At 37.4% G+C, this 72,089-nt stretch overlaps 3 protein-coding genes across 5 annotated transcripts in view; 1 reads left to right on the top strand and 2 right to left on the bottom strand.

Annotated features, from left to right (window-relative positions):
• Window positions 1–5,437, bottom strand: part of LOC107813698 (protein DETOXIFICATION 46, chloroplastic) — a 10,208-nt gene extending 4,771 nt beyond the window's left edge. The window contains exons 1-2 of one of the 3 annotated variants that reach the window (XM_016638988.2): window positions 4,904–5,437; window positions 64–158 (exon numbers count right to left, since the gene is read on the bottom strand). In XM_016638988.2, the coding sequence (XP_016494474.1) occupies window positions 64–158; window positions 4,904–5,339 (531 nt within the window). In that variant the 5' untranslated portion in view covers window positions 5,340–5,437. Of the gene's footprint in view, window positions 1–63; window positions 159–2,187; window positions 2,265–4,903 lie in introns of those variants that run through there. The other 2 variants (XM_075254229.1, XM_075254230.1) reach the window with 2 other exon arrangements.
• A 24,268-nt stretch (window positions 5,438–29,705) lies between these two features.
• Window positions 29,706–36,720, top strand: LOC107813695 (squalene synthase-like). The gene is made up of 14 exons (XM_016638986.2): window positions 29,706–30,091; window positions 31,274–31,316; window positions 31,704–31,793; window positions 31,888–31,963; window positions 32,247–32,316; window positions 32,836–32,979; window positions 33,066–33,170; window positions 33,340–33,486; window positions 34,041–34,116; window positions 34,383–34,471; window positions 34,867–34,958; window positions 35,028–35,073; window positions 35,164–35,233; window positions 36,169–36,720. The coding sequence occupies exons 1-13, from the start codon at window positions 29,897–29,899 to the stop codon at window positions 35,224–35,226; spliced, it is 1,236 nt and encodes a 411-aa protein (XP_016494472.1). The 5' UTR covers window positions 29,706–29,896; the 3' UTR covers window positions 35,227–35,233; window positions 36,169–36,720.
• Window positions 36,721–48,656: 11,936 nt separating this feature from the next.
• Window positions 48,657–55,878, bottom strand: LOC107813696 (protein FMP32, mitochondrial-like). Its single transcript, XM_016638987.2, has 7 exons — window positions 55,350–55,878; window positions 53,398–53,529; window positions 53,248–53,307; window positions 49,465–49,541; window positions 49,333–49,389; window positions 49,171–49,237; window positions 48,657–49,016 (listed from the first exon to the last, which is right to left on the bottom strand). The coding sequence occupies exons 1-7, from the start codon at window positions 55,608–55,610 to the stop codon at window positions 48,897–48,899; spliced, it is 774 nt and encodes a 257-aa protein (XP_016494473.1). The 5' UTR covers window positions 55,611–55,878; the 3' UTR covers window positions 48,657–48,896.
• Window positions 55,879–72,089: the final 16,211 nt, after the last annotated feature.

Below are 72,089 nucleotides of genomic sequence, written 5' to 3'. Positions count from 1 at the left end.
TATCGAGTTTGAGCCAAAATTACTAGGTTCGTAGCAGTAAAACAGCAATTCCCAAAAACTTACCTGCTGTGCAAGTGAAGTAGCAACTAAGTTTGAAGTGGCAATTGTAAGGAACATAAAGATGTAGCTTATGTTGTCACAGAAAACGGTTCCAGGACCTGCCAAATAAAAAAAGCAACAATGTTTCCTTTATGAGCTTAAAGAAGAAAGAATTCGGAAATGAATATAAAACAACAACAACAACAACAACAACAATTTTTCGTTATGAGCTTAAAGAAAAAATGCAGTAGGTCGAGATCCACATAAAAAATTTAAAGTAGCTGACTGGAAAACATTTTATCCTAAGAAGTATTGGGGAGAGGTGATTAGACAGGACATGGCGCTGCTTCAGCTCACTGAGAACATGACCCTTAATAGGAGGGTGTGGAGGTTGAGGATTAAGGTAGAAGGTTAGTGGGTAGGTTTTAGTTGTTCACCGATAGTCTTAGTAGCATGCATGTCCCTTCATATGCTTAGATTTTTATTACGTTATGTGGTTTTGTTCGCCTCGGGTATTGTATTCCCTGTTGCTATTATTTGGTACTACTTATCCTTTATCTCTCCCTTTTTCTTTTCTCTTCCTTCTTTCCTTCCTTGCTTTCCTCTTCTTCTTCTTGCCCTTCCTGAGCCGAGGGTCTATTGGAAACAACCTCTCTACCTGCATTAGGTAGGGGTAAGATCTGCATACAGACTACCCTCCCCAGACCCCACCTGTTAGGATCATACCGGGTTTGTTGTTGTTGTTGTTGCAAACTAACCTTATGCGGTAGTTTGAGACTTGAGATCCACATAAAAATAGCCATACGGTCAGCTTCAAAACTTAAAATACTTTTCAGCTGGGGCGGAGCCAGGATATGAGCTTTATGGGTTCTGTATTTTGGAACGACGACGTCAAATACTAACAACTGGGTTCTAAATTTAATATTTGTTCATATTTAATGAATTTCTTAATAAAAATATACTGTTTGATCAAAAACTACTGGCATACTTATCAGCTACTTTCAGTTAGCTAACCACGGACTCTAATATGATAAATACTCTAAATATTAATTGATCTTAACAAGCAAAATATAGTAAAAATCAACTAGTTTAAGATTGAGATGTATATAAAAGTGGTGGCGAAGCTAGCCCTTCGGATAAGGGTTCGGCTGAACCCAGTAACTTGTGTTAAAAAATCATTGAATTATGTACAAATTGTTAGTTTAGAACAAAGGTGTTAATCGGGCCGGGCTGACCCGCTAACAACCCGGTTCAACCCGGGCCAGCCCGTTACTGTGCATATGTGTGCGGGTTGGGACGGGTTGGACGGGGGGCGAGCTAGTAACGTTAAGTTTTCGCCAAACAGGGACCCGAACCCGCCACAACCCATTAAGGGCTTAACGGGTTCTTAACGGGCCTCAGCCCGCGACAGCCCGCAAACCCGCCTAAATTTTTTTTTTTTTTTTTTTTAAAATTAAATCTGACCGTTGGCCAACGGCCAAATCTGTCAAAAACAGCCAAAATTTGGTATTTTATTTATATTTTAGCCCCCCCCCCCCTTTATAATTTATAAATTGCAATTGATTCCTTTTAAAAAATTATAAATACCCCTTTCTTTTTCATTATTCCTCACAATTATCTCTCAACTCTCTCTAATTATCTCTCAATTCTCTCTTGATAATATTCTCAATTGCTCATTACTTCAAGCTTTCAAGTTTCAACTTACAAGTTTCATACTTTCATTACAAAAGTATTATTATCATAAATTTCTAATTCAATTATTCAAGTGAAGTGTGACATCAATTATCAAGTTATCAAATATCAATTGAAGATTTGAAGTTTGAGTTTCTACTTTCTCGTTTCTATATCAAATTTAGTGTGGCATTCGGAATCCCGGTACACTCGTTCCATCCCTTTCTCTTTATTATTTAGAACTATTATTTGAATTTTTTGTTTTAAATTAGATAATGGATTTACTTAGAGCGGCCAAAAAAGCTTGCACTAGTAAAGGTGGTAGTAAGAAAAATTCAGTAAGAGGTGGTTCTTCTAGTAGTGCAACACATGTTTCTGAAAGTTCACCCGAAAACGTAAATGTAGATTATGAGCTACTTCAAGAAAATTTTGGTATTGATGATGATTTAGATGATATTTTAGATGATATTCAATCACCCGATAATCTTGAAACATCACCACCTACACCCGGTAATGCTAGTCAAAATATTAGCGGTGGAAGTGTAAGTAAGCCTCCTTTGCCTATTAAGAAGAATAGAAGATTAAGAAGTAAGTGTTGGAATTTTTTTGATAGACTAGAAAATGAGAAAAATTATGTAAAATGTAAAATATGTAATGAAGTTTATAAACACGAGCCCGGTAAGAATGGGGGAACGGGTCAACTTCGTAGGCACATGGAAGAAATTCATCCTATTGATTGGGGAGTAGGCGATGAAGCTGGGCAACAAAAACTTAACCCGGTCACCGGGGGTTAATGGGTAAATACGATATTAAAAAAGATCGAGAAGAATTAGCTAAAATGATTGTTTTAGGTTGTTTACCTTTTAGTTTTGCTTCTTCACCATATCTTGTTACTTATATTCAAAGAATTTATAACCCTATGTTTAAAGGTATTCCTAGAAGTACTTGTAGATCTGATATCTTTAGGCTTTATGGACAATATCAGACATATATAAGTTATTTGTTCGCTAGTCTTTCTTGTAAAGTTTCTCTTACTTCTGATATTGGTCATGCTGTAAATGGAAATGATTATTTAAGTGTTACATGCCATTGGATAGATGATAATTTTTGTATGCAAAAACGTATTATTGCTTTTAAATATGATGAAGATCAAAGTCATACCGGTGCATTTATAAGTGCTACTATCCATGAAGTTGCTTTATTTTATAATCTTTCTGAAAAAGTTTTGTGTATGTCATTTGATAATGCTTCTAACAACACTTCTGCTATTACATTACTAAAATTGCATCTACGCCCACCACTTCCTGAAATATTTCATATTAGATGTGCATGTCATATTTATAACTTGATTGTGAAGAGTGGCCTTGACTTATTTCACAATGACATCACTTTAGTTAGAAGAGTTGTTGGTGTAATTTAAGGAAATAATAGAAGTGCTAGATTAAATGCATTTAAGGAAAAATGTGTACACTATGGACTAAAACCAAGACTCATGCCTGAAGAAATAGTTACTAGGTGGAATTATACTTATTTGTTCCTAAGATGTTGTAATAAATATAGAATGCCTATAACTGAAGTTGCTAATTCTCATTGTACCGATCCTAACCGTCTGTTAACATCTAAAAATTGGGATGTCATTCATGATGTTGTACAATTTTTACAAAAATTTTATGTGGCTACACTTGAGTTTTCTGGAGCTTATTATCCTACTATTGTAAATGGTTTAGTTCACATTGCTGAAATTTCTCTTTTACTACATAAGTTGAAGGCGAAAGAGGGATATACTAATGTTGTTGAAACCATGCTAGATAAGGTTAAAAAATATTTCTTCCCAATTCCCCTATTTACCTAATTGGTGCTATTTTAAACCCTACTATCAAAATGATAAAGTGTCGCCAATTAATCAGTGCTTTATATACTTATATGGATATTGGACCAACTGAAACTCCTGATACTGAGACTTGTATTTCTGATCTGCACAAACATTTACAAATTTTGTATAATTATTATGCTAACATTGTTGATGCTTCTTCGGTTGTAGATGCAAATATTCCTTCAAGTAATACTTCAACATCTGGAACAAATTTGGAAGATGATGATAATGTTCAAGATTATTTGATTTGGTCTACACTAGGAGAGCATCAACAAACCAGTAGCCGGAATATTGATGAACTCCAATTCTACTTGCAAAAGTCACCGGAGCCCCTCACAAAGGATTTTTTACCTCTGAGTTGGTGGAGGAGCAAAGCAAATCAGTTTCCTGTTCTTTCGGCCATGGCTCAAGACGTTCTAAATGTGCCTATTTCAACAGTCGCATCAGAGAGCGCATTTAGCCAAGCAAGACAGCAGCTAGGAGATACCCGTTATTCATTGGGCAGCAACGCTTTGGAAGTTCTAGTGTGCTTCAGAGATTGGATTAGATTAGAACGGCGAAATCAAGGGCGCGACGAGGTAGATAAAGAGGAAGACCAAGAAATTGGAGATATAATGGTTTATGGTACCGATTATAATACCGGAAATCAAGCACCTCACATTGACATGGAAGAGCTTACAAAGATGATGCAAAACATTTGATTTACTATTACTTCTTTTTTTTAACAATTGTTGTAAACTTTTAATTTGCAAGTTCAAATATTTAAAAAATCAAAAAAGAACTTGCAAATTAATTAGAAGTACTATATATTATTCAATAAAAATATCAAAGTTACTTAAATATTGTGAATTTTTTATATTGCATAATGTCTTATACTCTTATTCAATATTTTTTATATAGACTTATGCATTTATGTTAATATGTTTTATGTTTTAGACTTTTAGTTTGCAAATTTTAGACTTTTAATTCTAACCCTTAAAAGTTCAATTCTAATCTTTAATTTTAACCCTTAAAAATTTGAAAACACTTAAGTACTTGACTATCAATAACATTGAAAAAGAAAAATATAAGATAGTTATAAAAAAAAAAAAAAAAGCCCGACCCGCGAACCCGCTAGGCCCGAACATGTAAATCCCAGCCCGCCACCAGCCCGTTAACTCTAGCCCGCTAACAACCCGCCCGTAACCCTAACGGGCTGACCATTTTTGTGTCCAGACCGTCCCAGCCCGCCCGATAAACAACTTTAGTTTAGAACCGAGTAACTTAAAATAATTTGAATAGTAAACCCATAAGTTTAGGAGTAAGCTTTGTGAGTTGTACCTAGAGCAGCGAGTTCAATGGAACTTCCTTGACCAACAACAGCAGTATCAATAAGACTCATTAATGGCCCACATAACCAGAGCCCAACTGCTGGCCCTGAAAACTTTGCAATTTCCACCATTTGAGTCCAAATACTTTCATTTGCAGAAAATTCTCGTCCGCTAGACTCTAACACTTGAATTTTTTCAACTTGTTCATTTCCTACTTTGATAGCTGAAACTGAATCTGAGGTTTCTACATCAGTAAATTCTTGGCTAGGAGTTGAACAACAAGTGATTATTAGCTTGCGAGGATTGCAGATTTGAGTTGTTTGTGTAGTCCGAGAAGTTCGGAATCGAGTTGAAAAGGAGCAAACATTGAGAGTTGGAATTTGTATTGGGATTCGAGATTGATGAGTGAAAGTGTTAAGATTGATTGCTTGAGTGTACATTGACATTGAGACAAATGAAGAAAATGGGGGGATTTTGGAGAGGTAAGAAAACGTTGCGTTTATAAGGCAGCTGCTTTGAATATATTTGAGCAACTGTTTAGGCAACTGTACCAACAACGGTTTGGAATTTAGCGTCAAATTGGACTAGAAATTCTGGATATTCATATTATCCGTCGGATAAATCTATTTTTATTCGTTTTAGATACGGGTCGGGTCGGATAATTTATATATTTTTTTTAAAATTAATGATTTTGACCCGCTCATATCCGACCCGCCCCGCCCACTTGCCACCCCTAGGCCTATATGTTTATTTATAGCATTAATTTAGTTTTAAAACTTCAAATTTCGTAGGTTAGTAGGCCTTTCGCTGTAAGTTTTAGAAGTGTTTTTTTTTCAATTTTTTTAAATATGTGTTTATTTATAGAATTAATTTAGTTTTTGAGAGATTTTCAAAACTAAAACTTTAAATTTCGTGGGTTAGTAGGCGTTTGGCCGTAAGTTTTGGAAGTTTTTTTTTAAAAAAAATATATGTTTATTTATAGAATTAATTTAGTTTTTGGGAGATTTTCAAAACTAAAACTTCAAATTCCGTAGGTTAGGCGTTTCGCTGTAATTTTTGAAAGTTTTTTTTTTCAATTTTATAAATATATATTTGTTTATAGAATTAATTTAGTTTTTGGAAAATTTTCAAAACTAAAACTTCAAATTCCGTAGGTTAGTAGGCATTTCGCCATGAGTTTTGCAAGTTTTTTTTTTAAAAAATATGTGTTTGTTTATAGAATTAATTTAGTTTTTGGAAGATTTTCAAAACTAAAACTTCAAATTATGTAGGTTAGTAGGCATTTTGCCGTAAGTTTTAGAAGTTTTTTTAAAAATATATGTTTATTTATAGAATTAATTTAGTTTTTGGAAGATTTTCAAAACTAAAACTTCAAATTCCGTAAGTTAGTAGGCGTTTCGTGCCGTAAGTTTTGGAAATTTTTCCCCAATTTTTTTAAGTATATGTTTATTATAAAATTAATTTAGTTTTTGGGAAATTTTCAAAACTAAAACTTCAATTCTCTAATATAGTTTAAGACCTTTTTTGGGGCAAAATCATGACCATTTGGGACCTCTTAGCGGGAAAAAGGGACTTTTTAACATGTCAAAACTTGTCCCAAAATTCATGTCCAAACACATTTTTAATTTCACGTCAAACTTCATCTAAATTAGTTTTTTTTAAATATCTAGGATGTATGTTCAAACGGGTCCTTAGAGTTCAACCCCCAAATTGTATCTTTTTCAACTTCAAATATTCTAATTGTTCTTATTTATGTGAAGGTATTCGAATTTCGAGAGTCAAACGAATTATTCTTTGATTGCAATTTTCTTATATTCCTTTTAAATATTTTAAATTATTAATTATTGTGACTTATAATAATTTTTACATAATTTTTAAATATAAAATTTTATTTTGAAAAACTAAAAAAAATTATATCTAGATGTATGGTCAAAATTTAAAAGTTTGAACCAAAACGAAAAATATCACATAAATCGGGACATAATCATGTCCAAATACTTATCAAACTAACTCAAGTTAAATTTTTACTCAAATAGTAAGAATCGTCCAAAAATCATAATCTGTAATTCATAACAAGGGAGAGATCAAATTTCGATTATTGTGAAAGTTACTGAATGAATCTATTTTATTCTAATTCGATCTAAGAAGAAACAAATCACGCTATGTAGAATTTGAGACAACAAATTTGATGTTTTCACTGCTATCTTGAGTATTAAAAGTATTTGCTTACACTTCATATTTATATTAAATTAAACAATTTAACTAAAAGAGTTATAAATTAAGGCCAAAATGATAAAATTCATGTTTATGGTGCAAATATCACGTGGACTTGGTTGTCAAATAGATTTTTAGCTTTCAAAATATCTAATTAACGATTTAAGGAATGTAAAGTGATCCAAAAATATGAGTCTCCTATAAATAATTGGGCATAAGAAATGTTACATTTACATCCCCAAGTTGTACTACTCCAATAATATTGGTACCGTAAAGTGGAGTATTTGGACCACCGAAGGATGTCGTGCACCGATGGAGCTGCTTTTCCCTTGATTAGAAGTTTCGAGTTTGAGCTTTAGATATGAAAAAATTCTTAGTAGGAAGTACTTCTTTTGAAATGGAATCCTATCCGATAGGAATTCGGATGTAATTGGGCCCTAATATAAATATCAAACACCGGATGGGAAACCAAAAAAACTTATCTGAAATAGGAAATGGAGAAGGCGACAAAAAAGGGCCATCAGAAAAAGATAGTCCAAACTCCAAAGCGTGAACGGCAATCTTAGATCCAAATGGTTCAATCACTTATGCACAAATGCTGACAAGTGGTGTAGAGGTTACCGCGTGCTTGTCGAGTTTGTAGTAAATCATTGCGTCAAACAATAACTTCTCCACGTGATCAAAAGATTCTTCAATAATTAAACAATTATGATACATGTCACACCTCCTTTTTACATACCCGAAAGTAGTACAAGAGAGTTTTTCCAATTAAAGTGACATTATTCGAAATAGGATTAATTTATTCAATTTTGTTCAGAGTCGCCACTTGGGATAGTTTATTTGGTATTCCAAGTCACCGATTTATTTTAAATCCCAAATCGAGGAAAATTTCGACTTTCCTTTTTGAAGTCTCCGAACCAGAAATTCTGAATAAGGAACTCTGTTAACCCGAAAGAAGGTGTTAGGTATTCCCGGGTTCCGTGGTTCTAGCACGGTCGCTTAAACATATTATAATTGGCCTATTATCTGATTTATTACATGTGTTAAACCTATTGTGCATTTTTCCCTTATAACTGCTTTTAATTATTGTAACCCCTTTTAGGTTTTATGAAATTATTTCTTGAACAAGTTACGATTGTCGTACACTTGCCGTTTTGGAACACATCGAAAACCACGCTACATGAAATGCACCCGCGATTCGCAATATTTTTTATTTTTATTAATATTCGAAGTTGTTATGATCGGGTTACATGAAATGCACCCCCGAATTTGGGAATTAGGTATCATGACTATGCTACGGGAACCGTACCCATAGTCATGATAGTTAATTAATCGCGCCTAAAGCAAGTTACGATGTATTTATAAATTAATATTCTAGGCTAATTTTGAGATTATTTGTGAAGCAGAATTATGGAAATGGAATTGATGTAGAATTCAAGAAATATTTTAGCTAAACAATTCTAACATAAAACTTATGAATTACTACCAAATTCAAGGCATAATGAGTAAATAAAGCTAGGTTCTTTCAGTGGCGGAAGACAACGCTTCTTATTCCCTATTCACATGAATATTATGTTAGCTCATTCATTCTAAAAGAACACATGTCTCTGCTAGAATTCAACTGAAAAAATAGTCCTTCAAATGCATATAACTTGGAAATGATAGAGAAATTAAAAAAAAAAAAGCTAACAAAATCTTCTTTGATCAATCACAATGGAAAGAACATTCAATAACTAACGCGAAGTAAAACACATGTTGGGAATTAAACTCAAAGAATCAACATACTAAAGAGTGGAAGAAATACTACATGAATTTATCTCTAAAAATTAAATAGACCAAAGCAAAATTAATCATCTTAGAAAACAAACAAAGCAGGATTTGAAACTAGAGTAAGAATAAAAATGGACCTTTATTAATGAATTTGAGGTTGAGAATTTGAAACTCAACAGAACAGAGACAACGACCAAAAATGAGCAGCAAATGAACTCAAACAACTGGAACCATCGACCAGAGAACTTCCACGCCGACCTCGACGGACTCGACCCTTTCACGGACCCATAGCACGAACATTGTGAGGACGATTTGCTGGTTTTTATGGATTTTTGGACTGGTTTTCGAAGCTGTTGTGCTGAAGTTTTGGAGCTGGATTTTGGTGTGAACTCCAGCTCGTTTCATGGTTGTTTGGTGGCAGAATTTCAGCTGGGTTTGGGCCGGTTTTTCAGGTTGTTTTGAAACTATTTTGAGGAGTATTTTTAGCTTGTTTTGAAGTTATTTTGAGCAAATTTAGTGGTTGTTTTGGGTCAGTTTGGAGCTGGATTTTGGGGCATTTTTGGGGCTGATTTGGTTGTAGTTTAATGCTGGTTTTTGGACAGTTTTTCAACTCGTTTTTGGAGCTGTTTTGAGGTCATTTCTAGGGTGGATTCGAGCTTGTTTTTGGTGCAAAATAGGGGTCCGTTGGGGCGGCTTTCAACTGTGTTTTTAATGGAGAGAATGAAGCTGGTATTTCTGCTTCTTTTTTCAAGGAGAGAGAGCTGATGGGTGTCTTAAGGTTGTGAATGGTGTGAGTGGAGGAAATATTTTGGGGAGAGTGGGGAACATGAGTGGGGAAAGTGGGGAGAGTGGGGAACATGAGTGGGGAAAATGGGGAAAGTGGGTAGTGAGTGGAGAAAGTGGGGAAAGTGGGTAGTGAATAGAGAAAAGTAGGAATAAATTCAAACATGGTCAAAAATAAGCTGCTCACAATACACAGCATTTTTTTTTGGTAAAAGGGATATTATAGTTATACTAGTTAAACAAAGGAATTACATTTGGGACATTACTGGGGTATCTCAAAGACCCCATAGTTGTAATATTTTGCATAATTGTATTTAAGTTACAACCCATAAAAGACCTGACTAGATCAGTTCCTAGGATGTCTGCCCAAAATACATTATTGGCAAACATCAGAGGAACTGATAATGTCCAAGATTTGTTCAAAAACATCTCTTTTTGTTGCTTTCTTGGCCAACGCATCAGCTACTCTGTTCTGCTCCCGGTAGATATGCCTCACTAACACGCTGCCCATCCTTTGGATAATTGATCTGCATTCACAAATTAGAGGGTAAAAAATCAGATTTCCATTTAAGAGCATATTAATTGTTTCCGCGGAATCAGTGTTTATTTCCGGTGGAACTAGATTGTTTTGCTCCGCTAGTTGTAGACCCCTAATGAGGGCCTGAACTTCTGGCCTTGTATTTGTTGCTTGGGGTATATTGGCCATGTAATCCAATATCCAGTCTCCATTGTGGTTTCTGAATATTCCCCCTGAACCTCCTATTCCTGGGTTTCCTTTTGCTGCTCCATCTGTATTCAGTTTGTAGGAGCCTTTGGGTGGGGGTTCCCACTTTAGCATGATCTGGTGGGTTACCTTTGTTGAGTCATTCTTTGTAACCATAATGTACTCTGTTGCTTTTGAGATTGTGTTATTGGAATTAATGTGTTCTTTCTTGTTGTTGAAAACATTGTTGTTTCTAGTTAGCCAGATGTGCCAAAGACAAAAGGGAATGAGGTTGTCCCAACAGATGCAGTTGTTGTAAGGGGCAGTTTTGAGAGAGTTTCATGTTGATTGCCACAGGTGGCTATTGAAGACTGGGTGATTTGAACTATTCCCTATAAAATTGGATAGGATATCATTCCAGAAATGGACAACATTGGGACATTCAAAGAAAATGTGGATAATGTCTTCCCGGTCATTATTATAGTAGTGACATTGAGGGACACAATTGATTCTAATAGAGTGGAGGAAGCTCCTAGTTGGGAGTCTTTTATGGATTAGGAGCCAGATGAAGTATTTAATTTTGTTGGGTGCTTGAAGCTTCCATATCCATTTGAAGGGTGCTTCTTCCTCAGAAGGGAGGCTGGTTGTAGTCCTGCTTAGGAAGGAGTAAGCAGAGCTATTTGAGAACTGGCCATTAGGAGTCAAATCCCATATAAGATTATCATCCTTGGTTGTAGCATTTGGGATGAATACAGAGTTCAGAATACTTGAGGGGATGTTAATGGACAAGGCTGAGGTATCCCAATTGCCCATGTTGTGAATTGAGTTAACCTTGGCTTGAAGGCCATTTTGTGTTAAATGCCCTTCTATGATATGCCTGATTGCAGGCTGATTAGGGATCCAAGTGTCATTCAAGAAACTGATCTTATTTCCTTTATTGACTACCCATCTACTTGCTTTGTTGCATATCTCCCAGCCCTTTAGAATGCTCTTCCAGGTTGGGGATTTTGGGTGCTAGTGTGTCTAAATACATTAACTGGTCTAGACATGTTGTAATGTTTGTGAATGAGCACTCTAGCCCATAGACTATTGGTATTCTTATAAGCTCTCCATGCTAGGTTTGTGAGAGAAGCTTTGTTCTTGATACTAGCCTTTTGGAGCCCTAGCCCTCCCTCAGCCTTGGTCTTAGTGACTATCTCCCACTTAATCAGATACAACTTTTTCCTTTCAGGGGTGGTGCCCTAAAGGAAATTTCTCTGAATTATATCAATCTGATTGGTGACTCTGATGGGTAGACTTATGTATTGCATAACATGACTTAGGATGTTGTTCAAAGAGGTCTTGGCCAGTACTGTTCTTCCAGCCATGTTAAGGTATTTGGTTTTCCAACCAGCCAACTTAGATTGCATGTTGTCAATGATGAATTGGAAGTCTGCCGCTGATTGTTTTTTATGGAGAATGGGGAATCCCAGTTATTTTTCAAAGGATATTGTGTGCCTGATGGACAAATGATTGGTGAGGTGTTGAAGGGTATCTTGAGTGGTGTTGGAAGAAAACGGGACTCTTGATTTGGTGAGATTTATTTTTTGTCCTGATTGTTCATTGAAGTTCTGCAATATTGAAAGAATGGTATTGCAGTTCCTATCATTGGCTTTGACAAAGAGGGTGAGGTCATCCGTAAAGAATAGGTGTGATATTTTTGATACATACCTATTTATACTTATGGGATGCCATTGGTTATGTAGTACTGCCTTATCAATGGATCTAGAAAGTCTTTCCATGCACATGATGAATAGGTAGGGAGACATAGGGTCACCCTGCCTGATGCCTCTTGAGGGTTTGAAAGACTCTATTTTTCCCCCATTGACAAGAATGGAAATGGAGGATGTACTGATGCATGACATGATGAGTTTGGATAAGCCTTGGGGGAAGTTGAAGGCATCCATAGTGTCTCTAATAAAAGACCATTCCAGCCTATCAAAGGCCTTCTCTAGGTCTATTTTAGGATCATGTTACCACTCTTCCCCTTTATTTTCCCGAAGTGAGTGATATACTCTTGGACAATGATAGCATTGTCACATGCCCTCCTATTGGATAGGAAGCTTGCTTGGCTTGGCCCAATGATGTGGGGGAGGATAGGCTTTATCCTATTCACAATGATTTTTGTGATTGACTTGTAGATGGTGTTACAGAGGCCAATGGGTCTGAAATTTTTTAGCATTGAAGCTTGGGGGCATTTAGGGATTAGACACAGAAGGGTTTGGTTCATGGTGCTATCCATGGATCTTGTGGAGAAGCATTTTTGGCAGAAGTTTGTGACAGAGTCCCCTATTATATCCCAATACTTTTAGTAGAAGAAGGGGTGAAGGCCATTTAGGCCAGGAGATTTGAAAGGTTTATTGGAAAAAACTGTCTTTTTAATCTCACTCACTTGAATGGGTCTGTCCATAAAAGCTTTTTGACTTTGGGACATGATGGGTTCCATGGTGGAGTGATTAGTGGTTTCCCAAGGGGCTTCAGTGTGAGAAGTTGTGTATAGATCAGTAAAGAAGCCCACAATAGCTGTATGGATGTCGTTTTGGTTATGAATCCAATTTTCATTCTCTTCTTTAAGAGAGAGGATTATGTTCCTCCTTCTTCTATTGAGGGTGGATGTGTGAAAGAATCTAGTGCTAGCATCACCCTCATTTAGCCAGTTGATCCTAGACTTAAGTTTCCAAAAGTCTTCTTCACTTTTGAGGATTAGGTTGAGTTCAACATTTAGCTCAGTTTCAAGGTTTAACAGGTAACTATTGAATTGGTAGCTAGGAGATTTTTGGATTCCAGATATTCTAGCCAAGAGTCTCTTCTTTTGATGGAAGATGTTTCTAAAGACCTCCTGGTTCCACTTGGTTACCAGAGTCTTGAAACTTTCAGTAGATTGAAGAAGGGTGGAGTGGTTAGAGAAGGCCCTATTGATGTTGTTGGGGAAGGAAGGGTGGCTAGCCCACATTGATTCAAACCTGAAAGGCCTTGATGATTTATTGTTTGGAGGCCCTACCAGGTTAATTTGCAAAGGGCAGTGGTATGAGTGGGTCCTAAGGAGGTGATGTACAGTAGCTTCAGAGTGCTGTTCAATCCAACCTTTATTAGCGAAGCACCTATCTATTCTTTCCAGAATTATAGAGGTTTTGTTACTGTACCTTTTATTTGTCCAAGTGTATTTGCTTCCTTTATAGCCTAGGTTTATTAGGTTACACTTATTTATACAATTCCAAAACAGGTTGTTGCGGCTTAGGTTTATAAGGTTACCCCCAAATTTGTCCCTGGCCTTTAAGACTTCATTGAAGTCTCCTCCTATAAACCAATTTGTTTTTATGCTATTTGATATTGTAATTAGTTGCTCCCATAGGAGTTTCCTATTTACTAAGAGATTGCTAGCATAAATAGCAGAAAAGAGCCATGGAGGGTGGTCTGGACTTACCTTCACCATTGCATGGATACCTTGGGGGGTAGATGCTACCTCTTCAACAGTCACGAACTCTTCTTTCCACATAAACACGATACCCCTAGATAGGCCTACTGCTGGAGATTGGATGATCATATTGAACTAGAGTTGCTGGGCTAAGGACTGATGGTCTGCCATCTTCGTTTCAAACAATACAAGCATGGCAGGCTTGTACATTTTCACCATTTCTAAACAGTGCCATTTGAACTCGGCATTGTTCCCATCCCTAACATTCCATATGATGTAGTTCATCATTTGAGCTGTGGGTGATTGGTGAGTTCCCTCACGAGGGCTCTTTGGACCTTGCACACCCCGCATTTGGAGTGGGGGCGACTTCCTCTTTAGACTCAGGATTGGAGTTAAGGTTTAGAAGGGGTTTCAACGAACCGTGTGTTTGGCCTGAGACTAGGCTCATTCCACACTTGGTCATTATTTTGGGGCACAACACCACTACTATCTCACTTATTTCCGTTATGAACTCTATCGATCTCACTGAGTCCAAGAGAATTGAGTCCATCCTTGGTGTGGCATAAGGCATTTCTGGTTCTTCTGAAGCATTCTTCTTCTTGAGTATCTCCAGAGCTTTGGAGATTCCTTTATGGATATTCTGAAGAGGTGGTGAGTTGCTCTTCCTTTTTGGAGCAGAAGATGATGGGTTGTTTTGGGTTGGCTGATCGATCGTTACGAAGACCGGCTCCGCTGCTGGGTCCTCTTTCATCAGATCTGGGAAGAAGGGTAAGTGTGAGCACGTGATTTTTGCCCTACAAGAACTACTCCCACAAAAATTCAAAATAAAATAGTTGTGTGTTGCTTGTGATTTATTTGTATTTGTCTGTGTATATTTTATTCTATTTTTAACACTGAAAAATACAAAAATATATGTGTTGCATTGGCATTTACAATTTAGGATTAATTAACCAATGATTTGTTTTAGGAAAGTGAAAATCATAAAAAAATAATGTACTTTGCATTTTTAGCATTTAATGTTGAATTGTGTGATTTTATTGTTAATTGGCATTTAATTGTATGTGATAAGTGTTATTAAGAGATTTTAGTATTTTTAGTAAGTTAACTTGGTTTATGATTTTAGAAAATAATTTAGAAATCAAAATGAATGAAAAGAATAAAAGAAATAAGAAGGAAATATAGAGAGAATCAATAAAAGAGAAGAACCAAACTTGGGCCAAAAGCAGCCAAGCCCAAACCAAACTCGTCCAAACCCACACCTGATCCAGCCCATTACCAGTCCAATCCAGTCCATCTCGGAGACACCCAAACGGCATCGTTTTGGGGAAGCCCTGATCAGGGCCGTTGATCTCACTTGATCAACGGTCCAAATCACTCCGCTCTCACCCATAACCCCATACCCGACCCATGGCCTCGAATCAACCCGATCTCTTATTAAGACCAAACGACACCGTTTAAGTTAAGTGAACTGATCTAGACCCTCGATCTCTCTTGATCGAACGGCCAAGATCAAACCACCCCCCCACTATATAAATGAAATCTCATACCCAGCCCCCTAGTCCAAACCCCTGTTCATCATCGTCTCTCAGAAACGAAGCCCCTTCCACAAACCCTAGCCGCCATGGCATTACTTCGCCTAAAACCCGACGGCAACGACGCCACCGGCCACCAAAATAACACCCTTGAACCTCCTAACCACCCCCAATCCAAATCCAGTACCCGTTTGCTTCGAATCATCCTCAAACTTCTCGAATCTTCATTTGAAGATTCGAACAAAACCTGGACCTACCCCAATCCACCCTTAACTCACACCCTGGCACCCCTTGACCTCCCTCATGACCAAACCACCGTTGGTTTGGTTCGAATCTGCCTAGAAACACTCGAACCCCAAATCGAAACGTAAGAACCCTAGAAAACCAAAACTGGTTTCTGTCCGAAGTTTAAGGGGATTTGGGCGTTTAACTGACCTTAGTCGAAGTGTTCTCAGTTGAGAACACTCGATTAAGGTCCGTTTGACCTCAAAAGTTCAAGTTCGAGTCGATTCAAGTCCGTCTGTTCTCTGTTCCATTTAAGGTATTTTTCCTTCTTTCCTTTTATTCTATTTTGATGTTTTAAACTTTATTTGTCTAGTATGGTTATATTAATTTTTAATTTTTGTCGATTGTTCTGTTCTTCTCCCTCAGACCTTTTTATTTGGTCGAATTTGTTTCTGCTCGTTGTTGTGAATAATTATAGGTTGTGTAATCAATTCAAATAAGTTTCGCCGATTAGTTAAGTTTTATTACAAATCCCTGTTCTTGTCAATGCTGCTTGAATTGCCTGATTATCTATTTCTGATTGATTGATGTCAATTGTTATAGGCAATCGGTTAATTAGTTTTCGTCGATTAATTCGTTCTTGTTTGTAAACCAATAAGTTCGTCAAATGGTTGTTGTGTGTGCTTGATCTGTGGACACTTAGCTTCAGGGCATTATCAATAGGCTGACAATGATCCTGCATTCATGTTCATTTTGATTCAATTTTCAGTTTCAGTTTTAATGATTCTGTTGAGTTTTGTGTAGTGATTTAAATTCAGTTCATTGGTTTCAATTGGAACTCAACCTTAGTCATTTAGTTGTCATGAGGATTGGTTATAGTTGTTAGATTTAGTTTTAAATCATTGTTAGCTTGAACAGATTTTAGAGTTAAAAGGTTTTAATACGGATGACTAGATTGTATTAGGGGCAGTAATATTAAGGGGTTTCAGGGATGATTTGGGAATAGAATAGTTAGGGTAATATTTTAGTGTTAGTGACTTGTTAGTGGGGTATTAAATGTCCTTAAATTAATAAGGTAATGGAGAACAAGAGAGAATGAGGGCTGAAAATAAGGAAAAGCTTTCCTTAGTGGGTTTTAAGTGGTAAAAACGGCAGATTTTTAGTGGGGAAGGGGGTCGGGCAGTTAAGTTTGAGAGAAAGGGCAGGTCTGGATGGTTATATAAGGGAGGGGGATTAGGACTGAAAGAAGGAGATTGATTTTTGGAGAGCTTGGGGAGTTGAAAAAGAATAGCAATTGTTTTCATTGCCTCGCTTAGGATCTGAAATAACTAGAACCTTTCTTTCTTTTACTTCTACTCTATACTTGGAGTCATTTATAGCTGCTGGTTATTTGTTGTTGCACTGCTGTTGCAACTGCTGTTTGTTACTACTGTTGCTGCTGATCCTCTTCTTCCTCTTCTTGTATTGTCAATACCAGGTATTTGATTCGAATTCCCTTGATGTAAGTTCAACCTTGGAGTGAAAAATGTAGTTTTATGCCAGAGTCGAATTCATTTGAATACTTGTAGTTATAGTTCGTTAAAGGTTGTACTTATTTAGTTTTTTTTTAACTAGTTGGCTTGTTGACATGATATGGACTGCATGGATTTGAACTAGGACTGTTTATATTACATGAATAATAGACGACTGTATAATTAGGACTATTTATAAGTTGTTTGGGCTGCTTGATTCCGGGACTGTTTGGATTTTGGAATATGATTATGTAATAGTCATATTGGTTTAGTGTTGTTTGTAGTATAATTTTGAAATAAGAAGCAAGCTGCAAGCTGAAACAGGAAAGTGTTTTTCGAATTCATGCATTTCGCCTGCACTAATAAAATTGAGCTGAAATCAGCAAGTATGGGTTTAAATGTGGTTATTAATTAAGAGTGCATCCGTTATTCATATTTTGTTAAGAATTAAACTTATATCTATGTATTCTCGTAAAATTTTCTTTTTTTACATATATTTTATAATGCGTATATTTATGTAAGTTTTAAACAATATTGCCATTAGTGAGTTTAGACAAGTTTTAGATAATATTTTGTAATGCATAAACTTGTATCGTCGTAGTTTAGACAAGTAATATATTCTAGTTATAATAATAATGTTATGGTACACGTTTTCAATCTGATAGTAATAGACAATGGTTAATAGTTAACACGAGATTGGAAATTAATGGTAATATGTTATTAAGCTAATAATTGTAACCATTGTTAATTAGTTAACTGATTAGGAAAGTTGTGCTTGGATTTGGAGATGAAAGCCGGCTGTCCCACGGGTAGGCCTTGGAGGCCCGATGCGGATTAATTATAAGTTTCTTTCTTAAAGGGGAAGTAGCTCTTAAAACAAATTAATTAGGACCTTTTTTTTTTTACTTTAGAGACAATAAAAATAGCAAATTATAGTTGCTTTAAGCTTACTTTTTTTTTAAAATAAAAAAGGAGACGAGCCTCGCCAAATAAAACGCACAAGCTGCGAGGCCCTCAATAAAGGAATATCATGAATATATAGAATTCGGAATGGGCCGTTTAGCAGATTTCACGGCCCTCCCCAAAGTAATAACGCGTTAGTCACTGTTAGGCGCGTATTTTTTTTACTTTCTTAAACTTGGGTGCACATTTATGTGACCCAAATCCAAATCTCAACGAAGTCGAAATGTGTCGCTAATCACGGGTACATTGATTGTGACATGGTTCGAGATGCATTTACATGACGTTGCAAATTCCTTTAAAAATAATGAATGAGACGAGCCTCGACAAACAAGAATACACAAACTGCGGGGCCCTCAACGGACAGTTATTTCAAATGCTTAGATTTCGAGACAGGCCGCATAGCGAACTTTACGGCTTTTCTCAAAAATAACAACGCCTTAGTCTTTAGGCGCGTATTTAATAATGTTATCTTCCTAAACTCGGGTGCACATTTATGTGACCCAAATCCAAATCTCAACGAAGTTGGAACGTATCAAAAATTGTGGGCACATTTATGTGGCGCAATTCGAGATGCATTCTCACGACGTTGCAATTCTTTGAATAAATAATAACAAAAGTGGTAAACAGTTAAAAATTGCACATAGGTTCATAATTGTATAAAAATCAGATAATTAAGCCGAATATGACAGTTGAGCGACCGTGCTAGAACTACGGAACTCGGGAATGCCTAACACCTTCTCCCGGGTTAACAGAATTCCTTATCCGGATTTCTGGTGCGTAGACTGTTAAACAGAGTTAATCTTTTCCTCGATTCGGGATCCAACCGGTGACTTGGGACACCATAAATCTCCCAAGTGGCGACTCTGAATTAAATAATAAATCCCGTTTCGATTGTCCTTTAATTGGAAAAACTCCCTTTTTATACCCTTCTCCGGGGTGTAAGGTGAAAAGGAGCTGTGACAATAAGGATTGGAAGCTTTGTAGAATATGGTTGTTGAAGGCTTGAGGGTCCTTTAACGAGGAGTTGTTATCGTTGTTGACCATCGATTTCCATAGATGAGGTCCAAAGGCTGCCAGTGCCTTGTTCAGTGCTTCCATCGTCACCCTGGCTAGATTGGCTGGGTTTTGCACTATCAGTGTCACCTTCTGGTTGGACAGGGTGAAATCGTAGGAGAGTCCCTCCCCCTACAAGGCAACCTCCAACCAGAAGGCCGGTTGCTGGTCCGGTGGTGGTGGTAGGGTGGTGATGGTAGTCGGTGGTGTCTCTTTTGTCATTTTTGTGTTTCTTTGTCTTGCTACTTTGGGTAACAAGAGGGGTGAAGTTAAGGGACTATTGTCCCATCAATAAACCCTTTGGTGTCACATTTTGGACAGTGGAAGGGCTTCTGGGCATCAGAACTAGGGGGTTGGGTGTTCATTAATTGGTGATGTAATGGAGGTGACGAATGTGGTCTTTTTATCTGTAAATGGGGGGGGGGAGGGAGGGGTACCAGATATGGCACTCGATTGTTGTTGGTAACTATTGGTATTTCTCCATTAGAGGTCGTTTCAGGAGATTTGGTAGGGAAAGCGTAAGTTTGGGTATTTGGATGGGGAATTGGGCTGTCAGTGGTGCCCTTAGTGGAGTGCCCGTTTGGGAAAAAGAGGTCGGCCCCATTGGGTGTTTCACCAGGCGTGGTGATTGTGGTCTTGGGAGATGGGCTAGAGGCCCCTTGAAAGCTAGGCTCATGATTGGGGTTAATGGGGTCGTCAGTTGTTGGCCCCGCTTTGGGCTGCGTCCTTGGGCCTGATTTGTGATCGTGTTTGGGCAGATCTTGTGTGCTAGTGGGGGTTTTGTTTGGGCCATTTGGCCTCTTTTGGGTTTTTTCGGCGGTGAATATTTTTTTTAATTATAATAAAGAGTTTGAGTTTGGAGAAATTTACCTGAATTGGCATTGAACATATTTACCTGTATCTCCTCCGTCCGTGAAGCATGTTGTGGTTTGTTCATTTTACCTTCATTTGTGTTTATTGTTTTTAGTTGTCCCTGCTTACGTCTTCTTGGGAAGGTGACAGTTTTCCATTCACTTTTCTCTGAAATGACTGCTTTTCTTTGATGATCATCCTGTGGTTCGTGGGTTGCTGTGGGTGTTGGTGCCCTATAGTTGCAAATATGTGCAGTGTGTCCTATTCTGCCACAAATGGTGCATAGAGTCCCCTCTCCTTCATAGATCACAACCTGCTTATGGTCTCCTATTATTATTGATGTTTCTACTGGGGTTTCCAGAGGAACTTGGATACAAATACGGGCATATCTTCCCCTTAGGGTAGAGGATGTACATTGGTCTATCTTGAGAAGTTTGCCCAGCTTCCTCCCAACTTTCTCCAAGATATCCTGGTCATAGAACTCTGTTGGTAATTGAGGTAACCAGATCCAAATGGTAGTAGAAGTAAGAGTGGCTTCTTGGGGAACAAACTTTGGTTCCCATTTACGTACGGATAGGAAGTTTCCAGAAATGAACCAAAGTCCTAGGTGTAGAGCCTTAACCATGCATTCTTCTAAACTAAATTTTACTATGTAGAAGTCCTACCCTAGGTCAATCAAGATTAACTCTTCGGATGGCTTCCATAGGTCATTTAGCTTAGATCGAAGGAGGTGGTGAGGCATCTTTCCCTTGAACACTTTGATAATCACCAAGTAGCACCATAGGAGGTAAAGATGCTCTTTGTCATCTTGTGAGAGTGGAATTGAACCCTCAATGTGCTTCCCTTTGTCCAGATCCGTAATTGGTTGGTGATCTATTTCATAGTAGTTTGTTTGGTTGCTCGCTGGTTTGTCCAATAGCATTTCCTTATAGGAGTGATGAGGCAGTTCTACCTCCATTTGGCTATGTTTATCCGGGGGTTATGGTGGGCGTGGTGGCTTAATCGGAGGGGAATCCATGGTGTGAAAACTTTATGTAAGGCACAAGAGCCTGCAGAAAGAATTGTACAAGCAAAATAGAAATGACTATGCTACACAACATTGGTTGATAGGAAAATAATTTTGATATCTCAAAAATAAAATAAAATAAAATCCAAAATTATGTCTAAATTTATTTTCTTACTATTATATTAACGAGTCTTAATTATAGTAATTATTTTCATGCAAGTATGAAGAATAGATGCTGGCAGAATAAAATAAAGAGCCTAACAAAGGCTAATAGAGTTGTACTACAATCCAAACAAGAGATTGAAGAGGAAGTACTTGGGTTTTATAAACAACTACTGGGATCATCATATGGAATTGTGCCAGCTATAAATCCAGTAGTGATGAGAGATGGAGCCCTGGTGAATAGACAACAACTTCAATTGGTGAAAGATGTATCTAAAGAGGAAGTATACGATGCACTGCTAGGAATTGGAGACAACAAAACACCTGGCTGCGATGGGTTCAATGCTTTATTCTATAAGAAGGCTTGGCATGTGATTGGTGAGGAAGTGACAGAGGCAGTAATGGATTTCTTCACAAACTCTGAGCTCTATCAACCTATTAACTGTACAACAGTGACTCTTGTACCAAAGGTGAAGGATCATACCAGTATTAATGAGTATAGGCCAATTTCATGTTGTACTATACTATATAAAATAATCTCAAAGGTGATCACAAACAAACTGCAGGGGATAATGGATGATATAGTAGATAGAAACCAGTCTGCCTTTGTGCCAGGGAGGCTGATAAATGATAATAACATACTCAGTCATGAATTAATTAAAGGGTATGGCAGGAAAGGTGTGTCACCAAGATGCATGCTGAAGATTGATATGAAAAAGGCTTATGACTCTATTGACTGGGATTATATGGAACAAGTTCTGGAAAATTTACAAATGCCTGGGAGATTTGTCAACTGGATCATGAAATGTGTGAAGATTGTATCTTACTCTATCATTATCAACGGGCAACATACACTACCATTTCATGCAAGGAAGGGACTGAGGCAGGGAGACCCATTGTCTCCATATCTATTTGTATTGGCTATGGAGCACTTGACAAGAACACTGAAGACATTGAAGATGAATCCAAATTTCAATTACCATCCTAAGTGTGCTAAAATGAATATAGTACAACTCAGTTTTGCTGATGATCTGTTGCTTTTCTGCAGCGGGACACTATATCTGTACAACTACTCTATCAATGCTTTCAAGAATTCTCTAAAGCTTCTGGCCTATTTGCAAACACTAGCCAGAGCTCAGTCTTCTTTGGTAGAGTTAGTGAGGATACAGAACAGGAGATCTTACAGATCCTAGGTTTTTATAAACGATCAATGCCTGTGAGGTACATGGGGGTTCCTCTATGTACTAAAAGATTATCAGTGGTACAGTGTCAAACATTGATAGAAAAGATGTTGGGAAGAATTCAATCATAGACTGTCAGATTCTTACTATTCTGAATTTCTTCATTCGAAGTGAATTCTTAGCTTTATCTTATGTAGGCAGAATTCAACTAATCAATAGTATATTTTGGTCACAAGTGTTCATGTTGCCAAAGAAATTGATCCAAGTAATAGAGAGTATATTCAGGAGGTTCCTATGGACTGGAGGGGTAGAAGTTACAAAAAAAGCATTGTTGGCTTGGGACAGATTATGCTGGCCAAAAGTAGCTGGAGGTTTGAATATACTGGACATAGGAATCTGGAATAAAACATCTATATGTAAGTTACTTTGGAACCTTAGCAAAAAGGAAGATAAAATGTGGATACAATAGGTGCACCTCTATACAAAAGATATATAACTGCAGGCGGAACCCCAAAGCAAGCATCATGAGTAGTTCAAAAGACTCTGAAGACAAAGAAGCAAGTTGAGGAAGCTGGGCTGACAGAAGAAGAATTTATGCAGATGGACAAGTTTTCAACCAAGGCAATGAATTTGAAGCTTAGAGGAGAATTTACTAAAGTTTCATGGAGGAGAATTACATGCAACAATGCAGGACTACCTAAGTGAAAGTTTACGCTACTAATGGCTGTTCACAGAAGATTACTAACACGAGAGAGACTAAACAAATGGGGTTGTGTTGAGAATACAGTATGCATACTATGTAACAAAGCAGAAGAAATCATTGAGCATTTGTTTTTTAAATGTTCTTACTCAGCAAGAATATGGAGAACACTACTGCAGTGGCAAGGACTATAGAGGCAGGTGATGGAATGTGGGCAAGAGTTAGAATGGGCTGCAAGTCATTACAAAGGAAGGAGCTCTATAGCAGAAGTGTACAGAATGACCCTAGTTGGTACAGTCTATTGCATATGGCAACAGAGGAACTCAAGGATATTCCAAGAGAACAGAGGAGCATTGAAGCAATTGTTCGACAACTAGTTCAAGATATTCATGGTCGAGGCAACATGATGCAAAGGTTGAAAAAGAGATTATTAGTTCTTAATTACTACCCTAATATCTGTATGGATATGTAATTAGGATAGTAGTTAGAAGACACAATATTGAGAGGTACAATTTGAATCTGGGATTTGTGTCCAAGATCAAACTAAAGAATGGAAATGTTTTGTAAATATTACTTGGTAAATAAAAATGTTTAGTTACCAAATTTTTATTTTATTTTAAATATATGTATAACAGAAAATTAATTTATTTTTGAATTCAATTAGGACAAAATAAATCAAACAATTGAATGCTCATTAGTATGAATTTGTACGTTAGTATTGAAAAGTCAATGGACCAATCTTAAATTCTTAATGGCTTAAGATTTAACGTAGTGCAATTTGGAATAGCCTTTATGGCTTGGACGTTTCTGATCGTCTACTTCTTTGGAATAGCCTGTAATATGGAACATATAGTGTACTTCTTTTTTAGATTATATATACCTCTTTATCTTCATCTCGGAAGAAAGTGAATAAATAAATAAAAAATTCTTATATTGTGCTGGGTTGTTTTTGTTAATCTTTGTTGTTGTTGCTCCTAGTTTATATTAAAAGAGCTTGTTGAATCCTGAGGAATACACCTAATTTTATTAATCACGATATGAGCGAAATATTCTTAAGAACAGTGTTTTTGACACTCTTCAAGCTAAATTTTATTCTCCATAATCCAATTTTTCCAACATTGGTGAAATTAGTAAGAAATCTATGAATTTAAAAGGTTCTTAAACACACTCGAAAAAGAAAAAAATAGTCCGTAACTGAAAAGATTAAGAGCTTACGTATAAATGAAAAAAATAAAAAATAGTCTGACTTACAACTGCTAATTGAACATTATTCATAATTTCAAAAGTAATAAAAATTTAGTCACTTTTTCATGTAAAAATATATTCTGAACAAAAATACTCCAAGAAATTCGGAAAAATTCCAACATAATATGCAGGAAGTTTATACACAAGAGTTTCACAATCCATCATTGCATTTGTCCATATTTTATCTCTGCCTTAAATAGTGGCTACTTTTTAATAACTTTACAAATACTAGCTATTTCCAATAATCACCCGTAAAAATAGCTATATCATGCCATTTTGATCATATAAGGTATAGTGATCTCTTAATAATATGAAGCCTTTTGAAAAAAAATTATATAGATTTGGAGCAAACAATATCACTTAAGAAATTTTATGTAACTAAGGAGTGTGCAATAGGAATTTTACTATAATTTACAAAGACAATTAAACTATGTATTAACTATTAAGCCATTATGTACAAATTAAGAGCCATAAAAAAGGGAGAAAAAAATCAAATTAACACGAAGAGAGAAACAAGGTTGTCTATTCTTCACTCTTTTCTTGATTACATCATGTGTCAATTGACTTCTAGTTGCCTTGACTTGCTTACAATCAGAATTTTCAGTGAAAACAAAATCTCTCTCTCCTTTTTTTTTTATTTTTATTTTTTGCTTTTTAAAAGAAAGATCCAACACTTTTATTCTATCAATTCAAGCGAGTGATTTGCAGCCGTACCTTATATTTGTGCCACCTTTTAACATGTACTTTATTTTTAAAAATTATTTATTTGGTAGTCACCTGACAAAAAATCTGTAATAATATGACAATTACACCCTTGACAAAAGATATAAAACTTGTATCACACATTAATCGCGTGATCTGTAACCTCATTCGTGAAAAAAGATCTCCTCCTCTCCTCTCAGCAGCTTTATCAAAAAATTAGAAACTTATCCAGATTCATCTTCAGAATTACACTTGCATGAAGTTGTTTTATGTTGAAGCTAAAACTTCATGCTAATGTAGCATGAAGTTGTTTCACATTGAGGCTAAAACTTCGTGCTAATGCATGCTGAAGTTATATATCCTGCAGTCTACAGTTTTGTCATGAGTTTTATCCGAAATTTCAGTCTAAACATGCTGAAGTTATTTTTGGTTCATTGCTAAAACTTCAGACTAAACATGCTTAAATTTTTTAGTTTATTTGCTAAAACTTCAGAATAAACATGCTTAAGTTATTGTCTTGTAGTATGTAATTTTCTAATGGGTTTTTGCTAATGCATGCTGAAGTTATTTAGTTCATTTGCTAAAATTTCAGACAAAATATGCTGAAGTTATTTAGTTCATTACCAAAATTTCAGGCTAAACATGCTTAAGTTTTTTAGTTCATTTGCTAAAACTTAAGACTAAACAAGCTTAAGTTTTTGTCTTGCAGTATGTAATTTTCTAAAAAGTTTTTGCTAATGCATGTTGAAGTTATTTAGTTCATTTGTAAAACTTCATACTAAAACATGCTGAAGTTTTGTAACGCAGCCTACAGTTTTGTCCGAGACTTCAGTCTAAACAAGCTAAAGTTTTTTAGTTTATTTGCTAAAACTTCAGCCTAAATATGCTTAAGTTTTTGTCCGGCAATTTGTCAATAGTCGTTTATTAAAAAAGGACAAAATTATTTTTTTAAAATACTTTCAACAAAAAATAGATACGAATGCAAACGAAAAAACAAAATGAGTATAAGTTAAAAGGGGCGACTAAATAAGACGACTCATACAATTTTTACATTCAAGCGGTACCACAAAAGAGAGTCCTGTAATAAAAGAAGTCGCAATATATCCAAATTCCGACGGTCTTGCTTAGTTGGACACACCATTCTTTCTTTTAACTTTTTAACTTCTCAAAGTGTATAATAGTTTTTTTTTTGGTCCAAAAAGTGTATAATAGTTACTCCTAAGTCATATAAATAAGTTAAATTAGTCACCAAAAAACTAAGACATGTGACATTCTATATAACAACTAAAATTACTTAGATAATATTTTTTGCATTATAAGTGATATTCTGATCTATTTTACGTAATATATTTTTCTTTTTAATATGTTATAAAAAAATGATACATACCTTTTTATATACATAAAAATAATTTATTTTTAAAATTTGCATTTTATCCTTAATGATATGATTTCAAAGTCATAAAAATTTAATAGCTTGTTTAGGCCTCATTTGTTTGCATTTAATGAAGGTCTGAATCTTAATCATTCAGATCTCACACATTAAGTGCGTTTGTTTTTAAAGTCTAAATCTTAATTATTTAAATCTTAATCGTTAAGTATGTTTGTTCTTTTTACTTAACAACCAATTAATGAGTGTGAATAGGTCTGTATGATTAAGATCTATAACAGAGACTCAATTTCATTAAGATGCTATCATCCATTGTCAACTACCACTATGCCACCCACCACCGTCATACTCTACTACTACCACCACTACCACCATCATCCTCAATCATAGCCGCCACCATTGTAACTACCACCACCCACCACTCCCACCACCATCATTTCACTACCCGCCATTATTAACTATTACCATCCACCATCGCCATCCTCAATCATAATAGCTACCATTACCAATCACCATTATATTACCCTAAACTACCAGCATCAACCAAATCTACCATCAACAACCATTTTTGGTCGGCGTTCATAAGCACTACTTTTAGCCATCACCACGGGCAACTATCATATTTTAAAAAATTATATATATTTATTGATGGAATATTAGATTAATTGGTATTTTATTTAAATTTATGTTTATTAATTTTCAAATAAAGGTAAATTTTATACATTCAGATGTTAAAAATCAAACAATCTTAATCATTTAGTATTCAGATCTTAACACACATCTTACATTCAAATATGTATTCAGATTCAGATGTCTTAATCTTAATACACATCTTGATATTCAGACGTGTATTCAAATTCAGACGTCTTAATCTATATTATATTAAAAGCCAAAGACCCTTAACGAAATGTTGTTCGTCTTTTTACCCTTTAAAAATAGAGTTCGCAATGAATAAAATAGTCGTTTTATTAATTTTCTAATATTTAGGATTTTAAAATCAACTAAAACTTTAGTTATTATAGTAGGAAATCCCAATATTTAAGACATTAAAATCAACTAAAATTTTCCTTTTATAATTCAAAATCCTAATATTTAGGACCAAATATAAGAACTAATTTTGACATTGAAATAAGTTTTAGGAATTCAAATTTCAAAGTTTTAATGCGTCACCAATAAGCATTAAATTGGGATTCAAGACATTAAAGGCAAAAAATGACGTACTATTACTACTTTTTACTTTGAAAAAAAAGAACTACTGTTATTAATTCTTCTTTTTATTTTCTAAGTACTATTGATATTCTAAAAGTCAAGTTAGATGAGGAATTAGAGTTAAAATAAGCAAATATACAATTAATATAAGAGAATTAATTTCTACTCCCTTCATCTCAAGTTATTTATCGTAATTTCTAAATAGATGTTTCAAATTATTTGTCATTTTATAAATTTAAGACAATTTTTTTTGTTATATTCTTAGTAATGATTGTTCTTGAAGATGGAGATGACACATAAATAAAGTAAATATTCAACGAATATATATTATACTTATGACATAATAAGGGTTAAATAGTCAAAAATTCTTTCGAATTAATATTTTCTTTAGGTGTTTGTAATATAGAAATACGACAAATAGTTTGAGATAGATGAAGTATTTATTAGTAGTCAAGAGCATTTAAATAGGTTAAAAAATGGTGAACTTATTAGTTATAGGAAACATTTATTTTAACAACAAGAACGTAACTCCAATCAAACAAATATTTGATCAATGTCAGAAATCACATCAATTGATAAATGAAACGATTACCGTTACAGATATTAGTACTGAAGTTGCACTAATCAATAAACTCATGAGTTTACTAGCAAAATTAACTAAATTCTGATTGGTGCAATTGTATTTTCTAAAAGCTGAAGGCAGTAAATTTTATTGATATTTCACATAAAAGAAAAAAATAGAAACAAAATTATAACTCACAAAGTTAAAATAATGTATCAAAATTATTTAAAATCGAAATAACTCACAAAGCTAAAACCAATGTGTCAAAATTATTCAAAGTCGCAAATCGAAAACTATATTTTTTTCTAAATATAAAAGGACTAAAAACAAATAATATTAGATCTTTGTTTAATTTTAACTACTATGTATTGCCCACAACAACAAAATGTACACGGATCTATCTATCTGTTTTTAATAAGAAAAATGTATTATGTAAATTGAAATAGAGGAAGTAATATTTATATAACTTTTAAAAATTTAGCATTCATTGATACAAGTACACGCGCAAAGCGCGTACCTAACACTGGGGGTGTCAGTGGATTTTCGACAACCGACCGAACCGTACCGCACCGAACCGATTTTTAGGTTTCTTTTTAAGAAACCGTAGGCTTTTATATAAATCTATAGCCGCACCGATAATTAGGGTAAGTTTTTTATTTCCAAAAAAATACCGAACCGTACCGAATAAATTTTACATTTAGAAAATATATTTATTTAGTAAGTTTAAAAGTAATAATGCATTAAATTTTCTTTGGGCCTTGGAATTATGAAAACTCTTACAAGCCAACAAGTAATTAAACTCAAAATACTAATTCCTAAAACTTATTATTCTACTTCTACTTAAACTAAGTTATTTCAAGTATCTTTATTAGCAAGACACAAAGTATTCTAGCGATTATGAGTAGCAAACTACAATGTATTGAATATGTTTCCTTTCATATAATTTGGATTTATCTTTTTGAATATTTAATCTTCTATAAACTTTATTCTTGAGTCCCAGCTTGGTATATCTTTCAACTCGTGTGATTTATATTTTCTTTGCCTTTGTTTGATTTCTTTTACGCTGTTGTAGAATAGTTGATGGATCTATACTCTAGTTATCTTTTTTTTTTTTAATTCATCACCCTTTAAACAGTAAAAATGTTTAGAGAATTTTGCTAAGTCCTATAAAAGAACGTATGTTATTGCATTCTACTTCTACTAGTGAATTTTACATGATATAAAAAAAATACCGAAAATTAACCGAACCGTATCAATACCGAAGAGAAACCGACGTGATTGGGACGGTTTCGAAAAGTCTAATTTTGGTTATATATAATAGAATAATCGAAAAATTGATATGGTACAAATTTTATAAAATAACCGACCGAACTGAACCATTGACACCCATACCTAATACTAGTCTTTAAAAAAAACAAATGAGGCCTTAAAATCATAAATTTTAATCCCCTCAAAATCCGTGTCCAATCTAACACATTCACACGCTATGAAATGGAGACTACAGGTGTTTAAAAAAAAAGGAAAAAAGACACAGAAAAACAATATAAGATGGTGCGAAACGCTAGTCTTTAACTGCCAAACGAACATATAGTTATCAATCCTCATCAGACAAAAATCCCTCCAACAACTCATTCATTGTCATACGCTTTCTTATGCCAAAGCATCGGCTCATTATGTTCGTACACAAATTCGAATCAACATATCTTATACGCAGATGTGAATTGCTAATTGATCAAATACTATTGAATTTATAGCAGATTGATTAATAATAATAATAATAATAATAATAATGGGGAGTTTAGGTGCAATGCTGAGGAATCCTGAGGATATTTATCCATTGATGAAACTGAAGTTAGCGGCGCGATATGCAGAGAAACAGATCCCTCCTCAGCCACATTGGGCCTTCTGTTATATAATGCTTCACAAGGTTTCTCGTAGCTTTTCTCTTGTCATTCAACAGCTTCCCTTGGAGCTTCGCGACGCTGTAAGTTTTTGTTTTTTCGTCCCTAAATTTAATCAACCGCGCCTTAATCCTAAACAAGTTGACATCGGCTATATAATTATACTATGTACTATTCCGCTCTGAGATTTTACGTGACCAACATAACATTATACTGTGGTGTCAATGTCTCCGTGTGACCTATAGGCAGGGGCGAAGCCACATTGTGCTAAGGATGGTCAATTGACCACCCTTCGTCGAAAAATTACACTGTGTATATAGGTAATATATTAGGTTTTAGAGGTATATAACATATATTATTGAATACCCTTTGTCGGAAATTTTTTTTCACTTCTTTCAAGTTTGAACACCTTTGGAGAAACTCCTGGCTTCACCACTGCCTATAGGTCACAGGCTCGAGTTGTGGAAGCAGCCACTAATGCTTGTATTAGGGTAGACTGTCTATATCACACCCCTTGAGGTGCGGCCCTTCCCTAGATCCTGCGTGAACGCGAGAATGCCTTGTGCACTGGGCTGCCCTTTACTGTGGTCATTTGTGCAATTTTAGGCACGTACTCCATCATTTGACTCTCCGATAGTTATTCCAATATTACATATCTGGTTTGGCCTATGGACGCATTATGCAAGCATGCATTTCATGTTTGTTTGAGTAATACCAATGGGTAGAGGATATTTATGATCTTATGACTATTTAGACGTCATTTTAAGTAATTTTTCGAATGTATTTGGATTTGGAATCAGCTGTATGAAACTCACATTGTTGGTATTTTCCCCCTTTAATTCCTCTGCCAAAATATTCTGAATTTATCTTTTGATTTTAAGATGTAGCTTACTTATATCATACTACTCTCTCCATTTGAGGTTATTTGAGATTCTCCCTTATTTAAAGTCTATTTGACTGATTTTTGAAACTAAATCGGATTAAATAAATTCCATTTATACAATTAAATATTTAGATATCATGTTGCAATTTTCTCCGCGCAATGAAATGTTAGTCAAGCTTTACACAGTTTGAATTCTGAGACTGGAGAATGCTATACGATGACGAAAGAGAAATCATAGTTTCTCTCGCACAATGAAGACAAAACTCTTCAGCTTAAACTTTTGGCTTTTCACTTAATTAGGCTCCAAGTTTCATTTGTTGCTATGATCTTATTACTCTTATTTTGAAGGTTGATTTCTTGAAACTTCTGCCTATCTTTGCAGGTATGCATTTTCTATTTGGTTCTTCGAGCACTTGACACTGTCGGTATGTCAAATTCCTATACCTGAGGTGATATATGAAACTTGAATGCATATAACCAGATATCAAGTTTCTTAACAGAATAAGACTGACATTTAAGTGCAATAATTAAAAATGCGAGCTAGTTCTCGCATTTGCAACAAGATTCAAAATTTTATATTATTGTTAGTCTGGCTTAGTACTATGGTATTGGTTATTTGGGTAGGTTTTTGATTATGTTGATTAATTACCATTAGCCATGGACTGTTGCTTTTATTAATTCTATCTTTTTATACCGTGATCAGGTAGTTTATACCTTTGATCTTGGTTAAAATCTAAGGTTGCTGACTTGCTGCACTCATTTTCTTGGAGTCATATTAGTTATTAACATTTTGTTGTTCTTATTGTGGACAGAGGACGATACCAGTGTAGCCACGGAGGTGAAAGTACCTATTTTGATGTCATTCCATCGCCATGTTTATGATCGTGAATGGCATTTTTCGTGTAAGTCTTCTGAATTTAAGTGGTCGACTTCCATCGCCATGTTTATGTTCAAGTATTGTAGAGTGGTTTCCTAATCCCAGTTTTCATATGTTAGGCGGTACAAAGGACTACAAGGTTCTTATGGACCAGTTTCATCATGTTTCGACTGCTTTTCTGGAGCTAGAGAAACAGTGAGTTCATTCATAGCGAGGGCTGCTTTTCTCATACTAAGATGTTTTTCTACAAAGTAAATATTACCCTGTATATTAATTGCGTAGGTTATATTAGTTACTTAGGTGATTAATTGATGATACTGATTTGAAATACTGTTATACTCTATGTCTGTCATGTGGACTCCACATCTGTAGTTTGAATTTGAAATACTATTCTTTCTATGAATTTTTGGTATGTGCTATCCATATTAGTGTTTGTGAGTAGTTTATGAATGAGCATTACGTTCTCATATCGTTGCAGTTACAAGGAGGCAATTGAGGACATAACTATGAGGATGGGTGCAGGAATGGCAAAGTTTATATGCAAGGAGGTATGCAATAAGTACTATAAATGAGAGGATCAAAGTCACGTCTTGTGCAACTCCTCTTCATAGAGCCATTTGTTATCTCGACTACCATTTACCAAAATATGAATGTGGCGTTAACTACACTATAGTGTCAATATATGAGTTAACACTAGTATTTCTGCTATTGACAATTTAGTATATTTATTACCAATATACATTCCTAATCATTTTATGCGAAGATTATTGGTCTGTGATAACAAGCACTGTTGGTCTGCAATCGATCTTCTTTTAAAGAAAATAACTTTGTGCTATGTCTTCTTTTGTATCAGCTTGAAAAGGAAAATAAGAGAGGCAACATAAAAATTAGAGAAAACACTATTGCGTGGATTTGGTTAAATAGGACTAAAATCTTGTTAAGCCCTTTAGGTAATTTCATCCTCTAGGCATAGATAAGGTAAATACATGCACAAAATAATGGCCTAATTATGAGTTCCAAGCTTTTACCTGCAAGCTTCTCTGATCAACCGATTCCATCTTTGGCAGGTGGAAACAATTGGTGATTATGATGAATATTGTCACTATGTAGCCGGGCTCGTTGGATTAGGCTTATCAAAACTTTTCCGCGCCTCTGGGAAAGAAGATTTTGCATCAGATTCTCTCTCCAATTCCATGGGTTTATTTCTTCAGGTGTTAATCTTAACGTGTGTGACAGCCAGCCGTGACCATCTTTGAATGTTTTTTGCAGTAACAGAAATGTTTGCAATGTACTGCAGAAAACAAATATCATTAGAGATTATCTGGAGGACATAAATGAAGTACCTAAGTGTCGCATGTTTTGGCCTCGTCAGATTTGGAGTAAATACGTTGACAAGCTCGAGGTATTTTTCTTCAACTCTTTAACTACACATTTAATATCTCATATTTTCCTGTCATTTTAATCAAATTCATGATATTGAATTACCTCAGTACATCATAAATTGCACTGTTGTTTGTTTAAATATGGGGTTCGTTGATTTTTAACCGCCAGCATTTGTCGATGTGCCTCAGGACTTGAAGTGTGAGGAAAACTCTGTAAAGGCAGTGCAATGTCTGAATGAAATGGTCACTAATGCTTTATCACATGTAGAAGATTCTTTGACTTACATGTCCACACTGCGAGATCCTGCTATCTTTCGATTCTGTGCTATTCCACAGGTCTATTCATTTTACTTTTAGCACTTGTTCTTGCCTTTTGTTGAGCTTTGTCAACAAGCTTGTGTCTCATAATGGAATTTTGCGTCTGTTTGGTAATCTGTTGACAAAAATCAAAAGGAAAATGTAGGAAATTCACAGAAGCTTTACTTTTATTTGATATTTTTATTTTCATTATTCTTGATTGATCAAGGAATTTCTTGTTGTATTATTTTTATGAATACATCTATCTATCTTTCATTAAGCCACGGGGTTAGTGTTGTTGCCTGGTGCATTAAGCTCCCGCTATGCGCGGGTTCCAGAGAGGGGCTGGATCACAATGGTGATCTATTGTACGCAACCTTACCCTGCATTTCTGCAAGAGGCTGCTTCCATGGCTCGAACAAATAAATAAAATAAGTAGCAGAGTGTATTGATTTGTTGTGCATATAGGTGTTGTTGTGAATTTACTTTTCATTGTGCCCAGACAACTTAGTATGTTTGCTACTTTCGCATTATTAACTTGTTAAATATCCTTCTGAAAATGTGCATTGCCTTGGTATTTTCTATGTTACCAGGTCATGGCAATTGGGACATTAGCAAAGTGCTACAACAACATTGAAGTTTTCAGAGGAGTTGTAAAAATGAGACGCGGTAAGAAGTATGAAAAATATGCGGTTCAGCACTCCTTGCCTCTCTCTCTCTCTCTCATTTAACTTTATTAACATGCTTTCTTTTACGCGATTTGTATGTCTGCCAATATTAACAGATTAACAATTGTGTACAGTATGTTATTAAGATGATACCGAGTTCTTATTTATTATTGTGGCTGCACTTAGCATTAACTGAATCATTTGTTTTTTATCTTCTTCTTAACATCATACTTGCAGTGATTAAGATGCTTGGTTTCTTCTTTGTAGGTCTCACTGCTAAGGTTATTGACCGGACCAGGACCATGGCCGATGTATATGGTGCTTTCTACGACTTCTCTTGTATTCTGAAAGCCAAGGCACGATATTTCCTTATTTACCAAAGTAGCTTAATTTTCCTAGTTATAATGTGCTCATTTGAGGGTTACATTGTTAATTTTCTACATTATACTGTCATACCTCTCTATAACAACATCGCGATATAACATTCATTCACTATAAAGCAAAATTTTGTATGGAACCAATTTTCATGCTATGTTATAATATATGTTCTTTATAACAGCACTTCGTTATAACAACCAAAAAAATCTGGAACAAATAAAGTTGTTATAGAGAAGTTTGACTGTACTGTGTTGTGTGCTTGTCTATTTGTTCATATTTATTCGTTTCTTTTTGGTTCGCCGTTCTCTGTCAAAATTTCATTTCTTAGTAAGAACTTGTACGAGTAAAACAACTTCTCGATTGAATGCTTTAGGTGGAGTATAAAGATCCAAATGCCGCAAAAACTTTAAGAAGGCTTGAAACAATCTTGAGAACTTGCAAAAACTCTGGAACCTTGAATAAAAGGTATGTTACATATCCGAATATTTTCTATATTTTCTGTGAATATCAGCTAATGCACCTGTCTACTACCAGGAAATCTTTCGTAATCCAGAGCAGACCTAATTACAATTCAGCTTTGGTGAGTTTTTAGCAAATGTTATGTTCATGCTTTAGATGCAATTTGCCTAAATGCATTCGCAATTTGCTTATCGGCTGAAATATATTGCAGGTTGTTGTCCTTGTTGTCATAATAGCTATCCTTATTGCATACCTATCTGGAAACCGGCCTTAGACCATGTGTAAGTATTACAGTAACAACATCCTGGGCAACTTGATTTTTACCAACTTGATTGGGATTGGAGTATTATTGTTGTCATCGTTGTATGTATGCACCTACGGTATACTTAAAGACCACACTATCTAACCTTCTACTAATAAGCATCTGGATCATGTTATGACGTATTTTGCTAGCCTACAACAACAACAATAACAGTGTAATCCCACAAAAATAGGGTTTGCGGAGGGTAGTGTTTATGTAGACCTTACCTCCATCTTGTGAAGGTAGAGGCTGTTTCCGAGAGACCCTCAACTCAGAAAGCATAATCACAATATACTTGAAGAGAAAGTATTTTGCTCGCCTAATACACCTTAATGGGGGTAATGAGCTTCTTTTCTTAACCAGGCGATTGTGTCCTCCTTCTTCATTTGTTCTTTTAACCTGATATGTTAGATTGTTTCTGTTAACTCGATCAAATTATATCCACCTAAGCTTGGGTAATTCGCTCCGAGATAAGCTTAAGACCACATCATTCTGTTATGCTCTGCAGTTTCTCAATTTTAATAAGTAGTAGAGGACTTCCATATAAACTACGCGTAAAGTCTTAACTTATATTTGTTCAATGTATGTTTTTTGTGAACAAATCGCAAAATGAATGTCCAGTACTTTCTTTTCCTGGATTAAAACCTGACATAGCATGTTGCAGAAAGATGGTTTTTGTTATTGATTTTGCTTGTTGCTGGTACTGTAATTAAAAGTCAAACGAGGAGACATCGGGTAACTACTAATGTTTGCATTATGTTAGACTGTCTACATCATACTCCTTGAGGTGCGACCCTTCCCTGGACCCTGCGTGAATGCGGAATGCCTTGTGCACTGGGTTGTCCTTTTGTGGAGACATAGGGTATTCGCATTTGGTGAAATTGGTATTTGTTATATCTTTTATTCTTTGTGCAGGATTGATGTTAGAAGAAAGTGTGGTCAAAGAAAATGGCGCAAGCTCTTGGCCGAGTATGTGATAGCTGCAGCTTATGGTGTCTGTAACTTTGTTAGTTAGTGATAGTAATATATGGAAAACGCCTATTTATAGTTGTTTAGAATCTTGTGGCATGCCTTTGTTAGCAAGCTGCAAAAGTAAATATTAATACGCTACCTTATACGTAATACATATTTCAATTGTCTGTTCACTTAGTGATAAATCCATGCATTTTAACACCTGCAATTGTATTCTTTTTCCAATAGTTCAGACGTTTGTCAGTAGTGGAAGTTGTTGGTCATTCACTGTAAAGATAAATGGACAACTAGATTCCATATTTTTTGTATGGGTTAAAATCTTGCCGAGGAAGTTGGGCATGGAAAGATCCTAAGATGAAAAGACTGTACTTCAATTTGGGCAGATCGGACGAGGTCGACCAAACCCAACAACGAGCAGTCGTTGAGCGAGCCGTAGAGGTCGAGGTCGAATACTGAAGTATAGGAATAACGGCTAGTACAGTCTTGGAACTAGTAACAGGAATATTCTCTTGGATATTCCCTTTGTTGTACTTTTTAGGGCTTTTAGAGAATATCCCACATAAATAGAAAGAGAGAGAAGAAAAGGGGGCACGTGAGATTGAATCTGAGAAAACTATTGTAAGAAGTTGACCATTGAGAGAATATACAAAGTTTACCTTTCCATAGTGATTGATTTCATCGATTATTCTTCCTTTCACTCACATGATCCAAGAAAGCATTGCTTATATTCTTGTTCACTTCCATATCTCGTTGTCAGAAGGAAGAATCTTCCACATCATCTGATATTTGGGTGAAGTGTTCTTCCTATTTACATTTATTGTCATTTCTCATATTTGCTCATTACTCACTCTCCATTTACTCTTCAAAGTGCACATTTAATGATTGGTAAAACAGTTCTGAGCATTAAATAAACTGTATCACCCAAACTCTAAGATAGATCTAAGAATTATTATGCATGACTAGGATTCACCTTTCACCTCATTTAACATTTATTTAGTTTAACAAAGAGTACAATACTTTTTTGTCAAATGATTTGGCGCCTTCTGTGGGAAATTTCTAGTCAAAATCATAGTCTTCCTAGATCTACAAAAACACAGCGATAGCAAAGTGCAAAGTTTTCTTTCCCCTACTTGCACAATTTGACATGGCAAGAAATGGAGAGGAAAGACTAAAAGTAGTGGCAGGCCTTACTGCTAATCTCCTAAACACCATCAACGAAGTTCACGGAGAAGACGAGGAGAACGTGACGCCAAATGCCTCACCTAGGTGAAGTGAATCACCTCCCCCTCACGGCAGAGTTATCGCTTCCCACGGGAAGGGAGCCTCTACGTCCACTACAGAAGAAGCACCACCAGCTATGAAAAAATTACTAGAAGCATGGCTAACGAATACGCTGAACAATATACTCAACAAACCTGCTCAAAGGGCGAGTAGAGAGGGTGTACGAGTCGACGTCGCCCCAACAACCAATGAGCAACACGCCCAACCTCCCTCGACAGGTGTCACTCACTCTGTTAATGATGCATGTAACGATGCCCTCACTGCCATCCTTAGAAAGATGGAGGAGATGGAAAACGAGAACAAAGCACTTCACGACCAAATGAGAGAGCATCAAGAAAGGGTAGATAAGATACCAGGTGCCTAAAACTCCTACCAAAGCGGGACGCTCACCGGTTTGTAGAACAACCATATAGCGATGAGGCCGCGCCACATGATATACCAAAAACTTTCAAGATGCCACCATACTTGAAAATATATGATGGCACGACAGACCCTGAGGATCACATCTTCACTACGTCACCGCAGTGAAAGGCAACAACCTCGCTAAGGAACAAGTGCCATCTATATTGCTGAAGAGGTTTGGTGAAACCCTAACCGGAGGAGCATTGACATGGTACTCGCAACTGTCGTCACAGTCCGTACAGACATTTGAAGAAATGACCGACAAATTCGTCACCGCCCATGCAGGGGCCAAAAAAGCAGAAGCCAGGGTGAATGACATATTTGCCATAGACAGTCACCTGGCGAAGGGCTCAGGGACTTCCTCGCCCGATTCAAAAGAGTGAGAATGACCTTCCAAACGTATCAAAGGGGATGGTAGTAGCATCTTTCCAAAATGGGTTGAACATGAGCGGGTCGAGGACAACCAAAAAGTTGTTGAGTAGACTAATGAAGTACCCTTCTACCACGTGGGAAGAAACACATAATGCCTACTGTGCCGAGGTAAGAGCCGACGATGATGATCTTAACGGGCCTACTCAACTCCTGACCTTGGTCCAAATAGAGTCCAAGAAAGATCGACAAAACGACAACAGGAGAGATCTAGCAGGATCAAGACCTAACCGAGAAAGACATCAGCCTTACATCGAGGCACTCTCATGCCATCTCCACGTCGCGACAAAGATCCATCCAGGCCGCAAACGAGAACCCATCGAAATGAAAGAGGTATTTCCCCTTATTATCGGCTTACAATTTTTGTGTTTCTCCCTCAAAAATAGTCTACGCATTGGAAAAGCTCGGCCCAAAGGTAAAATGGCCACAGAAGATGAAGCCCGACCCAAACACCAAAAAGTCAAACGCCATCTACGAATTCCACCAGGAATCGGGTCATAAGACCGAGGATTGCATCGCCCTTAGACAGGAGGTCGTGAACATGTTTCACCAAGAGCATTTAAAAGAGTTGATGAGTGATCGAGGAAGGGCCAACTTCACCCGAGTGCGAGAACAACCTCAGGGGCTTCCCAAAACACCTTCCCCAGTTCGGACCATTCAAATGATCATCAAGGAGGCGACGACGCATCTATCAACATCGTGAAGTTCACCACCACTCACAAGCTCAAGCGGTCAATCACCCACGACAATATGACAAACTCGAAGAAAGTATCATCTTCGATAAGTCGAATACCCACGGTTTGATCTTTCCTCACTATGATGCCCTCGTCATTACTTTACGTGTTTTTGATACTGATGTAAGACGTATCATGGTCGACAATGGAAGTGGCGCATGCATCATCCATCCTCGAGCGGATATCTAGAGAAATCACGATGCCCGTCCTGGCCTGCGACGTCACCTTGGAGATTACGTTCCACATCATTGACCAGGATACGACGTACAATACTATCATAGGCCGACCATGGATACACGGCATGAAAGCCATCCCCTCCAGTTTGTACCAAGTCATTAAATTTCCCACCCCCTAGGGAGTATTCAGCATCTGGGGAGAGCAACGCACGGCCCGATAATACTACCGCATCGCCCAAGATGCACATACACCCGGAAATAGAAAGAAAAAGCCGATGATGCATAGCAATTAACGAAGATGGCATTGGATGGCGAGGAAACGAAAGACGTCATCCGCGACCTTGAAATCATAGAAGCAATGAGGTCAACTGTAGAGTACCTTGACCCCGTCTAATTAGACGACGACAACCCCAGCAAGAAAGCTTTCAGCGGCCATAAACTCCAAGATCTATGTAAATTTCATCAATTCTTAAGAAATAACGTGGACCTGTTCGCTTTTTCCCATGCAGACATGCTAGGTATCTCAAAGGAAATAGCAACTCATAAATTGAACGTCGACCCATTTTACCCCCCCCCAGTAAGACAAATCAGACGAAAGTTCATCTCGGCAATAAACGATACAGTTCGTAAAGAGGTCGAGAAATTACTAGTGAACGGTTCTATCATAGAATCGAAGTACCTGGCCCCAGTGGGTCGCCAACATAGTCATGGTGAAAAATAAGAACGGTAAGTGGAGAATGTGCATGGACTTCACAGACCTGAACAAAGCCTGTCCAAAAGACTCATTCCCGCTACCTCATATCGACCAACTCATCGACGCTACAACCAGGCACGAACTGCTGAGTTTCTTGGACGCTTACTCGGGCTACAACCAAATACTCATGGAGGAGGAGGAATAGGAAAAAACTACCTTCATCACCTACCAAGGGACGTACTACTACAGAGTGATACCGTTCAGGTTAAAAAATGCGGGGCAACGTACCAAAGGTTGGTGACCAAAATTTTCAAAGAACAACTCGACAAAACCATGGAAGTATATATTGACGACATGGTCAAGTCAAAAAGAAAGGAAAACAATATCGACCACTTGAGGGAGGCCTTCGACATACTCAGAAGGTACGACATGAAATTAAACCCCGAGAAATGTGCCTTCGGCTTGACATTTGGGAAATTCCTCGGCTTCTTGGTATCACAACGAGGCATCGAGGTCAATCCCGACAAAATCAAGGCCATAGAAAGAATCCCAGAAAATCTAACCAGCAAAAAACAAGTGCAAAAACTAACTGGACGAATAGCCGCCTTGTTAAGGTTCATTTCGCGGTCCTCCTATAGGTGCCACAAATTTTTTGACGTACTCAAAAAGGACAATGGACTCCAATAGAATACCGAATGCATCAACGCCTTGAAAGAACTGAAGGCCTACCTCTTTTCACCGTCGTTGCTCGCTAAGGCAGAACCCGGAGAACACCTCCTTGTCTATTTGGTCGTGTTCAATATAGTAGTAAGTGCAATCCTGGTATGAGAAAATAAAGGTATGCAATCTCCAATCTATTATAGTAGCAAAACTTTGGTCGACACTGAAACGAGGTACCCCCACCTCGAAAAGTTAGCTATGGCCCTGGTCGTAGCTTCACGGAAGCTTAGACCTTATTTTCAGTGCCACCCCATCTCAATGGTCACGACTTTTCCTTTAAGGAGTATCTTGCACAAACCCGAATTGTCGGGTAGATTGGCCAAGTGGGCCATAGAGCTGAGCAAACATGATATAACCTATCAGCCGCGAACAACGATAAAGTCGCAGGTTCTTGCCGACTTTAGTGCGAAGATAATATCCAAAGTCGAGAAAGAAACCTCTATTTCTTTTACCGAAGTACGCGACATGTGGGTCCTGTACACCGACAGCGCCTCTAATGCATCTGGATATGCACCGGGACTCGTGCTCGAGGTCCCAATATGCGAAGTAGTTCTCCAATCCATACGATGCTCTAATATTACTAACAACGAAGCCGAGTATAAGGTCGTGATTGCAGGGTTGAAACTAGCACTCAAATACGAAGCACGGCGAGTCATCTTCGATGCGACTCACAACTCATCATCAATCAGGTCATCGGGACTTTCCAAATTAAGGAGCAACGGTTACAGAAATATCAGACCGAGATTTGCAAACTATTACCCTAGTTCGACGAATTCCAGCTCGATCAAATACCTCGAGCGCAGAACATCAAAGCAGATGGCCTCGTCAAATTGGCAGCGACCGCCAAAAGCATAACCGGAGAGGGGAACGTGTTCAATCTCCTCTATTCGTTGCTGGACCAAATCAAAGTACGCATTATAAACCTAACTTGGGACTGGCGCAATCATATTATCTCATAACTGCATGACAGAGTTTTCCCACCCGACAGAAAAGAAGCCAAGAAGCTTCGAATGTAGGCGACCAGGTACAATGTCATCAATAACGACTTGTACAAAAGAACATTTGGTGGCCCCCTAGGAAAGTGCTTAGGGCCAAATCAAACACAGTGCGTCCTCAAAGAAGTACCCGAGGGCTACTACGGAGCTCACACTGGCAACCGAGGTCTCGTTAGATACCTCATACGGGCAGGTTACTATTGGCCCACGATAAAGAAAAAAGCTGCTAACTTCGTCAAAAGGTGCGAGCAATGCCAAAGATATGCTACTATGATTCACTAAGCGGACGAGAACCTTCATTCAGTCAAGTTCGCCATGGCCTTTCATCAAGTGGGGAATGGACATCGTCGGACCTTTACCAGCGGGACGAGGTAATGTACAATTTCTTTTAGTTTTAACTGACTATTTCTCCAAATGGGTAGAAGCAGGTGCATTCGCCCAAATACACGAACAAGAAGTAATCACGCTCATATGGAGAAGCATCATATGCCACTTCGGCATCCCCAAAGAAATCAGTTGCGACAACGATCCTCAATTCACTGGAAAAAAGACCGTCGAGTTCTTCGAAAAATGGCACATCAAAAGAATACTCTCCACGCCATATCACCCCGCAGGCAATGGTCATGCGGAATCCTCCAACAAAACAATATTGAATATCATGAAAAAGAAACTCGAAACGCCAAGGGACTGTGGCCGGAAGTACTACCAAAAGTGCTATGGGCATATCGCACCTCGTCAAAAATGAGCACAGGGGAAACACCATACTCACTAGTCTATAGGACTGATGCAATGATACCAGTTGAGGTCGGGGAGCCCATTATGAGATACTCAAATGAAAGCGGGCCAAGCAATGACGAAAATAGAAGGCAAGACCTCGATGAAGCCAAAGAAAAAAGAGACATGGCCTACATAAGAATGATAGCTCAAAAACAACAGGTAGAGCTGTACTATAACAAAAAAGCCAAAATCAGGCCACTCAAAATCGGGGACTACGTACTCAAAGCCAAAACACAAGCAAACAAAGACCCACGAGAAGGCAAATTGGGAACCAATTGGGACATCCCATACAAAATCACGGCGACAGCAAGCAAAGGGTCATTCCAGCTGGAAACAATGGAAGGAAACACCTCAAATACTTCAACTTCTAAGGATAGACGCCCCCCGAGTCGTACTCTTTTTTCCCTTACTCTAGTTTTGTCCCAATTGGATTTTCTTGGGGAGGTTTTTAACGAGGCGACAAAGGGAGCATCTCAGGGTTTAAGTATAAGTTCATCGCTCGACCTATCAACTACTTTTCCAAGTCGAACAATGAAGGGACTAGATAGGCCGGGACTTCAGAAAAACATGAAAACTTCAACGTATGTAAACTTCTCCAATGAATGTATAAACAAAGGGAAGTATGCAAACACATGAGTTTTTCATCTCCACAAAGTTTCTATATTACGCCAAGAGTCAAATATTCGACCTCGCTCGAATCGACTCACATTCGACCTCACTAGAATTTATTTACATTCGACCCCATTCGAATCACTTAAAGAGTCAAACATTCGACCTCGTTCGAATCACTTAAAGAGTCAAACATTTGACTTCGCTCGAATTGACTCATATTTGACCCCGTTCGAATCACTTAAAAAGTCAAAAATTAGACCTCGCTCGAATTTATTTCCATTCATTCGAATCACTTAAAGAGTCAAACATTCGACCTTATTCGAATCGACTCATATTCGACCTCGCTCGAATTTATTTACATTCGACCTCGTTCGAATCACTTAAAGAGTCGAACATTCGACCTCGTTCGAATTACTTTAAGGGTCAAATATTCGACCTCGCTCAAATCGACTCACATTGGACTCTGTTCAAATTCATTAACATTTGACCTCGCTCGAATCAACTCAGGTTCGAATCCGTTTGAATTCATTAACATTCAATCTCGCTCGAATTGACTCACATTTGACTTCGTTCGAATTTATTAACATTCGATCTTGTGTAAATCAATCAGTGATTCGATCTCACTCAAGTTAATTGATATTCGGCCTCAGTCGTGTCAACTAAGTCAGGAACTCTTACAAAGGAAAAAGCATACGAAGAAAAACGAAAAGAGTCAAAAATATACAGCAAAAAGACAATAACCATCCTATTCCAAAATAAAGAGTATATTACAAAGGGCCAAAAAGACCCCCCTCCAAAAGAGAAAAAGAGCAACAAAAAAAAACTAAGTACAAGAAAATCACACTGCACCATCACGCTGCATCATCTCCGTCACCACCTTTACCGCCCAACCCAGCAGCACCATCTCCACCCTCGCCATCCAAGTACTCGTCTTCGTACCAAGCATCTGGCTCAATCTCATCCACATCTTCCTCGTCATCGTCTATCCTGGGCGTGCCAGGGTCATAGCCGCAAGCGGCACGAGCTGCACGTGCCTTAACACAAGCATCCTCAAACTCCAACTAAGAGGCTTTCCCGGTCGTCGTCAAACCTCTGTATATGTCAAGATGAGCCTCAGCATGGACCCACTTCTTATACAAGTACCTTAGGACATTAAGATAAGTGGAAGCATGAGAAGTAGACGTCTGAGCATGCTGCTGCGCTTTCTCAGCCTTAAGGATTGCTACCTGCTCGTTCAAATCTTGAACGCCTCCTTCTAGTTCGCCTATCCGCTCTTCGAGCCGAGCCTCTTTAAGAGCAAAGAACTCTACCTCACTAGCACACTCTGACCTGAAAACGCAGAGAGTGCCCGCTAACGCCGCCGCCTCCGCCACAGCAGCCGATCTAGCTCTCTCAACTTGCTCCAATTCCGCAGCTTTAGCAGCCATCTCATCCCTTAAGCCGATAACCACAATTGCACTCTATTCAAGCTCGGCCCGTAAAGACGTCACCTAAGCTTGGAGATCGACGCACTCAGCCATGACCCCCTTGCTCACCTCGAGCTCGTCATTCTGCACCTGCCATTAATCCTCATGAGCTCGACGTTCTTCTCCTTCAACTCGTCATCCTTCGCCTTCAACTCCTCATTCTTCTGCCTCAGATCGTCACGAAGGGTTGGAAACAGAGCATCCTCACCAAGCATACGGACCAGGGCTTTATGCTTGGTACGGTACTCTCTATACTTCGACTCCATCTTCTTATAGACTCTCGTCCTCTTATCCTCTCGACGGGCGCTCTCAATCTTCAAGATGAGGGTCTGATAAACAGACGAAGAAAGGTCAGCAAAGACAAATAACGTAAAAGGAAGAAATCAAAACGATAAGAAAGGACTGACTCGCAGGGCCATCCCAGAAATGCCTAATGATAGGTCCTTATCCTTCAGCATCTGCAAGGTCCTATTCTCAGGCTCCGCGCATAAAGGGGCCAAAGCTGGAGCAACGCTCTCCGAATTGACTAGCAAGTTGAAATCCACAACAATGACAATATTTCGAGTGGACCCCGCGGTCATCACCTCCACTTGAGTGAATCTCTCCTCGAAAGTTCGTACCTCTTCGGGGTCGATATCATAACCAGACCTGTCATCCTCTACGACGACCGTTTTTTCTCTACCAATAGCAGACGATGAGCCAACCTCGGCTGCCCCTAGTGTTTCCATTTTCATGGCTGCCTTCGTTGTCTCCAACGGCCTAGCTTCCGCGACATTCTCTGGTAGGGAAGCAATCCCCGTGGCTGAAGTGCACATCATCTCCATATCCATGGCCATGGACCGTTTGGGTGTGACCACGGTCTCTACTCGTCGCCTCTTTAATGATGTCGCTTCCTCTTGCCAGTGGAAGATTCGTCCACTAAATGAACCATCGGTCAAGCTGGGATCTCCACTAATGGGGTGGCCGTCTGAAGACTAGGTTCACTTAATACAGGAGTCTGGGAAGGAGTATTTCGCATAGACTCGGCCAACACGAACTGCGTCCCAGCCGAATCGACCGCCTGACGGAATGCGGGGACGGGAGCCTTCACCTTCTTAGAAGTTCTCTAACCTAGCATCAAAGGAAAATTATAAAACGACAAAAAGATATGCACCACGGCAAAGGTGAAATAGTTATAAAGGCAGAACCCGACTTACTGGTTGAAGGCTTGAGCCCGAATCTCTTGTTAAAGGATGCCCAGGCACGGCTACCTACGGTGTGAGGTAAAATGCGGGCCACCCAATCACTGATATCGGCAACCAAAGATGGGGGATGCCTCTCAGCTGCAAAAGGAAAAATGACGTAACTAGTCACGAATCACGAAAAGAAGAGAAGAACATACTCCAAATAGCAATACTTACGAGCAAAATTGCATTGTTCAGGAAAGTCGCTAGGGTTTGCTACCACATGCTCGGTTTTAACAAAGAAATAATGAGCCCATAAACGGTGGTTCGTCCTATCGTCTATCCCCGCCACCAACCCTTTGGTTCCGCGGTGGCGGAGGTGAATCATCGTGCTTCTATGGAAGCTCGGCCCAAAAAGATGCAGAAGATGGCAGATGGAGACCTCGCAGCCGGCGAGCTCCGCAAACTTCGCCAACATAAGAAAAATCATGTAAAGGTAAGGAGAGAGTTGTGCCGGAAAGATACAGTAGTAGCGGCGGAACTCCTTCGCCAACGGAGGAAGAGTAAGAGAATAACCTATATGGAATGGGTAGGCGTAAAACGGACAATACCCTGGCCTGTGGACTTGAATCACGTCATCTCCAATCGGAACCAGGTCAACGTGGGCTGGAATGCCGTACTTGGCCCTAAGGGCGGCAAGGTATTTCGCTTCCATCTCCGACTTTGCAGACTCCGGTTCAAGGGTGGGGTCCTTAGAGAAATCAAACCTGGAAGTAGGGTTACGAGGAATGATCTCCTCCACAATGGGAAAGCTTTCATCCTCACGAGGAGGCATGGCCACCGATAATAGAGTAGGGTCGAAAACTATCTCAGCATTGAGGGTTACGGTAGCCATTTTCCGATGATGTGTATATGAGGAGACAGAAAAAGAAGAAGGTGTGTAAATGGTAGCGGTTACAGGAAGCAAGAACACAAGAAGGAGAAAAGGAAGCAAGTGCAGGGATGAAGAAACTAGAAGAGTGCAAAAGTTTGTTTAAGAAACTTCCCCCTCTTTATTTATAGACCTCAGGGGCCTTCAAATCGATGCAAGCAACCGTCAGTGACCCTAAAATCGAAACGACAGGGACTCGAAGAACGAGGCAACGCATCGAGAAGATACATAATGATGACGCATGCGTTATGACGTCATCTTGTACCAACCTCATGACCCACGAATCTCAAAATGACACGTCATTGCTTCAGCAACGGACACCTCACTCAATTACCACACCAAAAATTTCTTCACAAATCGCCAACTTAAAAGGTCCGCTTACCGGGCCCGACCAGAAGGCGACCCCGACAAGCGGAGGGACTAACTGTATGGGTTTAAATCTTGCCGAGGAAGTTGGGCATGGAAAGATCATAAGGTGAAAAGACTGTGTTCCAATTGGGCAGATAGGACAAGGTTGACCAAAGCCCAACAACGAGCAGTCACTGAGCGAGCCATAGAGGTCGAGGTCGAATATTGAAGAATAAGAATAACTGCTAGTATAGTCTTGGAACTAGTGACATGGTTATTCTCCTGGATATTCCTTTTGTTGTACTTTTTAGAGCTTTTAGAGAATATCCCATATAAATAGAAGAGAGAGAGAGAGAAGAAAATGGGGCACGTGAGATTGAATCTGAGAAAACTATTGTAAGAAGTTGACCATTGAGAGAATATACAAAGTTTACCTTCCATAGTGATTGATTTCATCGATTATTCTTCCTTTCACTCACATGATCCAAGAAAGCATTGCTTATATTCTTGTTCACTTCCATATCTCGTTGTTAGAAGGAAGAATCTTCCACATCATCTGATATTTGGGTGAAGTGTTCTTCCTATTTACATTTATTGTCATTTCTCATATTTGCTCATTACTCACTCTCCATTTACTCTTCAAAGTGCACATTTAATGATTGGTTAAACGGTTCTTAGCATTAAATAAACTGTATCACCCAAACTCTAAGATTGATTCACCTTTCACCTCATTTAACATTTAATTAGTTTAACAAAGAGTACAATACTTTTTGGTTAAACATTTTTGTCTTTCGCGAATTCTGAAAGTTACCTCAATCTGCATAGCGCAAAGTAAATATACTTCCAATTTGGAGGTGGCAGTTTAATTCCTTTTTGCTTCATTCTTGTTTGGTTAAATGTATAGAAATCATTCTAGTAAATGAAGAAAACCTAGCCAAAACTTCCGTGCTCTCGAGAAAGCCTGCACTATTCCTTTTTTGGGTTTCCCAGGAGATCTTCGGTTTATCGCTTATAGTTATTATCAATATTATTTATTTATAAAGTGGAGATTGTGGTAAAATAATAGACCGAATTTTTGTTGTCTATAAATCTCCTATTAGTAGTATTATTTTTTTGAGCAAAAAACATAAGTAGGCAAAAAAATGGGAAATCCTACTAAAATCATAGAACGCATATGTTTTATCTAAAAATCGCTCATGTATTAATTATGATCATCTAAGTGATCTCGTTGATCGCTTATTTTTCATTATCTGATCTTTTGTGTTAGAAAGTGGGAGACCCTAGTGAAATCAGAGATTGCCCAAGTGATCCAAAAGCAGAAAAAGAAAAATTCAACTCCAAAACGTTCTATTAATTTCCATCAGACATTTCCTTGTTTGAGATGAATACAATGATAACATCACCTAATACGACTCTGCCTGTGATCCATATTTCTTTTGAGTTAGGCAGACCAAAGAGCATGTTATGCGGTGTTAGATAGTTATTCAGAATCAACTACATAAATCAGTATCTACTACACACATGTTGTTAACCTGAACAATTAGAGGTAATACATTGCCAATAAACTTATACAAAACATGTTAAACCATAAACTGTCGGCGAATAAAAGTTTGATTCATGACTTCTTTGACATGTTTAAGATTAGGTCGAAACTTTCTTATTATGAAGATAATGGCAGCAGAAGGTGTATTAACAAATGACTATATCAACCTCCCAAATTTGAAATATTGCCATAGCAAAAATGTGGCAACCACCTTAAATGTGAACAAATGAACAAGCTTGAAAGAAATTGAATACAACTGTTAACCTATCTACCAAATTGTGAGTATTACAGCGGTTTAACAATGTGGTTGATCTCTATTCAAGCTTCCAGAGGAATAACTATCAATATCTGAGCACCCGAGCTCAATTAAGAATTAACAACAAATATCGTCTGGAATATCTCAGGTGTATAACCGTAACACAGCCAGACCAACAGCCGAGATAGAGACAAGAGTACCTATACAGTATTTGATCACTTCATATTTTGCAGCTTCGAGTTGTGCCCTCAATGCATGAATTTCCTATTCACGGAACAAGCAAGAGAAAAGAAAAAGTATTCACAAGAATTGAGTGAGTTCAAGAAAGGTTTACACAAATCATTATCAAACAAACCAAAAAAAAAAAAAAAGGTTTACACTCATTTTACATCATTTCCACACGAGAGCAAACACTTACCCGATCAAGCTTATTTGTAAGATTTGTAGTTTCTGCATTTTGATTGGCAAGCTCATCACGAATGCGTCTGCACAATTTAAAATGACCGCAACCAATCATCAGGGAGTTGAAAAATGAACAGTCTAATTATTCACTAGCTGATAAGGACTTTTCAAGCCTTACCCTCTTTCAAGATTTAAATCCAAACGTTGGCCGGCAGTAAGCTTGTCAATCTCATACCTATATGAACAAGTAAGAATGGTTAACAATCTGCTACACAAAAGTGAAAAATCAATTTTTCTGCAGGTAATGTACCTTAGTTCACTGCGCATTTTTTCAATGTCGTTCCGAAGCTTTTCAGTCTCACGTTGCAACAGAGAAAAATGATGTTCCTGCAATCAGAAATATTTAATCGAGATACAAAATGAAATGCACATGTAAATTCAAACCAATCATCGTTAAGGGGTAGAACAAAAACATATATAATGCACATGTAAATTCAAACCAATCCTCGTTCAGGGGTAGAACAAAAACATATATAATGAACATATATTCAAGTACAACTATATTGCAATATCATTGGTCCAACATACTGAGTTTAAGCCCGTTTCATCCCTTCAGCCAATGATTTATTAAATTCTATCACGTACCAGTCACAAATGTCCAAAAACAAACCAAGATAAGAGTACAAAACATTTTTGAAGTTTAAAAGACAAAGCCTTTCAAGTAAATTGTTACGGTCTGCAACCATTTACAAGTAGTTCATGAAATACAAATACTCCGAACTGAACATCATCTCTTAATCTTGCCCTCATTAGAATTAAAGCTAAAAATTGATATATGTGGGCCACAAATAACTTTTTGGGTTGTAAGAGTAGATAATAGAAAATTGTTTTGAAATGTGAACAAGTTCGGTTTAGTTTTTGACGACATATAACATGTAGTAGCACTTCCCTCGAGAAAATAAAACTATTTCGAAAAGAAAGATGTGGTATTTCATTGGGAAGGAGTGTAATGTTAATGTTTCCTAGAAAAGTGCATAGATGAACACCTACACTCTGTACTGTTTTGAACTATGTCACTTTCTTTTCCTCCTTGAACAACCAATGTTAAAGAAATTTTCAGAAGGGATATATCCATGCAAAAGGGAATAGAAATTGACATCCGTTCTCATATCTTTCGGATACTGTGCTGCCCACAATTTGGTCATATAGGCAAGGCCGAACTTTCTTCAAGCCATCATAAATGGCATCAGTAACACTTATCTCACTTTCAAGAAGTTTTGTATTATTAGAAACAAAATTAGTTGTGTTGATGATTCCAAAATCCTGAATTGGATAAGTTGATTGCTCCTCAATGATGCTTCATGGTTAACATAGGGAGGAAAAAAAAAGGACTCCCATGATATTTTTGAAGAAGTTGTCTCAGCTAATCAGGCAACAAATCCGACTCTTTGACAAATCAAAATTCTAACGGGCCGTTTGGTTACAAGGACTAGGGGGGTTATCCCAATATAAAATTTTGGTTGTAGGTATTAACTCAAATCAGGATTAGAACTTATACCAAAAACTTGGGTTTAGCTATCTCATATAGTAGGAGGGATTATAATCCCATGGGATAACCTTTTCTATCCCAGGGTTGAACCAAACGACTCCTAAATACTCATGTCATTCTTATCTGGGGTGCCCAACTAGAAGTTTTTGGTTCTAACCCTTTTCATCCCTCAAAATATTGAAGATGCGAATTCTCTTCACTAAGGGATATACGCAGCCATCAGTGCTGAGCCAACGTTCCCTTCAAAACCAACCACTATTAACTTTGATACTTGCTTGATAAAGTAATAATTACAAGAAAGACCCAGCCGACCCATCTTTTTCTTTTGATTTGACATTTTAGTTCATCGTTTTTTTTTCCCGACTTAGTCATTGCTTCTTCATATAGCCGGGTTAGGATCATATCTTGTCTCAAATTTAAACACTTACCATAGTTGATCCGTAATATAACTCTACCTAAACAACAATATAGCCAAAGATAGGCTCTTCATCTGAAATATGTATCACCGATTTGGTGTTCCCATTTCCAAGTACACGTATGAATCTGATTGACTTTGTAGAGACTCTAGAATGACTGGATAACCTCTACCTAGCAAAAGAAGAATGATACCTGAATATGGAGTTTAGGCTCTTTTACGCCAAAAGTTGCAAATTTGTAGGATGTTATGGAATATAGTGCATTTAAACTTCTTCCAGAAAGCGTCAAAATAGACCTGAAGAATCTATATTAAGTTAAGGTCATTTACTCCTATAAAATTTTACATATGAGAAGTATGTCCATTTTCCATCAACTTCTAGCACAAACTCTATCTAACAGGAATTTGATGAATACCATAAGAAAACTTCTTACTCTAACACAAGGTTATCAACCGCTCAATTTAATTGCCTCTTGAAAATGGATATTTGCAAGCATTTCAACCTGTAAATGTCAAAATTGGAAGAGATTGTCGTCCCTCTAACCAGAAGAACATTTGGAAATGTCAAAGCAATTGGTGATACGTATTTCACCAAGCTTTAACAATTTTCAGTATCAGCTGATGTGAAATTTTTTTATTTTTTCTTTTTGAATGGAGCTGATGTGAAGAATTATTATGGCTTATATCATAGATCAAGAAACACACTGGTCAGGAAATACTTATACAGCGTGTGCTTAGAAGTTACAGGTAAGTTTTTCTAATTTGGATGAATGGGTTAAAGAGCTGCCATAATTAGGTGGAAGATTGAAAGTCAAAAATCTTCATGAACCATGATTGCTGCGAGAAATTATAAGCGAACCATAAATTTAGCTAAGTCACAACTACACTAGTTACCTAATGCATAGATCAAGGATTCAGTAATTTAGAATGCTCTGTTAAACCACCTTCCCCACCATCCCCAACCCCAAAGAACGAAACAACAAAGAATATCTACGGAGAGAAGAGTAAAGTACTAGATGAAATCAACTAGGTGAATTTACTTAGGAGCCAGAGCAGATCAAACCCAATACCTTAACATAGAATCTCTAATTACCTCCTGAAGTGAAAGGTAGAAGAGTTAACCATAATACTTGTCATATGGCAACAATAAAAACATACACCTTCTCCTCTTCTCCTTCATGCCATGTTTATTGCACCATGCGTTGTTGAACTCAGTTCCGTATTATCTTTCTTTGTTTTCCCTTTTACTTTTTCCCACTTTTTTTTCTTTTCAAAATTAAATTTCAAGAATTCAGCTTGAGTTGCATTCCGTACTCTTTCACAGCTCACACTAATCGAATAGTTGACCTACTGAAGTTATCTACCGAACAGTTAAAGTCAACATAACATCAAAGGAGAAAAACATCCGGTACGCATCATCACTTCTCCATTTATAAACTCGTGAATGAGTCAAAGCACCGGACGATAGCTGAGCATCATAGGTCCTAACAACAGCTTCAATATGTTGCAGGACTTCTTCTTGAGAATGAAAAGGTATGCCATTGCCGAATATATTGCAGGACTACATACGTATAAGCATATATATCTTACTATTATAATCCCAGACCAGTGAAAAAAGTTAGCTTACTCTCCTGGCAGGAAAAAATCACCTAATGCAGATTGGACTTGTTGAAAGTTAATATTATGCAAACAGAAGAAATAAATTTCCCCCTAGCAAAACACAAAAGGAATGCCTAGATAAATAACCAACATAGCTGAAACTTCTTTAAAATACTGACATACACAACAATGAACTAATATAGCTTCAACTCCAAATACTGATGTTTATGGAATGAAAGGAATAGAAGATGTTTTGATGGAATCTCAACTCCAAATCACACTCTCAAAGCTATTTGCCTACTCAATCTTTTTTGTTGGACTAAGTTAGCTTCTGTAATTAGCACTGACCAATGTTTGGACTTTGTTAGCTCCCTGGTCTTAGATTGACACACTGTAAAGGGAGCTACAATTCTTATTTTTTTCTGCATTTCATTACTTTTTTAATTTGCATCTCCTTGATGCCTTTTGCTAATGAAACACCTTATTTCATCCAAAAAAAAAACGAATATAGCTTCATGACAATTATGTACCTGTGAGCTTTGTACTTCAGACTTGAACTTGGAAAGGTTGCCGTCTTGAACCATCTCAGACTACAAATCCAAAAGCACACAGAAGGCAGTTTCAACATAGTACACATGGGCACATTTTATAACAACAAAAGAGCTTGTGTAGAGTCTTACTTTCTGCATTTCAGCTCGTGAAACAAAGGAATGAGCTACATTTTCCAAGCTGTCATTCAAAACCTCAGTGATAGCAGATGTTATTGCCTCTGCCTGCTTTGATGGTACACCTTGTGCTTCTAAACTCCGGACCTGTCAGCACACCAAATCTCTAAATATCTATATTGCATATCAACAATGACAAATATAAAACAACAAAGTCTCCAACGCAGCTAAGTGTACTAATCAGTGTTATCAAAAGCGAAAACCGCAAAAAAGCTCTAAAGCCGTTGGGGCTTTAAGCGCAAAGAGCATATAACGCGTGAGCTTTAATGAAAAAAGGCGCAACCGGAGAAAAAGTAAAAATATGTATATGTAGTCTAAGACCAATAATTATAAGCATGAATAACAAATACATGGACAAAGAAATTGAAAAAAAAATTACGAAAAGTGAAATATCAATTGTTTAGTGTCGCCTTTTCAAGATTTCACTCATTGGCAAGGAAAAGTATGCCTTAGAGCCTTGATGCGACACTGAAGCGCTCACAAAGCGAGGTGAAACGCTCAATATGTTTTTAGCCTTGCTTCAGGGCTTAAGCGCGCCTTTGACAACACTGGTACTAATTTACTACAAATCAGATAGAAAGCAATTTTGAAAACTTAAAGACGAATGTTTAGTTGCTCTTTTTTGTTAATAAGGAACCATAAGTTTAGTCGTTTTTTGATTTGGTTTTTATTTTGATTTTGAAAGCATTGGTTTTAGTAAGGCCAAGACAACTACTTTGACTATGATTAAAAGGAATGATCTCAAGACCAAACTTGGGTCATCTTTGGCGTGGAATTCCTCTTTTGGAAAGAAACGAAGGAGCTTAGACAATTGAAAAAAAGTCAATTATCTGCACGGGCCATCAAGAGAATTCCCCGATTCCACCTACCAAAAAAACAAAAAAAAAATGCCCCAATCCCAAGTGCGCTATACCATAGGCACTTAATTTCTTTATTGGGCTTGACGAGCATCATGTAGCCCTTTGTTCGTGATACTTTTGCTATGATCCGCAAGGTTTCAGTAGGTCCTAGGCACCTATTTAAGGTTAAAACCAAACATGGACGAAAGTTACGAGTTTTTTAAAAAAAAAAGGGGGGATTGTTTTTTGAGTTGGTTTTGCGAATGGAAACAGCTTTTTTCATTGGTTTAAGGTCCCCAATGCTGTAACAATTTTTTCAGTGGCATATTCCAACTTTCTCATATTTAGTTGGTCAAACATTTTCTATAAGAAAACAAGTTTCCTCAAAAATTAGAAAAATGAGTTCCCTAATGAGGAGTGGGGAAAATAAATTTTAACATTCCATGCTGATTGTCTCCTCTCCATCGTAAATATTTTACACCTATCAACTTTGATCGTAAGACATTCTACACAATCTAAGGAATATCACCCCTATAGTGCTTGCCTAGATTATATATAAATGCTCTTTGAATAATATTTTCTGCCTACTTATTAAATACCAGAAATTAAGTAAGAAAATCATTCATTTTCCAGGAAAACATTTTCCTTCATACCAAACACACCCTCGGTTTCACCTTATTTTCAACCAATCAGTAAAATCAGAATCCTCCCTTGCAACATGGGAAATGATAAAGAATCCAACGAGGAAGCTAAAGACAACTAATTCAAACCTAAATTAGTCAGGGACAGATGTAGTGTGTAACATAGGGGTTCATCTAAAACTAATAGCTCCAGCTCAAACCCTAGGTAAGTACAATTAACAGATTTCGCACCCAGTAAATCAAATGGACTATGATAGAATTTCGAACTGGAATCCCTGCCTCTAATTAGTTCGGGATCATTTGGAATCATTTCATTTCCATACAACAACAAATAATAATAATAATAATAATAATAATAATAATAATAATAATAATAATAATAATAATAATAATAATAATAATAATTAAATGAAGAAATAAAAATTACCAGAGCTAAAGTATCGACGAGGAAAGCACGCTTGCCATTAGGTTTAGCGAGTTGCGAGATCTGCCTATAATCAAACTTGTTAGTAGACGATTTATACGACGATACCGAACTGTAAAAATTAACGGAACCAAAACCGTTCGATTGTGACCTATCTATCAACAAACCACCAGAACAAACTTTAGATGCATCAATCCCTCCAGATTTGGACAATCTAATCCCACAATTAGCACCTAATTGAAACACACGTTTCGCAACAGCCATTAATTTCTCAAAAACCTACAATTAAAACCTTTCAACAAATAAGCTGCATCGATATGAGCGAAAAATCTTCGCTTATTTTTCGAGCTTTTGAACAAAGTACAAAGGTCAAACTTTCAGAAATGGCGCGTTTAAGAGGCGGCGAAAGCGAGATTCGAGGGGAGAGAAGAGATGTAGTTGATTGATTATTGATGGCGGACGAATTGATAGATGGTGTGTATTTTTTTTGACGGTTTTTTATATTGTGCTGGTTACTTGCAAAAGGAGTTTCAGCTGCTTTGTTGGTATTGTTATCTTATGCACCAGTTGCTGTACGTAAAATAACACCGTATAATCGCTTCTTAAAATAATAATTATATATATATATATATATTATATATAATAATTTGTATCATGGATTAAAAGTAATAATACCCCACCAACAGGATATGCTTTTAGGTTTCTGATGGGAAATGACGAAATATCTAACTTGGTTCCCTATCCTTTTTTTTTTAAATTACTTTTTTTTACTTTCCTTTTCCATTGCATTTGAACAATGTGGAAAATGTGAGGATTAGTGAAGACATTGAAAAGGATTGTGCTGGAAATTGGTGTTCCTATTTGTCTATCGATGATGTTAAATGTACGGTAAGGAGCCAACTCTAGTACGAGAAAATTGGGTTGGACTAACCTATAGTACATATATTGTCATGCCAAAAATTTAATTGTGAATTGAAAATTCCTTGTCTATACAAGTTGTCGAATAAGTTTTTTTTAACATAACTTTAAGTGTTCTCATCTTCTTAGTCAACAGCAACAACAAATCCCGTGTCATCTCTTTAGTCAACGTTTCAGTTATTTTTTTACTGACATGACTAACTTAAATCAAAGCGAGCTTTGACTCTTATATTTGTAACTGATAAAGTTCAGGAATGAATGTAACTTAAAAGTATCAGATTTATTTGAATCTAATACTTTTGACGCGATAGCGTTTCATGTTTTGTTATGGACAAGCAAAATGACAAAGTTATTTACCAAAGTTCAAGGAAGTTATTACCTAACCTTGCCGGCAGATCTTATATTTTTTGTACATAAAAGGCTCATTATGCCCATCTCTCTTTATATTAAGATGTCACTTTGGTTCACCGTTTTTTTCACGAAGATTTGTGCCATTTCTTACAAATTCCAATAATTTCTAACAGAATTAGGTCATAAAACGGTTAACAGTTAGGTTGTAGTTTTGGGGGCCTGAAATTTTAGTGAGAACATAAAGCATTCGGCTTTATTAGGTTGGGCCTTCAGCCGCCCATGCCGTAAAAATAGCAGGGTATAGTCAGTTTTCAGATTGGTCATTCAAAAATAGCTAGCGTTTACGAAGTCAATGAAAAATAGTCACTATTTTGCTGCAACAGAGACCGGTCTAACATAATATACTAGAGTTCGGTGCACCTGTGTATGAACTCCAGCATATTATGCTGGACCGGTATACTTTGCTGACTCCAGTATAATATACTGGAGACTGGAGCACCGATGCTCCAAACTCCAGTATATTATACTGAACAATTATACTTGCTGGAACTCCAGTATATTATGCTGGAGTTCTAGTGTACTTATGCTGGAACTCCATCATATTATGCTGGAGTTCCAACATACTTATCCTAGAACTCCAGTATAATATGTTGGAGTTCAAGCATACTTATGTTGGAACTCCAGTATAATATACTGACGTATTTTTCGGGTTTTGAACAGTGTTTTCGCTCAGATTTATCTTTACATGAAAAGTGGCTAAATTTCGATTACTTTTGAAATTGGGCTATTTTGAACGACCAGTTGTAAATCTGGCTATTTTTGAATTTCTCCCTGTTATTCCCTTTTATGATGAGCATATCATTTGCTACTAATATTATCGGGTAAGTTACATATTCGGTTATCGGTCAAATATCTATCTATCTATATCTATATTTATACTATATTAAAAGCACGAATGTCGTTGCGGAAATGTCGTTCGCCTTTTTTACCGTTTAAAACATATTTCACACTAAACAAATAGTCATTTAATTACTTTCCTAATATTAGAAATAATCATTTAATTATTTTCTTAATATTGAGGACTTCAAAATCAACTAAATGTTATGTACTATTGAATCCTTCGTTGTTTAAACTTGGTAAGACAATATATTTGTAAAAGAAAACTAGCACCCAAATAAATTAAAGGAGGAAAGTTTCGTTCCCTTAAAACACTTTTTAATGTCGTATAAATTTTAGTAAAATAAAATTAATTGAAAGAGAAAACATTTAAAACTACAAATAAAGTCTCGTGTAGCCCTTTTAGGTTTAAGAATTCTTATTTTATTGTGATAGAATTATAAAATAGTGCTTTTTTAGCGTGAATATTTCAAAGGATATTCATAATCCACCGTACAACAAGTAACTTTAAAAAATAACTAAAGGCTAAAAGCTCCCCCTTTTCAACATAAATTGTAGACGTACATTTGAAATTTATTAGTAAAATTTAAGTGCTAATTTTTAGTCTACAAATATTGAAGTATACATCGTAAACCAAACCTATAGTTTTACCAACCACTAAGTTTACAAAATATCTTCTTTATAAATACCTACAAATAATTATGAACTAAAATAATCTATATCTATATCTATCTATAGTACTATATTAAAAGCACAAAATCACTTAGCAAAATGTCGTTCGATTTTTTTGCCTTCTAAAAAAAGATCTCATATTAGACAAAATTATTATTTACCTATTTTTACTAATATTTAGGACTTTGAAGTCAAATAAAACTTTATTAATTAAAACTTTCCGTATTTGAATTATTATGTAGGACACCCTAATATCTAGGACATTAAAATCAACTAAATTTCTTACTTGTATAAATTAAAGTTCTAATTTTGGTCCAAATAAATGAACTAACTTACGTTGAATGTAACAACCCGGCCGGTCGTTTTGAGCTCTAGCACGTCGTTCAGCGGTTTGAGGCCCCGAGTAGCTTCACTTCAGGTATTATGACTTGTACGCATGGTCGGAATTGAATTCCGGAAAGTTCGGAGTTGATTTGGAGAGAGAATTCTCCTTTCGGAAGCTTTAAGTTGAAATAATTGACTAATATTGAATTTTAGCAGGTTCGTATGATGATTTCGGACTTGGACGTATGTGCGGATCGGGTTTTGGAAAACCCGGGAACGTTTCGGCATATTGTGGAAGTTAGCATTTTTGGAAGTATTTTATAAGTTTGGGTTGAAGTGCATTTCAGTGTTATCGATGTTCGTTTGGGATTCTGAGTTTGGGAATAGCTCCGTATGGTGATTCTGGTGTTGGGAGAGCGATAGGAAGTGAATTCAGAGGTCCCTAGGTCATTTTGGAGTCATTTGGCTAAAGTTGGAAATTTAAAGGTTTTTGAGAAGTTTGACCGGAAGTGGACTTTTTGATATCAGAGTCGGATTCCGATTCTGAAAGTTGGAATGGGTCCGTAATGTCGAATGTGACTTGTGTGCAAAATTTGAGGTCAATCGGACATGATTTGATAGGTTTAAACATCGAAAGTAGAAGTGAAAATTTAAAGTTCATTAAGCTTGAATTGAGTGCGATTCATGGTTTTAGCATTGTTTGACATGATTTGAGGCTTCGAGCAGGTCTGTGTTATGTTATGAAACTAAGTTGTGTGATTGGACGGTGTCCCGGGGGCCTCGGGTGTGTTTCGGATTGTATTGCGCTCTTATATGATATTTCAACATCGTTTCTTTGGAATAAAGGGTACCACATTAAGCAAATGAGCTCCAAATTCAATTTTTATTGAACCATTAGATCTGTATCGTAATTACGGAGCCATAGCAAAAGGAATCATCGAATTTGGACTTCGTACGAGGAAGTTATGCTCATTTTAGTGTCAGGAAAAACTGTTGCTTCTAGTGTAGTCGCAATTGCAAACATTTCCATCGCAATTGCGATGCGCAATTCGCAATTGCAAACTTTTTGTCACAAATGCGACCTTTTCCAGCCCTTCCTTGCTCGCAATTGCGAAGACTTTCTTCGCTTTTGCGAGGGTTCACAATTGTGAATCCTCGATCGCAAATGCGACATCTCCAGCTTGTTTTCAGCTGTGTAACTTGGGTTTTTGCTTCATTTTATCATATTTTGAACCCTAGGTCGGAGAGTGGGCGACTTTGAGAGAGGATTTTCGTATCAAATTATTGGTTAAGTGCCTCTAACCAATTTTCAATTATATTTTGTGATTATACCTTAGATTTAACATCAAAATTCATGAGAATCTAAAGAAAAATTTGGGGTTTTAAAGAAAAACCTAAAAATTAGTATTTTTCGATTTTGACCATGAATTTGGGCATGGAATTGGAAATAAATTATATATATTTGAGTTCGTGAGGTCATGGATAAACTTTATCTTCGAAAAATTTTGGAATTCGGGCATGTGGGCCCGAGGGCATTTTTGTCATCTTTTCCATCGAGGTTAGGGATTGTTACAAATTGGATTATTATGAGTAATTGAACAGGTATTAATGGGTTTACATAATTATTGGCTAGCTTTGGAGTGTTGTGCATCAATTTGAGTCTTCGGAAGGGCATGGAATGCCGGTTATGGAACTTCGGAGCGAGGTGAGACTCTTTTCTAACCTTGTAAAAGGGAATTGTCTCCATATGTGAAATAATTAGTTATGTGCGTCTATTTGTGTGGGCTACACACGCACAAGGTGACGAGAGTTCGTGCGTAGCTACTATTGTACTTATGTCCAGGTAGTCTAGGACCCAAAAGCATGCTATACTTGAAATATTGGTAACCTGGTTGACAATTTAAATTGCTTAAATCATATCGAATTAGTAAATGAATTTCTAAAAAGTTAAACTTCGCTTTATTTAACGTTAAAAGAGAAATGACTTTTCCTTGGATAAATGTTGCCTGATGAATTCTTAATTGGCTGTTTGAATGTGTGTATCTTGGAGTACCTGCACCGCACGTATGATTCGCGAGCGGGGTAACTCTATTATTTATATTTAACCGCGTCGCACGTATGATTCGCGAGCGGGATAATAGATGCATCTATGGTTCGCGTCATTCGACCCTCTGGCAGTGCACAGTTTAAATATTGTTGGATCGGGTTACACGACCTCGGCATGATTTGCGTATGCTTGTATTGCTTACCTGAAAAATTGGTAATTTATGAAATTGCCTCCCTCGCTGAGGTAAATTAATAAAACCATGGATTATGAATTTGGAAACTTCTAAATATAAAAAGGATTGTTTACTTGTTTCTTGATTTACTTGAGTTTGCTGCAGTTTATGATAAATCCATGATTATTCACCTTATTAGTATATTATTATCGGACCACTAGTAAGTGTCAAAGTCGACCTCTCGTCTCTACTTTTTCGAGATTAGACGGGATACTTACTGGGTACACGTTGTTTTTGTACTCATGCTACACTTGCTGTGCATTTTTGCTGCACATGCACATGTATCTCTAGTGGTCTAGTGGGCGTAGCAACATGGTTGATACGGAGACTTAGGTGAGCTGCACTTCTCGAGATGACCCGCAGCCAGCGGAGTCTCTTTCAGATTATTGTATTTACTTTCTGTCCAATTTGTATTTCGGACGGTTGATATATTACATTATTTCCTAGAGATAGCTCATGCACTTGTGACATCGGGTTCTGGGATGAGTATGGGATTATTCAATATTAAGTTTGTTAAAGACTTCATGTTTATTTTTGTGAATTTCATTATTTATTGTTTAATGTATAAAGAAACTAATTTCAACAAATACTAAAATGAGAATTTAATTAACTTCTTGGTGTTGGCTTGCCTGACAGTGTGTCCGGCGCCGTCACGACCCTTAGTGGATTTTGGATCGTGACAATATGGTATGAGAGCACTAGGTTCCCTTAGGTCTCACGAGTCATGAGCGAGTCTAGTAGAGTCTTGCGGATCGGTACGGAGACGTCTATACTTATCTCCGAGAGTCTACAGAGCTGTTAGGAGCACTTCCCTTCTTGATTCCTCATCGTGCGGTTTGATTCATTTGAGGCTTATGCCTTTACTTCTTTCCTACTCAATCTATGCAACGCAAAGCGCTTATCATAAATCGAGAATTGAGGAATTTTAATGGTACTGCAGATGTGGTGCATGATGTTTTCTCCTGTGAGTTTGACTAGGGGTGTGCATTCGATTTATCGATTCGATTTTGACCCTTATCGATTATTGATTTGTATATATGCTTATCGTTATTGTTTCAATATAGTTTCGATTTTTTCGATTTCGATTTATCGATTTTTGAGGCTTATCGATTCGGTCATCGATTACACAAATAAGAAAATTTGCGGGATTCCACGGAAAGTATATCGCTATAAACACGCCTAACTAATATGGACAAAAAGAAGCTAAAATAAGACGAACACCGTTTATAACATAAAAATTGTGTCAACAAGCACATGCAACGAAACTAAAGTAAGGGATCAAATGTATGCCACCAACACTCCAACGGTATAAAAAAATACATCATCACGGCTAATTCTGTTTTCCATTAATTTGAACTTTATCTCCTTGAACTTTAAATATGATCATTCCTTAAATGTGGTAGAGGAAATAATAGGGCTAAGGACTTAGGCTACAGGGAAGGGTATTATAGAATAAGGGTAAAAAAAATTAATTAATTTTTTTTGTCTTTTTAGTATATCTTATCGGTTTATCGATAAACCGATAATCGAAGATGACAAAATCGAAATCGAAATTAATAACTCGATAAGGAAAATTTCGAAATCGATAAACCGATATCGATAGACCGATAACAAATAATTGATTCGATTTATCGATAAACCGATTCGAATGGACACCCCTAAGTTTGACGGGGCAGCGAAGGATGCGGAAGGGCATGTGGGAAGTGTCTTGTGGTAATTAAACTCCTAGAAGGCCAAGTGTGGGAAACAAGAGTCAAGTAGTTGCTTACAGGAGTGAGTTTGACCAAAGTGGGAGAATGGCAGAACAACAGCATATGGGTTCAGTGGCAGGGTAACTATACAATTTATGGAAAAATTAGAGTGATTTGGGAATTTTAATGGATGGTGATTGGGTCCACGGGCTTAATTTGAAATATTGGCTATCATATGGCGGGAGATCGGATGCAACAAAAGGGGGTTTCTTGATACGAAGAAGGATGCAATATAACTTTGAATTAGATGATATTGTCGCACATTTGGTTGATGTCCATAAGAAGTGAACGGACTAGTACAGTTGGTGAATGAGCACGGGCTTAGGGTGGGTTATTGAGGTCGTAGTGATTGTACCTTGTGCAATAACGTTGGAAGATGTCAGCACGTAATTTCCACATGTGGGTTATCTCCTGTGAGCATATCAGTGGTCGTATGGTTGGCAAATCTTCTGCAAAGAATTCTATTAGCTACACGGCAAAGAAATCGGTTATGCGAATGTGGTTGATGATTCAGAGTATTCATAAAGGGGTTTACAGAAAGATTCCAAGAATTTTGTCGGTTGATTGTGCAAGGTTATGTCAATGAGAGATAAAGAATCTTGGTGGGTTCCAGAGTTATGTAATAGTAGCTCCAAGCTAAGTGGGAGAGTCCCACCGCCTACGATTGGGTTACATGGTTAACTACTTGTGAGGTTTCTGGATATTGGCATAAAGACGAGTTATTTCAGCTAAGGAAAAAGAATATAAGTGGTAATTTGAGCGAATGGTTCGAGAGATGTGTACCATAAATGGCCTTATCAATTATGTTCAGGCTTGGGGAAGGTTCAGGATTTACGCTTCGTGTAGATGCGGGTGCTTCATTTAGAGGGTGTTCATATGCTAGAAGAGTCTTGGAGTTGATTATATTCAGGATCAAGTCAGAGTGGGTGACTCTTAATAACGGTCCTAGTGGATTCAAAGGCATGACGCCTAAGGATTTCGAGTTCATAAGTATGATTAAGAATTGAGATTTGCAGTTGATTATGAAAAGAGGCTCGGAAGTTTCTATGATATCTTCGGCTTGTAGTATAGCTTTTGGAGGAATGAGAGGGAATGAATTCAGATTCGCAAAGGGATTTTCAGAATGGTTATTTTAGATGAAGATGCGAATATGCGCACAAGGAGGGCATGAGACAGTTTGTGGGATTTGAGACAACATAGTCTAGTGATACAAGGCCACTCGGGAGGAGTACAGATTGAGTTGTTTTGTGTTGAATGGAGTTATTATTGTTTGTGAGGCAATTAAGGATAAATTAGAAGAAGTTAGATTGGTTATCCATGGTTGAATTGGCATATTGGTGGCAGTGGTCAGTTCCTCTAGCGTGATTGAGTTATGCCGGTGATTTGTGACGATACGTGCGAGGCTTGACGGTCGCTGCAATTGATTTTATTCGTAAGTATTCTAGTGTTATGGCCCTGTTATGTGTAGGCGGATCCCGGAAGGGCTCTTATGTCTTAGACCACTACTTAGAGATTTGCATATTCTACGGTTATGAGAATTCACTTGTGTGTGGCTATGGTTCTCCTGAAATGAGCTAAGTGAAAAGTTTCTATAGGATGAAGTATTAATCTATTAGTGGTTCTGGAGTTATGATGAAAATATTGTGCTATCACATATTGGCATATTGAGTGCAGTGAGTGGTATGGAATTTGAAAGTGAGGATCAAGGTTGCGGTTTGGTATTGACAAAGATGTCACAAGCTCGGATGAGCGGGAAAGGGGTTTGAATGTTTAGAGTAAGCTAGCATTGTCTTCGACGTCACCTGAGATTGGTGTTTTGTGAAAAGGGCTTTGCATCCTGGTTAAGGATTCTTGATCGCTTTTCAGCGTTAGTGCGGCCGGTGGTATGGATGTGCAGACCTGTTATCTGTTACAGAAGGTCATGGGAGCATGCCCTACGGGATGGTTTGTATAAGTATGGCATGTAGTCACTTGATTGATTGAAGAATTAAACCAAGTATGAAGATTGTGGTGATATCGTTAATTTGAGAATTTATGCCTAGTGGGAACTCAGTTTATTGGGTTGTGGACTGTGGAGGATTACTCCGGTTATGACGGTTGTTCTAGTGTGTTATGGGAAAAAGAGGGTTATTATGGAACCAGGAAAGATTTTTGGCCTAGTTCGGTGCGATCAGAATTGGCTTAAGGTCTGTGAATGGGTTTAAATATGAATGTGGGCTCTATATCAGGCCGGAGGTGTTCATTTCGGCATAGCGCTCCTTATGGAGGAGCACTCGGACGCTGGATGTTATTTCGTCATTGGCTATTCTATGTGATGCTATATTGCACCATGTGAGTTGTGAGACGGCTTGCTAAATTTCTTATGTGTTGAGGCTCCGCGTAGCGACGGTGTTATGTGAGCCGGATGGCTCTTGAGATTCAGATCATATATCGTACCTCGGTTGTGCTTGAGTTTTGTAGCCTATAGCACTATATGTCTCCCCAAGGATGGTATTGTGCACTTAGCGTGCTTGTGGCCGATATCTGGTATTTTATAGTAATGAGCGATTTAGCTCGGTGTGTATCTTCTTATGTGAAATTTTATGTGTGGATTGGGTGGCACGCTGCCACCGGTATGTTGTTTGGATATGGTTGCATGCCACAATAGTGTGATGTTGAGTACAGTTCCCTATATCTGTTTTTTGTGTTTTGTTTCCTAATTTCTGAGAAAAGTTCATATTAGTTGCACGAGTTGAGTAGTTCCTCCCTGAGTTCGCTTCCCTTGTGTATCACGTTCAAGTTTGTATCCTATTGGCATATTGTGGCATTATATGAGGCTGATGGCCATATCTGGGGTGGCTTATTGCCTGAACAGTTTATACTGGGTGAGGCAAGATTATTGGATCTAAGATCAGTGCGATTGGATTATATAAAGTATGGTAAAGAGCATATACCATTAATTGGTTCAGAATAAGGTAATGGTTCTTGTCAGGAGTATACCCACAATGATTTGTTGACTCGACAATTGGTTATGAATTTCTACACATACCTTCATCGTGGCGGTTGTGCAAAAGTCGGGGGCAAGACATATATATATCATGAGGTGCAATGTGAGCATCAGATTCGTGGAATTTCAATTATTGTTATCAGAGAATGCTAGTATGGTTATGTGAATTATGCAGCGCATAGTTTGGATTCAACAAGGGTATACAATCATGTATTAGTGCAGCGTGTGGTGATTGATACGGTGTTCGTAGGTTGGCAGCAGGCCAGACAGAGAATTTCGAGTGTCGAAATTTTGGTTCTAAGCTTGTTTGCTTGAATAAAAGGGAATATCTTCAAATTTGCTCGAGCTAATGTTCTCAACTGAATTGTGGTAGCATGGCTAGGTGCACGAGGTGTTAAGCAGTGATTTCAGACTACTTTAGTGCAGTTCTCAGCACGTTCGAGGACGAACGTATGTTTAAGTAGGAGAGAATGTAACGACCCGACCAGTCATTTTCAGCTCTAGCGCGTCGTTCAGCGGTTTGAGGCCCTGAGTAGCTTCACTTCAGGTGTTATGACTTGTATGCATGGTCGAAATTGAATTCCGAAAAGTTCGGAGTTGATTTGGGGAGAGAATTCTCATTTCGGAAGCTTTAAAGTTGAAAGAATTGACTAAGATTGGAATTTTAAGTAAACGACCTCGCAATTGGGATTCGAAGGTTCCAGCAGATTCGTGTGATGATTTAGGACTTGGGCGTATATCCGGATCGGGTTTTGGAAGACCCGGGAACGTTTCAACACCTATTGTGGAAGTTAGCATTTTTGGAAGAATTTCATAAGTTTGGGTTGAAGTGTATTTCAGTGTCATCGATGTCTGTTTGGTATTCTAAGTCAGGGAATAGATCCGTATGGTGATTCTGGTGTTGGGAGCATGATCGGAAGTGAATTCAGAGGTCCGTGAGTCATTTGGCTAAAGTTGGAAATTTGAAGGTTTTTGAGAAGTTTGACCAGAAGTGGATTTTTTAATATCAGGGTCGGATTTCGATTCTTGAAGTTGGAGAAGGTCCGTAATGTCGAATATGACTTGTGTGCAAAATTTGAGGTCAATCGGACGTGATTTGATAGGTTTAAACATCGAAAGTAGAAGTTTGAAAATTTAAAGTTCATTAAGCTTGAATTGGAGTGCGATTCATGATTTTAGCATTGTTTTACATGATTTGAGGCTTTGAGAAGGTCCGTGTTATGTTATGGAACTGAGTTGGGTGATTGGACGGGGTCCCGGGGGCCTCCGGTGTGTTTCGGGTTGTATTGCGCTCTTATTTGATGTTTCAACGTCATTTCTTTGGGAATAAAGGGTACCAAATTAAGAAAATGAGATCCAAACTTTGTTTTTATTGAACCACTAGATCTGTATCGTAATTATGGAGCCATAGCAAAAATAATCATCAAATTTGGACATCGTATGAGGAAGTTATGCTCATTTTTGTGTCAGGAAAAACTGTTGCTTCTGGCGTGGTCGCAATTGCGATGCCTAGTTCGCAATTGCGAACTTTTTGTCGCAAATACGTCCTTTTCCAGCCCTTCCTTGTTCGCAGTTGCGAAGGCTTTCTTCACTTTTGCGAGGGTTCGCAATTGCGAACCCTGAATCACAAATGCGACATTTGCAGCTTGTTTTCAGCTGTGTAAATCAGGTTTTTGCTTTATTTTATCATATTTTGAAACCTACGTCCGAGAGTGGGAGATTTTGAGAGAGGATTTTCATATCAAATTATTGGGTAAGTGACTCTAACTAATTTTCAATTATATTTTGTAATTATACCTTAGATTTAACATCAAAATTCATGAGAATCTAAAGAAACATTTGAGGTTTTAAAGAAAAACATTAAAATTAGTATTTTTCGATTTTGACCACGAATTTAGGCATGGAATTGGAAATAAATTATATATATTTGAGTTCATGAAGTCATGGGTAAACTTTATCTTCGAAAAATTTCAGAATTCGGGCACGTGGGCCCGAGGGCGTTTTTGTCAACTTTTCAATCGGGGTTAGGGATTGTTACAAATTGGATTATTATGAGTAATTGAACATGTATTGATGGGTTTACATAATTATTGGCTAGCTTTGGAATGTTGTGCATCAATTTGAGTCCTTGGAAGGGCATGAAATGCCGGTTATGGAACTTCGGAGCGAGGTGAGACTCCTTTCTAACCTTGTAAAATGGAATTGTCCCCATATGTGAAATAATTGGTTATGTGCGTCTATTTGTGAGGGATACGTACGCACAAGGTGACGAGAGTCCATACGTAGCTACTATTGTGCTTATGTTCGGGTAGTCTAGGACCCAAAATCATGCTACACTTGAAATATTGGTAACCTGGTTGACAATTTAAATTGCTTAAATCATATCGAATTAGTAAATAAATTTCTAAAAAGTTAAACTTCATTTTCTTAAACGTTAAAAGAGAAATGACTTTTCCTTGGATAAATGTTGCCTGATGAATTCTTAATTGACTATTTGTATGTGTGTATCTAGGAGTACCTGCGTCGCACATATGATTCGCGAGCGGGGTAACTCCATTATTTATATTTGATCGCGTCGCACATATGATTCGCGAGCGGGGTAATAGATGCATCTATGGTTCGCGCCATTCGACCCTCTGGCAGTGTACAGTTTAAATATTATTGGATCGGGTCGTACGACCTCGGCATGATTTGCGTATGCTTGTATTGCTTACCTGGAAAATTAGTAATTTATGAAATTGCCTCCCTGGCTGAGGTAAATTAATAAAACCATGGATTATGAATTTGGAAACTTCTAAATATAGAAAGGATTGTTTACTTGTTTCTTGATTTACTTGAGTTTACTGCAATTTCTGATAAATCCATGATTATTCACCTTATTAGTATATTATCATCGGATCACTAGTAAGTGTCAAAGTTGACCTCTCGTCTCTATTTCTTCGAGATTAGACGGGATACTTACTGGGTACACGTTATTTTTGTACTCATGCTACACTTGCTGTGCATTTTTGTTGCACATACACATGTATCTCTAGTGGTCTAGTGGGCATAGCAGCATGGTTGATACGAAGACTTAGGTGAGCTGCACTTCTCGAGACGACCTGCAGCAGACAGAGTCTCTTTCAGATTACTGTATTTACTTTCTGTCTAATTTATATTTCGGACGGTTGTTGTATTACATTATTTCCTAGAGATAGCTCATGCACTTGTGACACCGGGTTCTGGGATGATTATGTCACGATCCGAATTTCCCACCGTCGGGAGCGTGATGACGCCTAACATTGAACCCGCTAGGCAAGCCAACATTTCTGATTATTTTACCTTTTTCCTTTATCTTTAACAATTTACCAAATGATATAAGAAAATCAACAGAAGTCAAATTGCGGAAGAACAAAATTTAATAGTTTAATTTAATACTAATACGAAATCCATAATAAAACTCCACCCAGAACTGGTGTTACAATTTCACGGACTGTTTACGAATACTACAAATAGTGGTCTAAACAAGAAATACAAATCTGTCTTAGAAATAGATAAAAACAGAAAAAAGAAGGATAGAAGGGGACGCCAAGACCCTGCGGACTACCTCGGGTCTCCATTGGACTGAAGGCAGCAACCTCGAACTACGGTCCGTAGGGTCCAGTACCGAGATCTGCACAAAAAGTTCAAAGTGTAGTATCAGTACAACCGACCCCATGTACTGGTAAGTATCGAGCCTAACCTCGACGAAGTAGTGACGAGGCTAGGACATGACCAAACATCACAGCCTGTGCAGTTAAACAATATAACGGAATAATAATTATAGAATCTAAACTGAAATTAACGGGAAGGGGCAACATGCTATGGGTGGGTACCAGAATAAGGAAAGCACATAAGTAACGGAAACGAAGCAATTATGGCACTTGAACCGATAACAACAATTAATCACAACAACAGAAAATGAATGCACGACATCACTCTTCGTGCTTTTATTCTCAATCCTCACCATGCAATCAATAATGAAAATGTGCACGACATCACCCTTCGTGCTTTATCACTCTTCCTCACCATATGAATATTAGAAATGTGCACGGCATCGCCCTTCGTGCTTTATCTCTTTTCCTCACCATATGCATCAATATAAATGTAAATGTGCATGGCATCACCCTTCGTGCTTTATCACTCTTCCTCACCATATACATAAGTATGAATGTGCATGATATCACCCTTCGTGCTTTATTGCTCTTTCCTAACCCAAACAGTGGAAACAACAACATCCTGGTAAGAGAATTAACAATAGAAATAAATACGTCCCTGCAAGGGAATCAACAATAGAATTATATACATTCCGGCAAGGGAATCAGCTATAACCAAATCTCGTTCCAACAGTTAACTTCACAAAATGAATCACAACTTGAGCCAATACTCAACAAAGTTCAATTACTAGGAAAATACCAGAAGTCTTGTTCAACATGGATAATCATCAGTTTAGACATGAATAGTACATAATAGGAATCACAATGATCACAGTATAAGACTCACAGGCATACTCGACACCAACGTATAGATACTCATCACCATACCTATACGTCGTACACAACACTAACACATAGAAAATAAGACACAACACCTATTCCCTCAAGTTAAGGTTAGACCAAACACTTACCTCGGATTCCACGACCAAACTCAAGCCTCAAATACCGCTTTCCTTCTAGATTTTACCTCTAATTCACTTGTATCTAGCCATAATTAACTTAACAATATCAATAAGTGCTAAAGAATTCAACTCCAATGCTTAATTATATGTTTCTATCATTTTCCCCAAAAAGTCAAAAATCGACCCCAGACCCGCTTGGTCAAAACTCGAGGTTTGGACCAAAACCCGACTACCCATTCACCTACGAGCCCGAATATGTAATTAGTTTCGAAATACGACTCCAAATCGAGGTCTAAATTCCCAAATTTGTAAAATACTCAATCCTCCTAAAATCCTATTTTCTACCCTTAAAGAACAAGATTTAGGCCTAGAAATCTAATGGGTGTTGATGAAAAATGAAAGAAATGAGTTTAAGAACACAAATCTATGATTTGGTGATGAAATCCTTCTTCAAAAATCGCCAAAATCGGATTCTATTGAAGAAGATATGAAATTTTAGTCTAATCCCGTTTGAGTTCTGTTTTTAAAAGACTGGGCAGGCCTTCTTCGCGTTCGCGAAGGGCTTGCCGCATTCGCGAACAACTGCCATGCTCAAGCTTACGCGATCACAAGTTCTTCCACGCGTTCGCGAAGGGTATGCCCCCCGGCCTTTGCGTTCGCGTAGAAGAAATGACTGTTTCTTAGCCCACCTCCATTTTACTATACGCGTTCATGTAGAGCAGCTCCCCAGTGCTCCGCGTTCGCGACCTTGGCTACGTGTTCGCGATGAACAAACCCAACCCCAACCCTGAGTACACTTCACGATTTTCTAAGTCAAAAACACTCCGAAGCCTATCCGAAACTCACCCGATCCTTCGAGACTCCAAACTAAACATGCATACAAACCTAAAAACATCATACAAACTTGCTCGTGTGATCAAATCGCCTAAATAACATCTTAAACAACGAATTTAGCATCAAAATCAATAAAAATCTCAATAACTCTGAAAGTTTCCATTTTCACAACCTAGGGTCTGAATCACGTCATATGAATTCCGTTTCTTACCAAATTTTACAGACACAACTTAAATACTATATTAAACTTGTATCAGGCTTCGGAACCAAAATACGGGCCAGATACCATCAAATTCAAACATTGTTAAATTTCCAAAAAACTCTTATATTTTTCAGTTAAACAATTTTCTTCAACAATTTATTTCTCGGGCTAGGGACTTCGGGATTCAATTTCGGGCATATGCCCAAGTCCCATATTTTTCCATGAACCCTTCGGGACTGTTAAATCACGGTTCCCGGTCCGTTTACCCAAAATATTGACTGAAGTCAACTTAAATTTAAATTTAAAGGCAAAATTGGCATTTTTCTCAAATTTTCACATAAGGGCTTTCTGGAAGCGCGCCCGGACTGCGCACGCAAATCAAGGAGAAAGAAAATGAGGTCTTGAAGGCCTCGAAACCCCGGATTGGGTTCTAAAATACGAGATGACCTTTTGGGTCACCACAAATTATGAGATTATTCAATATTAAGTTTGTTAAAGACTTCATGTTTATTTCTATGAATTTCATTATTTATTGTTTAATGTATAAAGAAATTGATTTCAACAAATACTAAAATGGAAAGTTAATTAACTTATTGGTGTTGGCTTGCTTGATAGTGTGTCCGGCGCCATCACGACCCTTAGTGGATTTTGGGTCGTGACATTGAAATACTTTTAGAGCCTCAAAATTTTTAATATCTCAAAGCATATAATCAATTAAAAACTTTCTAATCTCAAAGCATTATAATCCATAGTTTGTCCCTTTTAATATTCAGTAAAATATTGTTCGTCCTTTTTACTCTTTAAAAATAGAACTCGCACTTAATAAAATAATTAATTAATTATTTTTTTAATATTTAGAATTTTAAATTCGAATTATCAAAGTTTTCCTTATT

This window comes from Nicotiana tabacum, chromosome 5 (genome assembly GCF_000715075.1).
Source record: "Nicotiana tabacum cultivar K326 chromosome 5, ASM71507v2, whole genome shotgun sequence".
NCBI lineage: Eukaryota > Viridiplantae > Streptophyta > Magnoliopsida > Solanales > Solanaceae > Nicotiana > Nicotiana tabacum.
This window is presented reverse-complemented; position numbering and strand designations above follow the sequence as displayed.

Coding starts and splice junctions, on each gene's coding strand:
- LOC107813696 (XM_016638987.2), bottom strand. CDS start 55,610: ATGGCTGTTGCGAAACGTGTGTTTCAATTAGGTGCTAATTGTGGGATT. Junction 53,308..53,397: donor CACGAGCTGAAATGCAGAAA/GTAAGACTCTAC, acceptor TTGGATTTGTAG/TCTGAGATGGTTCAAGACGG. Junction 49,542..53,247: donor CTGAAGTACAAAGCTCACAG/GTACATAATTGT, acceptor TTCTGATTGCAG/GAACATCATTTTTCTCTGTT.
- LOC107813695 (XM_016638986.2), top strand. CDS start 29,897: ATGGGGAGTTTAGGTGCAATGCTGAGGAATCCTGAGGATATTTATCCA. Junction 34,472..34,866: donor CTTGTATTCTGAAAGCCAAG/GCACGATATTTC, acceptor TGAATGCTTTAG/GTGGAGTATAAAGATCCAAA. Junction 35,074..35,163: donor CTAATTACAATTCAGCTTTG/GTGAGTTTTTAG, acceptor AATATATTGCAG/GTTGTTGTCCTTGTTGTCAT.